This window comes from Camellia sinensis, chromosome 7 (assembly GCF_055761805.1).
Source record: "Camellia sinensis isolate YWXY chromosome 7, ASM5576180v1, whole genome shotgun sequence".
NCBI lineage: Eukaryota > Viridiplantae > Streptophyta > Magnoliopsida > Ericales > Theaceae > Camellia > Camellia sinensis.
In genome coordinates, this window is record NC_138967.1 from 141,006,939 (window position 1) to 141,067,886 (window position 60,948).

Below are 60,948 nucleotides of genomic sequence, written 5' to 3' on the forward strand. Positions count from 1 at the left end.
GCTCGGTCCAACTTCGGTTGGGATATCGCAGGGCGGCGCGAAGTATATTCAAGTTGGGGTAGCTGTATTGGGACTTAAGAAAGTTCAAATCTGCAAAAAAGAGAGAACAACAAAAGTTAGTTCGGTTCCAGAAGTGAAAATCGGAGTAAAAGACAGCATACAATGGAGCTGAGACCCTTCCATCTTTGGCGGAGCCTTTAGAGTATTGGTGGAAAAGCTCGGCTAGACCAAGGTTAAGGCCAGCCCGGCGGTTTAACTCGGCAATGCCATTTATTATACGATAAGAGTTGGTGGAAAGTTGGGTTGGACAAAGGTTGGTCTGCCTAAGGAATTCGCAGAGAAGAGGTTGTACAGGAAACTTTAGTCCGGTTTCTACTATGGACAGAAGGGTAAATGGAACAAAGCCTGGGTTTCCCCAAGGTGTGGTATTTAATGTGGCTAAGGAGAAGTGTACATCATCAGGTATATTGTAATCCTTTCGGAATTCGGCTATGGCCCCTAGTGAGCTCACTAAGAACCTATACTTTCCCATTTATGATTTAAAGTTATGAATAAATTAAACTGGAGTGTTAGCTCGGTCGAAGAGTGATGCTGAGTAGCTCGGTAGAGCGCTCAAAGGAGTGCCTGGACAGCCTAAGTCTGCAAAGTGAAAAACAAATGTGTTAAGCACAGATCGATTGGACCGTGCTAAAAAAAACAAAGGCAAGATAATTGAAGACCTAGCACGGCTAGGTGAAATGCTACGGATCTTAGCTTGGTTTGAGCAGGCAGTTTTTAGCCCGGTCAAGCCTCTAGGGGCAACGTTCTTAGTTCGGTCCGAACTAAGAGGGCTGGTCTAGCCCCAAGCTGTAGCTCGGTTGTGGTTAAGGCATTCAAGCACACTATTGCGCATACCTAGTACGATTCGATAGCTCGGCTAAATTGAATCAAAAGGTGGTTTGACTTGTTGAAGCTACTAGTATAGCACGAAGTGTTAGTTCGGTTGGTTAGTCTGGCCAGATTGACATCAACTACAAACAACTTCTTAGTTCGGTTACATGGTGGTTTTGGATCAAATGCAATGTTCTGCAGATTATTTCGTGAATACAAATGGTTCTTGCAAGGTTTTTTCCCAGCAAACACATGGCAGAACAAAAAATGGAAAACATGTGTTTTGCAAAAACACAAACAATATGCTGTGGATTAAACAAGTGCGAAAACAAGAAAAATAGAACAGATCTGTGTAGCTTACCAGATGAAGATGAAGGAACTGAAAGCTGGAAACGACACTGGAGGGATTCACGAGCTTTGTAGTTGCAAGTTTGAAGAGCAATGGAAGATCAGAAGCAAGGGAGAGAGAGAAGGTGAATAGTGCAAGTGAAGTGAAAGATCCAAAAACAAAAGGGTTTGTTTTGTGTAAAGGGAAGGACCAAAAGAGCGGGACTGTTCAAATTTTGCGAGATACGAAGACGGCGTGACAGCTACATTGGGCCAATTAGAGTGTGCCACGTGTCCTTGGAATGAGAAACGATCCAGTGGCTGCGATTGAAGAGACGTTTTGATCGGACAGATAGAGCCCGGTATGAATTTAGCTCGGCTGTAAAACTAAAGAATTTAGCTCGGTTGGTAGGCTAAAGTTTTTCTTAGCTTGGCTGGTAACAGGTAATCCCTATCATGCTATACAGATGGGATTAAAGGGCAATTGAGAGGGTAATTTATATATAAATTGGGCCGAGCTGGTTAATAGGCCGCTGTGAGCCATAATAAGAAAAGCGGAGTAAAAGGGTCTTGGCGTTAGCCCGGTCCAAGAGAGTCTTGGAGTTAGCCCGGGCCTAGAAAGCCTTATTGTTATCCCAGTCCAGGAGAGATTTGCGGATAGCTCGGTCACCACACTCAGAGTTAGCCCGGTCGTGGCATAATGCAGTTAGCTCTGTCAGACCTAGCCATTCGTTAGCACGGCCTAAGCACACTATGGATTAGTGTGGTTTGTACAGAAGAAACCAAGGTACACGCAGTGAAAGGAAGAACCGAGTTAGGTGGAGCTCGGTCTATTCTGCGGCTTTACTACGACCATGTTATCCCGGTCGTATTGACATCCGACCTAGGTAAAATCATCTCACTTGGTTTAAGCAGTGAGGGGGGTGTTGAAGGATAAGCATTATCTTTCAGGAACGTGATTCCTAGAAGGACTCTACATGGAGGAGTAAGAGTCCTACTAGGATTGTGCCATGCGGAACCTATAAGAGCTCATAACATCGCCAATGGAGAGGTAACGCGACTTTGATTCTCGAATACACAGAATTTTTGTCTATTTGTCTATTTTGCTGACTTAGGCATCGGAGAGGTATCCGGCACACACCGCCGGCTAGCTCACGTTTGTATTTTCAGGGAATAATGCGACGTTGTACGGAGGAGCGCAGACTTGATCAACAGGATTATACGAGAAGGTTTATTTATTTTCCGTACAATTAGTTATAAAAATGTTAATCCAACCTAATCCAGTTCACCTAAACAAATATGACCGTAGGGTATATATATATATATATATATGTACACTTCCATTAAAGAATGAAGAGAGTGTGGGATTAGTTTCCTTTGCTTGGGCTGTACAACTCCTTTGAATGGTCTTGCCATGCCTTTGCACAAAAGGCAAAGAAAGTTGGTGGTGAGAGAGAGCACACGAATTCGTGTATTTTTTTTGTGTGTGGAACGTGGACCTCTCTTCATTACCAAGGGACCCCTCATGTGACAATGCCTTTTGAGAAAAATCCTCCACCTAATGTTAGGAATTCAAAAAAATTATTAAAATTTTATATTATATTCTTATATAAGTATTGTATAAAAATTTTAATAATATTGTCAAAATCTGTAACATTTTTTTATTATGTAATAGTAAAACTAAGGTTCTGTTTGACCATCCTTCCAAACCTCTCCCATGCTACTTATTAAACACCCAAACAAGAATTAATGCATTCCTCCACTTCTCCTTACTTTCTCTCCATCCAAATATAGTGGAAGAGATTTGCACTTACTTTCTAAAATCCTAAATTACATTACTTATTCTTTAAATTTGAAAAAAATACAATGAGTTTCGTAAGTATATGTAATCACATCAGCTTTTCTTCTAGTAAGACTAAAGTGATCAGAAATAAATTATATGGTGTATAAATACATAAATTAAACAAGATAAAATATGAATTTCAATATAAAAGATATAATAAATATAATTTTTTTTATACAACTTACGAATTATTGAGAAAAGGGAGACAAGTGTTAAGTGAAATAAAAAAAATTTTAAGAGAGCTTAATATAATTATGTTAAATTTATAAAAATCAAATTTTTGTAATTTTAATTGAGGTTCATTAGTGTAAATTACCCTCTAAAAATGTAAAATTTATTGTTAATAGTGATTGCTAGAAACAAAATGAAAGTCAACTAACAACTGGACTAGGATCACACAAGAAATATTTGTTGTATGCCTCAAAAAACAAAAAAACAAAAGAAAAAAAACCAAAAAAAAAAAACATAATCCTTGTGATTTCCGTAAAAATAAATAATTAAATAAATAGAACTATGAGTGAACCCAGCCGGCTTTTATTGTGACTTCACCGGCCCCAGTTCGATGTTCCATGAAATTGGCCGTCCCATTAAATAAGAAGAATTCTTTTCTTACATAAAATTCATACAAAAAAAAATTGATAAAAGTGAGGTGATATTTTCATTATTATAAATGTATTCATTTTCAACAGTATTTTATTTTGAAATGAAAGTTTTATAATGAATCACATCATTATGTATGAATTTTTTGTTTGTATAATATTAGTCAATTAATAATGAACAAAGTGCAAAGAAATTGTTTTGATCATACTGCAATGGATTCGTTTGGCAAGTATTTTTTTTTAGTTTTTTTATTAAAATATAAGATGAAAAAAATAAAGACGTTTGGAAATAATTTTTTTGACATTTTATAAATAAAAAAATGCAAAAAATAAAAAAAAAAACATGATGAATCTTTGACTTTTTTTTAATGAATCTTTGACTTTTAAATTTTTTGTAATTTTTTTTATTTTTTAACTATATTAGCTTTTTCTTAGAAAGTTTAAAAAATAAGATGTAAGATTTTATTTTGTTAGTTCAAAAAAAAAAAAAAAAGTTTGTTAGAAATATCTCTCTATTAAAAGTAAAAGAACTTCAGCTTTTCACTTTTTATTTTTCTTTTTTATTATTTAGATGTACTAATAAGCCTCAGTTTTTTCCCCCCATCTCTACATTGTTATTAAGTCATATCAACTTTAAATTCAGATAAACAAGGCCTACTTTTTATTTTTTTTTTTAAAAATCAAATTAATTTAAGACACTATAATATCATAGTTTATTCAATTTTTACTCTTAATATGTGTACAAACTCTTATGTTAATTTTGAAGACACATGAAGGATAAATTTGAAATAAAGTATGCTATGATGGAATCTTGAACTAATTTAAGAAAAGTCCTAAAAAAAAGATTTAGTCGTCCAAATTTAAAATTAATCGAACATAATAGTAATTTAAGAAAAAAGGTATACTCAAACCAAACTAAACCAAGTCTTTAGTCCCCATCAAATGGGTCGGTTGTATAAATTATTCTTCTCTACTTGACTCTATCCAAAGTTATTTCATTAGTCAAATTAAAGAGATTCATACCTCGATTTACCACACTAGTTCACGTCAATCTAAGTCTACTCCTTCCCTTAACACTACCATCTACTATCATGTATTTACTACTGCCTATATTGGTCTTCATTGTATATATGACCAAATCATCTCAATCTATTATCTCTTAACTTATCTTCTATCGGTACTACTCTTATCTATTCTCGACTATAGTCGTTCCTAACTCTATATGTTCTAGTCTTGCCATACATTCACCTTAGCATCCTCATCTCAGCAACACTCATCTTATCTACATATTTTTTCTTAGTTGCCCAACATTCCGTCTCATACAACATCGCTGGTCTAGTAACTGTTCTATAGAACTTTTCTTTTAGTCTAATGGATACTCGTTTATCGCACAGTACTCCAGACGGACTCCTCCACTTAAGTTACCCTGCCTTAATTCTATGGACCACATCCGCTCCAATCTCCCGAGTCATTGTGATAATCAATCTTAAAATAACGAAATAGTTCACTCTTAAGTAGTTCTTGATTCTCAATATTCACTTCTCCTCTACTTCTATTGTGACTGTTATTAAAATTATACTCTATATACACTGCCTTAGTTCTGCTTTTCCTAAATCCTTTAGATTCAAGTGTTTTTCTCTAAATCTCTAACTTAGTGTTAACTCATTCTCTAGTCTCATCCACTAACACAATATAGCATACACCATGGTACATCATCTTGAATATTGCGCATCAGCTCATCCATAACTAAAGCGAAAAGATAAGGACTTAAGCTTTATCCTTGTGTAACCCTACAATAATTGAAAATTCACTCCTCTCTCCAACAAGCAATTTAATAGTGGTCACCATACCTTCATACATATACCTAATCATATCAATATAAACTTTTGTCACCACACCTTCATACCCACCAGATTATATTTGATAGCACCCACACAATCTTTTTGGACCCCTATTTTTTGGATTGCTACCAACTAACTTCAAATTTTGTATAGATTTTGAGTAATGTTACAGTTGATGAAAAAAATATCAGGAAAAATTTTTCATCCTTGAATTAGTTTATAGTGTTTTATTGTATGTTATGTAATCACATACACTAAGTTACAACATATCAATTATAGAACACTATAAGACAAAACTAAATGTATACTATTTGCAAACTAAAACTCCAAAATTAAAATATACTTACATTAAGGTAAGCCACTTTTCTTGTGTTGTTACCTACCATACTAGATTATTTCTTAAAACTTCGTGAAGTTTTTTCTGATATTTCTTTCATGAAACCTAACAGTTCTCATAGGTGTCTTGAAACAACCCACTTAACCCTTACCCTCTCAAACTTTAACCTTACCTCTACTCTTTCAAATCATAACCATATCGCAACCACTCACTAGCTCCTCAGTGCTACCCATCGGTCATTCCCCACCCTTAGTCCCTCTTTACTTTTACTTTCCCATGCTATTCTCACTACCACCAATCATTGTAACGCCCTCAAATAATTAACATACAAGGATCTTGATTTTATCTATTTTCCATTACACAATCAGGAAACTTCTAACATCATAATACTAAATAATTCTCCATACTTGTATTTCTTGATATGCGAGAGATGTACAAAAGGTGTCCACATACAATACATATTTAATCTTCTCTAAAGTATGAATCTATAACATGTAAGACAAATAATAAAAGAAACAATTACAAAATAAAGCCCCTTGTGCCACAAGTTCCAAGGCTTAAGCCCAGTTACAAGGAAATGGTTCACAAACCCATACACATAGCCCTTGGCTCGTTAAAAATACAACAACTAAACAAAAGAGCCTTGCGCTCTCAAAACGTCCACTCGCCTTCACTGAGGCAGGATCACCACATTTTTTTCTGCACAAATCCACTAGGGGTGAGCACTAAATCAAGTAAGAAGATCTTAACAAAATATATATGTTTAAACAGTCTTAAATATAGGTGCAATGACATGTCATACTCCAAAACCTTAAGCCTTATCCTTTTGAAATTATATGCAATACTCTTTTCGAAAACACGTTATCACAATGAATTTGAAATACAAATATGGGGTGATAAATACGACTTCGGTAATCCCTAGGCTGCTGTCTGCAAGTAGAAATATTAAGCACTACCAATCACCACTTTACCGGCTCCTAATCGAAAGGCACATGGTACTTACTCCGCTTGTGTTTTCGGTCTTTCACTATTGACACTCAGGCTAACTTAATGAATACCAAACTTCATCTCCCTATTCGGACTTGCCAAATATATTTACCCTAAAACATTTCAAGATCTCAATTTGTTTTCTCAAAACAATAACACAATTTCCAAAACATAACCTTAATAATCAATATTCAAAAGCTATGTAAATGAATGAAATACTACAAATGTAATTATGTAACCTCGTTGTACATTTTCCCACAATTCTCAACAAATTTTTCCTCAATGTGAAATACAACATTCAATATTCCTCAATTTCTCAAATAATAACCAACATTCATAAACTTGTGACATGTGACACAATTCCATATTCACAATTTATGTAGTTATCAAATGTCCCTGGTCAAAGTATTTTCAACGTACTATCCATGGCTATTTCTCAAAAAAAAAATCCATCCATTTTCATAAATGATTCAATAATATATCAAACATATGATTTTCCTCATCTTTCTCAACAAACATCTCATGATCTTATGAGTTTTTCTATAAATAAATAAATAAAAAATTTTCCCCAATTTCCAGAAAAAAATCTAGGGTTTTCCTTCCAAAATAAATTTTCTCATTTACAAAAGGTATAAACATCAATGGACTTCCAAGAGTCACACATTTCACAAATAGGGATGAGAAAAATGAGTCCGCATCCTCGGCCGCCATTCCCAGCGGCCCTTCCCAGCAGCGCCCCAAAACGATGTCGTTTTGGGGCCAATTTTCCAAAAAATAAATAAATAAATAAATAAATAACAAAAAAAAAGGACAGAAACCAGAGGGGGGAAGAAAATCAAAACCCATCTCTGTAACTCAGACCATCAATGGAAAAGCTATCAAAACCCTTTCTTCCTCTTTAACCCTTTTTGGAATAATTTGTTCATCTTAACCGAACCCAGCAGCAACCTTCGAAAAAAAAAAAAAAGGAACCCAGCAAGGAGATAGCCAAGGGCAAACCAGAGGGGGTCGATTTTTGATAAAATGATAAAATCAGCAACAACATCATCAGATTTTGATAAAAAAAGACAGATCATTAGCAATATTGATTTGGAGAACCCTTGGAATTTTGATGGGTTTCAATTTTTTTTTTTTGTTCCCTTCATCCCCAGATTCAAATCAGCAACAACATCATCATCTTCAACATCACCATCATCTTCATCAACAAAAAAAAAAAAAAAAATTACCTTTGATCATCAAGCAGAACCAGAACCAGAAGAAATCCAAAATTTCTCCAAAGAAGAAGATCCAGATCCACACCTTCATCAAAATTCCAACACATTTTCCTTCATCATCATCATCATCATTTTGGAGTATAGAAAGATCCAGATCCACAGAAGAGGGGGGAAAAAAAATCGACAACAACAACATCTAAAACAGAGACGATCGAGTGGGTTTGATTCATAAATTTTTTTTTTTTTTTTGGAACACACATAGTTCTGCAAATATTGGGTTTGATTTTTTCTTGGTTCTGCAAATATTGGGTTTGATTTTTTCTTGTTTGTGGGTTTTGTAATGTTATCTTTGGGTGTTGACTATTTGGATTTGGATCTAAATCTAAGAGGTTGCTGACAATGAGAGAGTGAAATATATATATATATATATATGTATTATACATATATGTATCTGCCATTGTTGAATATTTGGATTTGTGTGTGCGTGTGTGTGTGTGTGAGAGAGAGAGAGAGAGAGAGAGAGAGAGAGAGAGAGAGATGGATAATAGAGGAAGACAAACTTTATTTGAGGGAGACGTGGAGTTGTTTGTTTCTAGGTTTGATTTTGATTTTGCCTCCTCTTGAGTTCAAGTGTTCGTTTTTTTTTTTTTTTTTGGGAAAATTGGCCCCAAAACGACTTCGTTTTGGGGCGCTGCTGGGAATAGCGGCCGAGGATCCGGACTTGAGAAAAATATCCCTATTGAAGCACCATCAAAACCCATAACTCAAATCCCAACACATAACATTATAATTTCATCAAAGAAATAGGTTAGGACATGCCAAAATCATATATATAACTCAAAAAAAAATCTTAGCTCAGGCTTGGAGAGAAAAGATGAGAAAATGCCTTAAAATCAATGGTGTCAAAATCCGATCTCTGCCGCACACATTGTAGCTCTTGATGAGCTCTCCAAAATTAGTGAAGGAACTAGAGTCAAATTTCTAATGGATTTTAAGAGATCAAGAATTTAAGAGGGTTAGTGGGTGTATTCTAGAGAGAGATGAGAGAAAAGAGAATAAAGTAAAGTATAGAGAGAGTGAAGTGAAAAGTAAAGAGCAAAAAGTGAAAATTAAAAATGGAGGGTTATTTACTTCAGATTTAAAGTGATTTGACACACTTTTCGAACCTGACTCCAGACATACTGCTAGAGTGATGGATCCTACGCTCAAGCAGTGAATCCAAACTCTCAGAATCTCTCTCATCTGCAAGCAAAACACTCGAGCTGTGAAATCACACTCCTAATATATCAGATTTCAGAATGAAGAACTAGTCAGACGAGTTTACCGCTCGAGGGACTCAACTTTCAAGTAAGGCTAAAATCAATGTTAGAGTATTCCCACCGTTCCCGAACTCGATCTAACACCCAAGGACCCAAGTTGACATCTCGAAATACACTTTTAGCCGAGAATGAATAATAATAATGAGGAGAGTAGGTGACAATACGTGACTTGTAGAGTTCAATAGTAGTAAGGACTTCAATAAAGAATAAAAATTTTGAATAAATATACTCAAGTTGTTTTAAAAAGGCTCGAAATATCACAATCATCACGAGTAAAGAGTGAATGAAAGAGAAGTTGTGACAAAGAGAGAGAATGAGAAATTGTATGATTAAGGGAAAAGAATAAAGGTCACAAGAGTAGCGGTCTACACAAGTGAAGTGGCTGTGAGAGTAAGGCCGTTGGGGTAAGGGGAGTGCAAAGGAATGAGAAATGATAGAAAGGGACTAAGAGTGACAAACAAAGTTAGAGAAGGGATAATGAGCGACGATTGGAACTAAGGAAAAGTAAGGTAGTGTGGTTGGAGCAGCTGGTGCTTGAGGTGAGATAGAATTAGGGTTAAGATTTGAAAAATTAGAGATGAAAGCAAAATTGAAATTGTAAGATAGGATAAAATTATAATATATATATATATATATATTGAATAAATTGGGTCAAAAGAAGAAATTAAGGGTGCTGGTCATAATTATTTAAAATTAAGGCCAAGTTTGGGTAGTTTAAAAAAAGTCAAAAAGTTACTTAAAAAGTTAAAAAGTCATCACTATTCACCAAAAGTCAACAATTATGGCTGCACAATTTCCAATTCTAATTTTCTCCTACAAACTAATTTTTACAATTTTTTATTACACATTTTTCCATAAAAAGTCAAAAAGTTAACCCAAACATTCATATTTTCAACCTCAACTTTTTAGTCTAAAAAGACAAAAAGTGCACTTATTTAGTCTTTCCAAACTTGGCCTAAATTCAAGTAGATGAGCTATAGGGCAAGTAGAAAGACACGTGTGAACACTCATTAGGTTTTGTTTGGACATGGTCAGGGGTTAGTGCAGCTATTTCGGAACGATTCGCACGTGCCTACAAACTCTTTCTTCACTCGCTTGCCGAATTAGCCCAGTAAGGCTTGGTTTGGAAGCTGGGTTGGTTTTTGGCCTTTTTAATTTTTTTAACTATTTTAATTTGGGTTAAAAAGTTTGGTTTGAGTATAATTTTTTAATTTTTTGATTTTTTTGACTTTTTTTTATAAGAGAAGAATGTAATGATTATGAATTAAATATGATATTTTATTTATTATAATTAAATAATTTATTTTATCTTTTGTAACTATTTTAGTCACAAACTATCTTCCCAAACGGAACCTAAGTGGTCCTAGAATGCCAGCTCGTCATCCCAATTTCCGTTTACGTGGGCCTAACAAAAACCACTTGAAATTAAAATAAATAAATAAAAACCACTCCTTCATTTCAAATTACAAAACTGTCCCTTTCTCTATTACCACTCAAACCGCGTCAAGATCACATAAATAATGAAATTATCTCCTTTTTTGTTTTTTTTTTATTTTTATAATTTTAATTTTATTTTGTAAAGTTACAAAATATAATGACTTTTGTTAAGGTGCAAGATAGAGGAATGGAGAGTTCTGTCTTATGTCATCGAACACAAGTTCACTTATACTTTTATTTTAAATTGTTTTCTTTTAAATGTAATTTTTTCAACTTTAAAACCTTCATTCTCATTCTTTTTATTTTTTTTCCCTCGTCACCGAGATTTGTTTAAATTTTTGTTTTTGTTATATTAAAATAAGTATTATTAATTAACATCATAAAATAATATCATTTCTCTTTTTTAAATCAAGAGACGAAAACATATTTGTCGATAATATATGTCATTTTGAAGAGGCTCAAACTCATGATTTTAACAATCAAATTATCTAGATCAGATACCTAAATATCATTGAACTTTACCGATCATCGACTAATGTTGTAAAAACTATGCAAGGGTAAGAAGGAATAGGAATTTTGGGGTGGAGGGGAGGAGATTATTGTGGAGGAGAAAATGTTTCTAGTAAGATAATTAGTTTATTTATCCTCAAAAACAATAAATCCAAGTTATTTATCAATTTTTTAAAAAAATAAATAAATGATATTATTATTGTAAAGGGCAATGGAAACTTATTCAAGTCATTTGATGACTCAGTGGAGTTATTTATGAAGTTAGCTTCCATTACGATTGTGATTAGTCATAACGTTTTAACTAACATGACACAAATGTATGTTCATTTCTGCACACACACATTATTCGATTCTTAATTTCGCTTTCAATCAATTGTGTGAGCCTAAGAAAATAAATACATAAAAGTAAGTATTTAGAATTTGTACCATGGATTTTGCCCAAACAGTGTATATGTAGTCCAGATTTAATTTATATACCTCGAGTCCTATATCTATAGTGAATTTGGGCCACACATCAATTTTTTTTGAGTAAAATTCTAAATAAAAATTTTGAATATGTAGCACTGCTTCCCTTTTATTGTTTGTAAAATTGGCTACTTGATACTAATGTTGCTAAAAATAAAAATAAAAAATAAAAAACTATATGAAGTTTTTATTGGTTGCTTTCTTTTCTTTTCTCATTTATCTTATCTCCAATGTTTTGTTAAAAATAAATAAATAAATAGTTTCTCAAAAAAATCCTTGTAAACATTATTCTCCTCTATTTGTTTGTTTGTTTGTTTGTTTGTTTTTTTCTTCTTCTTTTCTATATGTTTGTTGACCTTATCTTGCCCTCTTTTTTGTGGTATTTTTTTCCTACTCTTTTCTCCACATCATTATAGAAAAAATATTTAAAAAATTTGCACATTTTTAATAAACTATAAGAACATCCCCATAACAAAGTATACAACTTCAATGACTTAAAAAATACTTAGGGAAATAAAGAAAAAGAACTTGAGAATTATGACCATGATATTCCTTAAGATTTAAGATAAAAACTAATTAGATAAGAATACCCTATGCAAAGAATGATGAAGATGTTTATCACCTATTCTTTCATTGCTCTTTGAATATTAGTATTTATAGTTTGCTAAATCTGAAAATCTCATCATTGTTGGCATGTTGAGATTAGTTGTATTATTGAAAAAAATTAGTAACAAATCCTTTAACAATCTAATCAAAAAAATTGCTTAGTCTGATATGATTTATTGCATATGCAATGAGAAGAATTGCATAATTTTTCAGGCTATTCATAAATCTCCTACCTTATTGCTTAAATTTAGTAACATGATTTTCATTAAAACTTTTCAGTTTTATTTTATATAAAATAATAAAATTCTCAATTAGCGAAAAAGAAAAACTTGAAAATAAAGTTAACAATAAATAGAAAGAGTAATTTGAAAATTAGGAAAATGATAAAACATAAATGGAAAAAAGTTAAAAGGCCATTTTTTGTTTGTTTGTTTGGTGCAAAAAAAAAAAAAAAAAGAGGCCAGTTTTGGAAAATTATAAACAAAGGCCCCCTAAGGATTAGAGGTTAATTCAGTAATTTCATATTATTCAACGTTAAACTCTCATTTTTGCAATGCTAACCTACTCACACAGCGGCCAATAGCATCACTCACATCTCACATCCCTCTATCTCTCTCTCTCTCTCTCTCTCTCTCTCATCAAACATCATCGCCAGCCTTCCACAAAATTATCAAAATTCCTCTAAATTTTTTTAAAAAATCTCTGTGTTACTCTCATCTCAGTAACGTCCAAAAAAAATTAATTTTTTTAAATTTAACTTTTAGAATTTTTTTTTTTTTTTAAAAAAATGAGCTTCCAATAAACCTGTCTTTGATTTTCAACCCCTTCCACTCCAGAATCCTTAATCCAATCCAAGCAAATTGATAACCCAAAAATCAGGGGTCTTTCATTTCAACTCTTGACCTTTTTTTTTTTCTTTCATCATCCATTTTTTCCTCAAACCAATCCTTTCTTTTCAGTATATATTTTTCCTCAAGAATCATCCTCTCTCTCTCTCTCTCTCTCTCATTTTTCATTTTAATTTACAGAAGTAGCAGTAGAAATATCCGTGTTCTGTTTTTGTTTTTTTGTTTTGGTTTTGTGTGTGTGTGGTTGTGTTTTTCTTTTTTGTTCTTTTGTTTCTTGTTTTTGTGCTTTCCTTTTCTCTGAGGTTGGGTTGTCTGTAAATTCAACCTTTTCAAGAATCCATTTGGGAAAAGATTCATAGTTTTTTCTTTTTTAAAATCAGATTTGGAGAAAGTTTCATGGCATTTAGATTCATGGGTTTTCTCTGATATTTTAGTCTTCTTAATTTTTTTCTTTCTTTTCTATCAAATCCTTAGGTACCCATTTCCAAAAGAATCAAAATTTCAGAATTTGATCATCAAATTTTCAAAAATTGACCATTTCATGGTTTGAACACACTGGGGATTTCGAATTTGACACCACCTCTCTCTCTCTCTCTCTCTCTCTCTTCTTGATCCATCACCATAACCTCATACAATGTATGGAACTGAGGGCGGAATAGACATGGCCTTAGAATTTCAGTCCCATATCCCCATTTTGAGGCCAAGCATTCATGCCAGGAGGGCAAACCTAACTGTAAAGTTTCAAGATCTTTATGGGTTCACAGTAGAAGGAAATGTTGATGATGTTAATGTATTGAATGAGGTTAGAGAGAAGGTGAGGCAACAGGGTAGGGTTTGGTGGGCTTTGGAGGCCAGCAAAGGGGCCAATTGGTATTTGCAGACTCAAATTTCATCAACCCTTAAATCTTCCCTTACATTTTCAGCTTTAGGTAATGCAGTTACCCTCAAGAAGCTCATCAGGAAGGGGATTCCGCCGGTTTTACGGCCTAAGGTCTGGTTTTCGCTCTCTGGGGCGGCTAAGAAGAAGTCCACGGTTCCAGAGACCTATTACAATGACTTGACCAAGGCTGTTGAGGGTAAGGTCACACCGGCAACTCTGCAGATCGATCATGTGAGTTATTGCCTTCGGTGTTACATTGATTGTTTGTGGCATTTCTTGGATTTGATTGTTATGGCATCGCTATTACTCCATTGTGAATGATCATGTTTACTCTGGATTGTTGGTTGGTTGTTTTTGATGAAATGGTTATGGCATTATTGTTCTTGTTGCATTGTTTGATGTTGTTTGGATACAAAAGATGAGAAAATTTGCAGTTGGAATCTATTATAACACACTTATCTTAATTATCCTCTCTGTTTGATGCTGAACATGAAATTTCCTGGTTCAGGTGAGTTTTTTTAGTTTGCATTGTATTACTTTTACAACATAAATTTTGTCATACTCTGCATTGTGTCAAGTGGCCCATTTCAAAGTGCTGGAAATTATTAGGGCGAATTGGGAAATGCTATTGATTCAAAGGAACATGAATTCTCAAACTCTCCAAGTCTTAGTTTATTAATATAGATGAATTTTATAAGATCAATTAAAGATTATAGCTTATGTAAGGTACAATTGTACATTTTGTTTTGCAGTATTTTTTATGTGATATGTAAGGAGGATTATGGAGGATTAGGTTTTTATTTTCTTGGATTGTGTACTTGTAATTCTTGATTTGTTTAGTAATGCCTTTATGTTCTCAAGTTGAACACTTGAAGCATGTTGTTTACATCAGAGTATACAATCTTTGTTTGTATATTTATATGCCTGACATTGTCGTCTTCTTTTTTATTTTAATATATGTGGAGCGTTCATTGTGTACTTTTTGATGTGTTGATGGCTTAGTAATGCTTTTATTTTCTCAAGTTCAAGCATTGTTGTTTGGGATCAATGTGATAAGCAGAGTTTAAACAATCTGTGCTTGTGTATTTATATGTTTGTTCATTGTCTTTGTTTTGGAATATATCCGGTGTGTATATTGGCCACAGTTAGTATGGGTATAAAGGGGCAAGGTTAGACTGTGTGTCCCGTGTCCCCCTCATCCCATGTTTGGTGGCCTCAAATGAGGCCAGCTGTGATTGACTGGTTGGAGCAAATAATCCCATGTAGAGGGTACTATTTAATCCCACTCTGGGCATTCTGTTAATGATGGGACTAAAGTGTGGAACGCTTGAGATATTATAAATGACTTGGTAATTTTCATCAATTTGGTCTTATGCTCCCTTATTATATCCTGCCTCATCCTCGTCTAAATCTTGGTACTAACTGCCCCTCCTGGCTTTAAAACAAACCTTATGTGGACTTTTCAATCTTATTTACCTTTCTTTTTTTCTTCTGTTAAAAGAAAAATCACAAATCTGCAACCATGGACTATGTACTCGTTGTGTCAACCGCATTTAAATCCTCTAGTCTACCAGAGATTAATGAGTATGATATCAAGAACTCCTCATGTTTTTTGTTTCCCTATTTTTGAGGAAGTTTTTTTTCATAGAATATCCCTACTAAATTACTAATGGTAATATCAAATATGATATATGTGTGTGTTTATGTATACATATATATGCACACATATTGCTAAATTACTTTTACATATTAATCCCCTTTTTGGCTACTTATATGATGTATAATACATAAATCATGGTATTGCATGCAGAACTTATTGAAATGGGAAAAGGTATCAAGGAATTTATTTAGTTATAATTATTTATTTTGACATGAAGTTTTTAAAGAGATACTAGACGAAAAAAGTTTATAATACTTGTTTATTAGCAAGAATTTCATTTTTTAGTATAAGAAGTGAGAAAATGGAGTGCAAAGGCCTGTTTGTTCATGGTTTTCATCCTTTCTTATTTTGTGTTGCCTCTATCAGATACTGGTTTCCCAAGACAAAATATTTAAGGCTTACTTTCCAAGAGATGTATATTGGCAATGCCAACTTTGCCATTCACCTCTGATTTATTTTTCTTTTTTAATTTTTTTCTTATGCATATATAATATTTACAGGATCTACCACGAACATTTCCTGGTCACCCATGGTTGGACACTCCAGAAGGTCATGCCGCTCTCAGACGCGTTCTTGTGGTGTATTCTTTCCGTGATTCTGATGTTGGTTATTGTCAGGTTATGATTCATTCTCTCCAGTCTTAAATTAATTACCAATAATAGTGTACACGATGCTACTGCTTGAGACATTATGAAGTGATTAACAAATTCTTATCCTAATCATAACCTAGAAAAGTTAGAGATGATCTTGTATGACCATTCTATCTTCCGCTATAGTTTTGGTTACACCATTCAAATCTTTCTTGTATTTTGTTGTGTATTGCAAGTACCACCATCAAAGAAGTTTGCTATCTGTTAACCATTTTGCATATGCAGAACAAAATATGTTCCAAAACATTTGATCACTTAGAAATAAACACACACATACATCCACACCAAAAGCCAAAGAACCCAAACCCACGCATCGGACTGCAAAAGTGCCTCAGGCCCTGTTTGGGAAGAACCAAGTAACTTTTTGCTAGAAAGGCAAAAATAAATAAGCCTGTTTGGAATGGCTTCTCCATAAAAAGAAGATTTTTTAGCAATTTTGTGAGAAGACAATCTTACCCTCAGTACTATCACAATATTATTAGGGTAATATAGTAATTTACCACATAAAGGCAAGTTTGAAAATACCCAAAAACACTACTTTTTTAGCAATTACCAAACGCATCAACTTTTTTAGATTCTTCCACACACACACACACACACAAAAAAAAAGCAATTACCAAACCCCACCTTCGTCTAATAAAATTCACTCTTTTTTCATAATCTGAGATTCTGAAAATTTCTTTCCAGCTCTGTCAATTCTCTTGCAGTGACATGATTCTTTTAGGGATTTTCATTGCCATTGGTTTTCATTATACACGTATACATCATTTTCAGCATCGATCTTAAGGCATGAATATTCTTTTATCATCTTAGACAATTATTAACTAGATCGATTCGAATGATAAATTGCATAACACCTCAGGTGCATCTGTTCTCTAACCACTCCCTTTAGTTTATGATGTTAATTTTGAATTTAACCCCCAAAAAAATGTGTTCTTGACCTGAATTGTTCTTGGTGCAGGGTTTAAATTATGTTGCAGCATTGTTGCTGCTTGTGATGAAAACAGAAGAAGATGCTTTTTGGATGCTAGCCGTCCTCCTAGAAAATGTCTTAGTGAATGATTGCTACACAAATAATTTATCTGGGTGTCATGTTGAGCAAAGGGTTTTTAAAGATCTTCTAGTTAAAAAATGTCCAAGGTATTCTATTCTCCCTTTCAATCCTCAATAACAAAGCTGAAGTGTTGTTATCTTTTCCCTGTCGGCTTTTCTTTCTTTCTTTCTTTCTTGCTTTCTTTCTTTCTTTCTTTTGTTAAATTGGAAAAAGAAAAATGCAGGATAGCCGCTCATTTGGAAGCTTTGGAGTTTGATGTCTCCCTTGTTGCCACTGAGTGGTTCCTGTGCCTCTTTTCCAAGAGCTTGCCTTCAGAGGTTATAACAATTTTGACTGCCTCTCTCTCTCTCTCTCTCTCTCTCTCTCATTTTGAGCCTTTTACCAACCTATAATTTTTACTGTAAAACTCATTTTCAGACAACTTTGAGGGTGTGGGATGTACTTTTCTACGAGGGAGCGACCGTTCTGTTTCATGTAGCTTTGGCTATTTTCAAGGTGACTCTAATTTTCTTAAGCGCTGATTTATTGTTATTTTATTTATTTATTTATAATTAGTAAATGTGAAACACTTTCAGAGTCATGAATTGTGGTTTGTGATTGCAGATGAAGGAAGAAGAGTTGCTCACAGCTCACCATGTTGGGGATGTAATTAATATATTACAGAAAACCACCCATCAGCTCTTTGATCCTGATGAATTATTGACGGTAACATAACTCTCTCATTTTACTCTAATTCTTTTTCAAGTTAACCCCCTCTCCAAAACCGAGTACCTAAATCAAGAAAATGATGATTTAAGGAGGAGAGTGCATGAAAATGAATCCATTCGTATCTTCCATAGCATTTGAAGTTACATCTTACTTTAGGAGTCATTATTAGGAGAAGAAGAATTAGACATAAAAAAATTAAAAATGCTTCATAGACCTCTTGTTGAATAGTTAGATATAACATTGTTGGGTCCATTCTTAACAACTTAAGCTTTTGGAATAATTAGTAACTTAACATGGGTATCTATTTGCATTTGGTTCCCGTTTGTATTTTTTCTTCTTTTGTCTGCATTCTTTCTTCTCTGTATGTATGGATGTTTGCATCTCCATGGGAGGAGGGTGTGCTTAAGCTTTTGGGACAATTAGCGAGTTAACACCTCTAATGAAAGATTAGAGTGACATCTCCTAATGATTTTTTCAAGTGTGTGCATTGAGGTAGACTCATTTCAAATGCTATGAACATAACATTTTTTAAATGTGTACAACAAACCATTTAGAAGAAGTTTCTTCTAATAAATGTCGACTTCTAAGCGGGCTGGCTGTCTTGGCGGTTGGGGCTCTTGAATGACTCGCTTGGTGGCTGGGTTCAATAACAAACCCTTCCCTCTTCCTTCCTCGCTAGGGTTAGAAATATAATATGATTTTATCAGTCTCCTTAGTATATATAATATATATGTTGACTTATATCTTCGCGATCATCTTGTTCTATGGTGATTAGGGTCTTCATAACCCAATTTTTTGTGTATGCTCACAAATTGAAGTAATCTCATCTACTAACAATTGTTGTAGGTTGCTTTTGATAAAATTGGGTCAATGACAACCACAACTATATCAAAACAAAGGAAAAAGCAGGAACCAGCAGTCATGGCCGAGCTTGATGAGAGATTAAGACGGCTAAATTCTTTGAGAGCGGACAACAAATAAGTGACTTTTTATGCCAAATTGTCACTGTGATATAATTGGACAAGTTAAAAAAGGTTGTGTTTTTCCCAAAAGAGAAGGATGTCAAAATTATGTTTCTCCCTTCCTGAGAGGGAAAAACCGGAGCGGGAAGAGTGATTGAGAGCACCTGTCGTTTCATGCAGTTGGTAAATGTAAATTTTTTGAATTGTTTCATTTTTACAGTACAATTTGGGGCATTGCTGAATCTCTGCCCTGTTCTGTAATTTTAATTTTTTTTTTTTTTTTTTTTTTTTTTTGGGGTGGTCCTGTCAAGATTTGGTTGGTAGGCTTGAAATGGATGATGATATTGCTGTACCATGAAGCATATTTCAACCAAGAAAAAGAAAAATCCTTTAATTGGTGGCATAAATTGCAGTCCAATGCAACTTTGACCACTCTATCTAGTCCACAGCATTCTTATCCTCCCTAGAAGGAATTTTTGTGTAAAAAATAAATACATAAATGAAAAGAAAAAATGTGATGGGTTTTTATATTTATATGTTTGTTCAACGTCATCAGTCAAAAGGAAAAACAAAAAAATATTGGACTCGAGACGAAGCTGTCATCAATCAGAAAGAAACAAAAATGTCCAACTAAGGCAAGGCTAAGACAACACATCGGCCTATAATTTTAATTTTTAGGCCACACTCCCAAAAGCTTGAGCAGTAGAATGAGTGATGTGTGCAATTTAAGTGCATCGTGTACACTATTCATAGGTTGTTAAACTTAAATGTCAATTTAACTTTGATCAGGAGAAGCTTTCTTTGATGGAAAATATTCACTTCTATATTTATTTCTTAATATTTTCTTACTATTTTAAAATATTTTATTTATTTAATAAATATAAAAATTCAAAATAGTTACAACTTTATAGGTCAATATCTTGAGCCTTCTTTCCATGCGGTGTTAGGGCAGGTCCAATTTGTTTTCGTTTCCTTTTTTCCAACTTTTGGGCCTCCGATTGCATAGTTTTCACATGTATTTGATGTTCATATGCATTTGATGGACATGAAGGAAATTAAATGATGAATAAAAATAACCAAACGATCAAGGAAAAACTGAATAAGTTAATAACCGACTGTATGAATCGAATGTGTATTGATAAAACATGTGTTGGGTCATGTTTGTACCTATATTTGGACTTGGACTCGTGTGATTGTCTGTTTTGTTCATTTAAGTCCTCACAGTCCTTTGAACATTATATTATTTTATTTATTGACTTCTGCCAACCCCCTTTTACTGTTGTACTGTCATTACTGTTAAGAGACCTTTGTTAATCACGGATTACTGGTCAATTACAATGTTAAACCTACAGGGGCGAGTTTGGTTCGTCACCGAGCGTTATCTTCTTCTAAGGGGTAAAATGAATGCGTAAGCATAACGCATAAAACTTTTTATTCCTGTTATATATGTATGAACCAGAAGACCATGCATTATGTACCAAACTCTTCTAAAGATTTCATTGCAACTATAGCAGACGATATAAATTAACTTGTCACAACCCTGAGGTTCATTTGCTGCATGTGAGCAACTCTCAATGCACCTCAGTTACAACACAACACAACTACAAGAAACAAGGTCAAAGGAGAAGACATTTTCCACTCAATGTTGGCTCTGACCGATATTTTCCACAGCATATTCGACATAATCTGAATGCTTATCCCCGACATTGAGCGATCTACCACCGACACCATAACTGGTGCTCGTTGACCAGTTGTAACTGCTTCCCACAGCATTTGGAACAGCTGTATGCAACATTGTGTATTCTGTTCCAAACTGCAAGCCATGTCCATGAAGGTACGGTTGGAGGAGGTATTCAAAATCTTGTTGACCAGCATTTGCTTCTGCCGGAGTCTCAAGGCCCGGCTCTGGTTGACATTCAGACAAGCTTTTGAGACGTGTATCATTACATGGGAAGTTTGGAGGAGTTGACAGTTCCATGTCCATGTACATCTCATCAATTTCGAGAGGTGGCCCACCACAGCCATCAACCAAGGGAGATGGGCTCTCCTGCTGCATGTTGGGGACATTTGCTCTAGCTCCTTCATTATCATCAGAATCTTCCGGAACATCATCTAATATGCGAGAGATATCACCACAGCCATCCATTATGTCAGAGAAATCACCATAACAATCTTGATTCTCCTCCATTAGGTAATTTGAGACGGCTTTTTGATCATTTTCGGCTTGCTCCTTAGATAAGTGGCCATGATTTCGTGCAATTGCTTTGTGCTGGGCAGTCCAATCTGACCGACTCCAAAGATATAGAGGTGGTGCCTTCCAATTCCACTGCTCCATTTGCTGCTCATGCACATCTACCGATCCAGGCAGGTAAAATGACTGCACAATACAGGAATAAATTCAATACAAAGATCAATACTGTCTAATTTTCCTTAGTAAGAAAATCAATTAGAATTAAAAATAAGGGTAAGTGCTTTCTTTTTGTACCTTGCCAGAGAGTAGCTCGCCATCCTCCCAAATTAAGTCATATGGAGGGATTTTCTCATCTAGTCTAGGGTAAACAGAAAAGAAAAAAAAAATGAGAGAGAGCAACTACAACCCGTCACAGTTTTCTTGATAAAGTAACTAAGAAGCGATTATATTTGCATACCGTTTGGTTTCTCGTGGAACAATAAGAATAAGGAGCTTTGGTTTAAATTTAAGAGCCTTTTCTATAAACTGATTAGCACGGGATGCATGGACCCCAAAAGGAGGATTAAGCCCCATGATCTATTTCACATGGCAGCAATAAGGAAAATGGTGAATCTTCTTTAAATAGTGTTAAAGTCCAAACATCATGCTAGATTACTAAAACCAAGTTTTCAGCCTCTTACCAGTTGAGATCCTGCAGGTAATTCTTCTACACAGACACTCATCCAATCTCTCTTCTCGAAATTGAAATCATTCTAAGAAGAAAAAAAGGGGGAGAAAAAAGGATTAAAGAAGAAAATCTTGAGCACCAAATATAGGAAAACCTGGCTAAAATAGGATCAACATGTAAAAAGGGGACTGAACAAAAAAGAGAACCAAAAACAAAATTTAAGAATGTAAACCTGAATAAAACAGGGCCTTTTCATTCACATGGCCACTACCTTGCTGATTATTCCAATAAATCAGAAGATAAAATGATTGGTTTTATTCTAATAACATAATGCTTGTAATTGTAAGAACAGCAATATAGGGCAGTTACAATGTACCAACACGGGTTCAAGTATGAGGGCAGCTACCAAGTACCAATTATGTTACATGGACTCTTCTATTTTCCCTAAAAGTGCCTGTGTCCACCAAATATGACAAGGGCCAGGGTGTTAAATACGTGTCCAACACTCTTACCCAATTTAAACGCTTGGATCTTCTATTTTTTTACAAAATTTGAAGAATTAGAAACTCACATTTGCTAGTAAATAAACATTTCTAACATCTCACATCGCTTTCCATATTTTTCAAGTATATTTTCAACGTAATTTACAATATCTTATCTAAGAATATTATATAATATACAATATATGGGTCCATGACAATTCCCGTACCCATATCCAACTTTTAAATACATATCTCAATATCTTAAGATTTAGGTTTATGAAGGTACGATGCTTGAACACTTTCCTGCAACCAATACTCATACCCGAATTTGTAACATAGCATACCAACAAAGCATCAGGTTAGGTCCATTCCTAGTCAGCCCCTCCCAGCACAATGAATTAATGTGACAACACTGGGTAATGGCTCACTTTCATTCTTGTCAATTGGGGGGAAAATGTGTGTATTCTCATTGTTCAAAATAAGTAGTTGTGGTTAGTTCGCCCGCAAAAGTTTTGGCGAGAGGAGATGGTACAGGAGAAGAAGGATCCCCAGTTTAGATGTAGTATATAAAGCAAATAATGTAAGAAGACCACCAAAAACCAATTCTTACTGTTTCCAAACAATGTAAGTAGACCACCAAAAACAAAACCAAAGTTAAGAATGAAATAATTGTGGTTTCATTCATTTTGTCATTTTTTTTCCCCTGTTGTGTAATTTTTCCAAAAGTTAACAGTATACTAATGAAGCAAACCACCGGTTTAAAGTGATTTCCTGGAGAAAAATCCCATCCATATGATGGTTACATTACAACCAAATTTTGTCCCCCTTGAGTTTGTAGCATTCATTTTGCATGGCCTACAAAAGAAGAATGAATTTCTACCTTAGATTGAATAAGATCGTAGTTTCTGAATGAGCAACTCTTCCCCATTTGTTCAAGCTTTTTACTCAGCAAGCAACTGAAATCATTGGAACCACAGCAGAAATCGACTATCTGGCAGAGAAAAATGTTGTTTATGTAAAATGATGACAATAACAAGCACAACAATTAGTAGTGATGAATATAACAACCACCTAAGAAGCACGGACACGGACACACGGCACAACATAGATACGATAACTACACGCTGACACGTCAATTTTAAAAAAATACAGGACACGATACATGGGTGACATGCACGAAATATATAATTTTATATATTTATTTTATGTCATATACAAAAATATATCATTCAAAGATAGTAAAAAAAATGCAATATTAGTTTTGCAAATTTACATTGTTTTTGTTTATTATTGTATTCTAACTTATTTAGTTCAAACTTATAATTAGTTTCATGTGTGTCTAATCGATGGACAAGTGTGTCCTCCAAGTGTCTGAAGAGTATCCAGATTTTAAAAACTTCTTAAAAAATAGGATACAATTTGACAAGTGTCAAACAGATGTTGGTAAGTGTCCAACGAGTGTTGGGGTACAACACGGATACGCCACATTCTTAGAAATGTCCGTGCTTCTTAGACAATAACAAATAAATTGTTATCCACAAAAAGTATTACTCTCCATTGTAAAATTTTACCAAAAGAAACGAGACAACAGCACGCACTACGCTCAAGTAGAAGAAATGATTGCAAAAAAAGAATAATCTAATTGAGATTGTAATTGTGATTGTATCAAAAAGTAACTTAATTGTCTACCATGATAGCAAAAAACATTGCTTGATCTAGACACTTTAAGTGAAGGCATCAATTGATATTTTAAACAAGTTATATATAAAGATATGTGGGTTTACAAGTTGCATGTAATGGAAGGTTGTGCCACACTATTTGTGAATGCTTTTAATGCTTTGATTGCTTTCATGCTGGCGCATGTGAAAAGATCAAAAACACCCAAATGGAAGACTTAAGGAAATATTGCATGAGTTTTTTTGGTGTCTTTACCCTTCAAGTTATCACATCCAAGGAAAACAACAAAAAAAGAGTAAGAACTACAAAAGATACATTCCAACAAGCAACAGACACAAACTGTGCATCCACATCAGAGAAGCATAAACAATGCAAACTTTTCTTACCATGTCCCCATCTTGCACATACCAGTGGAGCCGATCAACTATCTGCACATTAAAACTCATGCTATGAGTTCAGCCTAAACTTCATCAAGTGATTATCTACAACCAAGTCTAATATAAACCATACAAAGCTCATAGGTTTCCCGGGTCCATAATCAGGAAGTATTAATTTCAGTGGCTCCATGGAAGCTATTATTAGAACATAATTGCAGTTATCTATCATCTGTCCTCAATTCCAAGGAAAGATTGACCACATAAACTTAACTTGCAGGTTTATAAATACAAATTTGCCCAAGAATGCCTGTTATAAATATAATTAGGTACTTCCATTTCTCTTCACAAATCTTTTCTCAAATTCAAGATCTAAATACTTCCACAATGTAATCCTTGGTTTTTGCACAAAACAACAATTTTGCTAGGGATGTCTAATGGTTTACTCATAAATTATTTTCAACTCACATGGAGGGTGAGGCCCAGATCCTTACATGGTGTAAGTTCCACTCCCCATGTGAGTGTAGAATAATTTACAGAGTAGCCATTTAGTGTCAATATGATTATCGATTTGTTCACTTGCGTTATTGGATCATCATGCTTCTCGTTTATGTAGATTAAACGAATAGCCTTCAAGCACGGCAAAGTCAATCTTGAGTTTTTTTGACACTGTTAATCTTAGTGCGACACTCGAAAATGGTGTTTTTCTCACAGGACTTCATAGGTTACTAGATAATCATTGGGACCTAACCAAATACAAGTCTTATACATTGGATGTCTTGTTAAAATAATAATAACAAAAATAAAAAATAAAACAGAGAGAAAGCACTGTGTCCCTTTGGGGAGTAAGGTTCAAGTAAGAGATCACCCCACTGATAATGCAGTAAACAACACTGCTTGTAAGAAAACGTAAAAGACAGTTGTCTCACCTCCTTAAGCTTGTCCAGTTTTGTAAAATGGCGGCCAAAAGATGTATAGCGCATCCCATGGAGAAAAGGTGCAAGATAGACCTTCAGCTTTCCCTAAACGATGTGAGCAAAGTAATCAGTTCATTTCCACATGTATATTTTTTCAAGTTACTTAAAATGGAATAGTTATTAAGGATCCCTTACAATTAACTGCTTGAGACTGTTTGACATACTGGCAAATCAATCTCATATTGCCATTATTATGTTCTTGAATTCTTAACACCAACTCATCCAAACCTGACAGCCAACTGAAAGAGGCTGGTCTCCCCTTCCCTCTCCTCTCTTTTCCCCTCCCCTTCCCTTCTCTTCTCTTGCTTTTTTGCTTCTGCTTCTCAGCAACTCTCCCTCTGGTGCTGTAATTATGCAGGTAGGTATTCTCCTCTCCTGTAGAAGAGAAGAAAAGCGACAGAAGTGAGGAGAATACCTACCTGCAGAATTGCAGTACCAAAGAGGAAGAGTTGCTGAGAAGCAGAAGCACAAAAAGCAACAGCAGAGAAGGGGAGGGGGAAGGGGAGGAGAACCGGCCATTAGGTTTGGATGGAGGACAATATTTGAAAATTTTCAAAATTCAACCTAAAAGAAGGTATGAAAATTATATGGTAAGACTCATCCAACAAAGATAATTATGTCTTATCAATCTCTTACTACAGAAACTGCAGGACTAGTTTGGACTAGATCATAATAGAGGGCCTCACTTCAGAATAGCCAAAATCATTGAATAATAACAGGCTATAGACTCATAACAACCACAGAACATTAGGATGCAAGATATTTCAGTAAGAATTGCCATAAATTGTTGACAGTAGGGAAAGAAAAATTGTAAGATGAAGTGGAGAAAGAACATAAATCGGAATAAGTGAAGAAAGAAGGGCATGAGTGTATTTGTGCATGTGGTTGTGCGAGTCAGATGCCCTGTGCATGCACGTCATGTACATGTGTGTGCACATGCACCCACATACAGAGAGAGACCTATGATGCTCCTAGGGCTTCAAAGGTTGACGTGCTGAACTGAAGAAAGGAAATGAACATTTATCTTAGATCTAAGTTGAATATCTTCCATTACAATTCCAAAGGCTAAACAACTACGACATAAAGACATACAAATTATAATCCAGCAACACTTTTTTGAGGGAGGTGCGTAAACACACTTAGAAAGACCTAAAATTATCAGAATAACCTTATGAGAAGTTGTAAACTGAAATAGGACTCCAATTTTAGAACCATGCAGAAACTCCAAGAAATTAAAGAAAATGTAGTGCCAAAGCTGATGCAGTTTCGCTAACAATTGAGTTTATGCACACCGAACCAAAACCTGAGCAAACATGGATTTACTACATTTAAAGTTTTACAACTCAAACAGAACCCTGCAAGAAATAAGAAAGAACAAGCAAAAAAATTGTAACTCCATAGATAAGATGTTGTGCAAGTTCCATCATAGCTACAAGTTACACAATAAAGATTAACTACTTCCTTTTACATACTACAAACAAGGAAAGATTGATCACTACAACCTTAGCAAGCAATATGTGCATAATAAAACAGAGCAGCAATAAGAAAGTTGGGTCTACATATCATTACAGAAATGGTGAAACCTAAATTAACCAGTATTAAAAGTCAAGGTCAAACAGATATGAACCTTCCAACGGACAATCTGTTTGAGAATTTCTGGTCCACATACTTCTTTTGCATCCCCGGTAGTACACCCTTCTTCTAACTTCTTTAAGGCTGCTCGAATAGCCTGCAAATATATTGAAAATCATAAAGATTATGGTAAAAAAAACAAAGAAAAATGAAGACAAGTGCAAATTGAGATTCCAAATAAATCATCGTTTGCAGCTATATGTCATAAGTAATTGGTAAGATGTACCCTCACATAGGCCTCCACCCTGCCCTTTGTCATGGTTTTGTCCACCACAAATCTTGAGGAGCATGCATCAGCATTGTTAGATAACATTCCCTGGTTTTTTATGAATTCTTCCAAATTAAATGAAGCAGTTGAACGTTTCATTAATGCCACTATTCTGCATAGTGGAACATGACATTAAAACTTGATGAACAAGTTCAAAGAACTATAGTTAAGTTTCCAAACTTCAATTTAAGACTTTTCTATCTAGAAAAAAAGTATTAAGCTGCATGTCTGAACATAAGATAAAGGCAAATACAATACCGCTTTTCTTCTTCATCTCCTAAAGGTTGTGTAATGCAAACTTTCTTCATTACAGGCATAGCTGCTATTGTGCTCTTGGTCTTACCACTGAGAAAATTTTGCTGCTTAGGCATAACCGTATTTGACCTCATAATCGGCAGTGAATGATCAATTCCAAAGGATGACTTGTTTTTGTCTGTTGTGGAAAGCTTACACATTCTTGCCTGGACAGACACAGTATTCGTCCTCAAAGATTTCATGGTGACATCAGTGACTTTTGACATAGAACCTTGTCTGAAAAATCCTTTCTCAAGTTCTTTGGGAGATTCACCACCTGTAACAGTAGCATACTCAAGCTTTTTTGGCATCTTTGCTGCAGTTCTTTCTGTTACACTTACAGAAACTGTACTTCTCTTTTCTGCCATCACCTTCTCTTTTCCTGATAGTGACTCTATTCTGTGTCTCTTCTTTTTTCCATCAACACCAGGAAATAAAATATGATTTCTTTCTGGAGTCCCAAGCAGTGGAATGATCTTATGGTCCCTGTGGGAAACAAAATTGACAATAAATATGGCGTTCAGTAAATGAAGCAAAATTTTATTTAACAGAATAGGGTCACTCATGATGAACCTACATGCAATATATCAATATACGATTTGGCAAAAGACCATCCCACGCCCTCTGGTGGATATTTTTATCACCATCACCTTCAAAAGCAATCTTCCTGACAAAGGTAACTTAAATGTCAGAATAACAATGTCAATATTTTTACCATTTCAATATTTAACACTCAAATATTTCTTGACATTATTGAAAAACAAGATAAGAAATGTGGAAAAACTAAAGACTACCTGGGTAAGCATTTTCGGTGGTATGCCTTTGGACAGCGCCTACACAATGCAAATTGCAAGTCAAAAACCTTTTTATCTTCTCCTTGCTTACATATAAAACATTTGTGGGCAGGACATATGAATGATTCTCCTGCAGCAATTTTTTTCTGAACTGCTTCTGCCTGAGTTTCATCACATGGGTGAAACAGTTTTGCCACACACTTTGGATGATAAAAATGGCCACAAGTTGCAGAAACACAGGGGAAGACCTGGAAAGACAAATGAAGTTTAAGTTGCAGATCCACATAAATTTTACATATTTTGTGGAAACTGCTTGAAATCTACATTCAAAGATTGTGGCAAACGAGGAGTTAACTTGTGTATGTGCTTAAGGAACCTTTTGGGCATGAAGATCTTTTGGTGTCTTTTTGAGTGTTGTGCATATGTCATACACGTGCAGTGAATCTTGTTATCTTATGTAAATAAGGATTTATAAGTGTATGGTCTTTGTATGATGGCCAAGACGGGATGTGTACTACATGTAAATATGTGTATGCATGTCTAATTATGTTGGATGGTTTGATTACCTAGGCACAAGCTCTGAAGTTTTCACCTTTGATTATTAGCTTCCACAATACTATTTATCGTGTTTCTCGCAGGTAGACCCATTATTGATTTGTGCAAGGCCTTTGGTAGCATGAGCTACTGGCCGGTCATGACTGTAATTCTGAATGGGGCGGGGTTGGTATTGTGACAAATAATAATGACTGACAACTAAAAAATCAATAAGGGAAAATCTAAACATTCTATATATGATGATTTGTCATTGTTACTAGAAGATTTAAACCTCTGCACCAGGAGATTTATTAGAAGAGCCCAAGATGCCACAAACAAAGCACTGATGCCGCTGGTATTGACAATTCTTGCAGAGGAAATTTTGAAATGCCTGCATGAAACCAAACAATACTTAAGGTGCAAACCCCTAAAAAATGAAACTCAAACAAACAATGCTTGGAAAAAAATAAAAAATTAATACAACAAAAGCAGGTTCATACTTCAACTTGAGCATCAGTGTAGCCAAGAGATTCACAAAGAGAATCAGCTCCAGCATCTACAGTTGCATGAAAGGATCTTGTACACCTCCCCTCACAACTGTATTATATGGAAAATGAAGTAAATTAACAAGAACAATAAACACAAAGAATGTTAAATTATTCACAAGAAACTGCAATGCCAAGTACAGAACTAAACATCAACCTTCTTATGATCATAAACAATATGTGAATAGAGAAATTAGTTTTTCCAACCAACCAACCAAACGAAGTCTTAAGTCCCATCATATGGGGTCGGCTACATGAATCCTTCTTCTCCACGCGGCCCTATCAAAGGCCATTTCATTGGTCAAATTAAGTAGATTCATATCTCTATTTATAACGCTAGTCAACGTTAATCTAGGCCTACCTCGTCCCCTAACACTTCCATCTACCGTTACAGCATCGCATCTCTTCACTACTGCCTCTGTTGGTCTCCGTTGAATATGACCAAACCATCTCAAACGATTCTCTCTCAACTTATCTTCTATTGGTGCTACTCCTACCCATTCCCGAATACACTCATTCCTAATCCTGTCCTGTCTAGTCTTACCACACATCCACCTTAGCATCCTCATCTCAGCCACACTCATCTTATCTACATGTTGTTTCTTAGTTGCCCAACACTCCGTCCCATACAACATAGCTGGTCTAATAGCCGTTCTATAAAACTTACATTTGAGTCTAGTAGGTATTCGTTTATCGCACAATACCCCAGACGCACTTCTCCATTTACACCATCCCGCCTTAATCCTATGGGCCACATCTGCATCAATCTCTCCCGCTGTTGTGATAATTGACCCTAAATAACGAAAATGTTCACTCTTAGGCAGTTCTTGGTTCTCAATCTTCACTTCTCCTCTGCTTTCATTGTTACTGTTACTAAATTTACACTCCATGTACTCTGTCTTAGTTCTGCTTAGAAATTAGTTTTTCATTGGAAAAAAAAAAAAAAAAGAAACTATTATTTACTGAAGGAAGAAATATACAAGAAACAAAACGAACTCCTCATAAATTACAGCTACAAACTCAAAAACAAACAAAGCAAAGACCTAAGTACTCGACTCGACAATGCAAAAAGAACTGCAAATCAACACCAAGTGCAAAAATATAAGGGCCATGGAGCAATTCATGTCAAATCCACAGAAGTTCAAGGGTTCTGAGCATACCACAAAAGTTCACCGCCATTGTCACAAAGTGCACATACAGAATCAAACAGTACCCTTTTATCAAATTCATGAGCATCATCATCTTCATCACCACCATCATCATCATCATCATCATCATCATCATCAGAATCAACTATAAACTTAGATTTCTTTGTTGTTTGAATGTCCTGCTACATAAAGCAAGTACACTTCCTTAAAACAAAGGATAAAAACAATAATATCAAACAAGAGAGAAAACAACACAACGCATGAAAAAATGCAGCTGTTAGTGCTGACCTCATGGAAAGCTTTCCTTTTCCCAGGCTCCACCAGAAGAGCAGCAAAATACTGTTCAAATTATCAGTTGTTCAAATAGCTGAGCATATAAAAGACAAACAAAAAGACACATGCACAATACATATGGCAGTGTTATTAAAGGCGACAAGCGCACCAAGGTGCCAAGGTCTCCTGCAGAAACTACATAAGAGAAAAAGGATTCTAGTGACATATAGCAGCCCTCGTTATAAAGATAAATTAAAGAAGTAAGGCAAACCTCAGATTTTGCTATCTCTTTGTCTCTTATTGCAGCTTCGTTAATTAATGGCAAATGATCTAAAAGATCATTCTCAGAAGGTTCGATCTCATACGAGCTACACAATAAACAGGATATTTAACTTGTGCAAAAAACAATCAACATGACACACAGAGAAACAATGATGAAATATTCATGCAGACCTGAAAGCTTTCAACAAGTGGTTCCATACAGCATTTCTAGATGCCTCTTGATTTGTTTTCATGAAGTGGAGGCAGTGAATTGTGATCAAGATGGTCTTAATTGTACTCTCAAAACTCTTCCTAGGCTTTAGAAGCTTTATCCAAGTTTTGTCTTTGGAAAGCAAGTAAATCTCAGGCAGCACATAAGAAAGTTCAAACTTCCATGCTATGACTTTCTTATAGATTTGTTGAAGCCCATCATCTGCTGTTCCACGTAAGAATAGCTGAATACTCAAATCATCTGAGATCTCATCCTCACTCCATTGGAGTGGCAATCTGGAAAATGAAATGGGTTCTTCCTTGTAATCCACAAGATGGTAATTTGTGATGCAATCTGGGATGATTTCACCCTCTTCATCGGAAGAAGCCATTGAGTGGACACACAAAGACTACATTGGAAGTAGTAGAAAAATTAATGGGATCTCCATGAGAATATCTAGTCAATAAAATAAAATAAACTCCTAACAAACTAAAAAACTGGGCCATTTGGGAAGCACTGTACTGTACATAAATGCTTGAAGCTATGTAATTAGATAATAAGAACTCAAACTTGCTCAATTATGCATTCACACTAAGAAAACATCTCTCTAAGTTGAGGAGCAACAAGCCATAGCATGATGGCATCCTTGTTTTTCTTTTAAAACTAACAAAATGCAAATATAAGGCCTTTGATATGCAAGGCAAGAGAGGAAGAAACCTAAATCAGTGTTTTAAAAAGCTCTAGGCCCATCAAGGTGCCAAGGTCTCCTAGAGCCTAAGCATGAGGCGAGGCGCAAATTGTAGAAGATAAGCATAATTTCAATATAGGCAAAGTTTTTAACATAAGCAAATATTTCTAGAACTCCAAAAATCATAAAACAAAACAACATTCAAATTCCAAAAATCATAAAAATAACACTTTAACATTTCAAAAAATACTTCAACATAACATCCAACCTTCTAAAACCCACAAACATAACATCCAACAAATTCTTAAAACATCATATTCACATCCAACAAAAATCAATATTTCTCTTATCCGTCCACTGATCGCACATTATAAAACATCCTACTTTTCCCAATACTCTCTATTTCCCTTCATCAATTCACTGACGCAATTCACTCCTTTTTTGAGATAAGGACCTCACACCATATGGTAACTTGGTGGTTTTAAACCGGAACCAAATTGCCCGATAGCTTCAATTATTGGCCCAAAATTGTCATAATTCGCTACATTGAAAGGTGTTAAAACCTATCACCTACTTCACCCACTTAAACCTACTCCACTAAACCTAACCCACTACACCACTACCATCTCACCTACTCCACTAAACCTAACCCACTACATCACTACCACCTCCACTTCACCTACTCCTTACCTACTACACACTCACCCTCTTCTATATATAGGAATCATGAATCATTGTAATAAATACATCAATATATCAATCAATAATACAATTCTCTTTATACATCAAAGTTAACATGGTATCAGAGCAGGTTTAGAACCTAATATTTTCGCTTCACCGGCGGGCGGCAACCTCACCCTAGCCGTCCGCCGGATCTCAACCTATTCCGTTTATTTTCTACACATACCTTCCATCCGCTGCCACAAATCCCATAACTGAATCATCGGAATAGTTGCCGTCGTCCACGGCTTCACCGGCGAGTCGAGCTGGCTTATTCAGCTCACCTCCGTCCTCTTCGCCAAGTCCGGCTTCGCCACTTGCGCCATCGATCACCAAGGCCCACGGCTCTCTCCCTCAACCAAATCTCTCGCTCTATCTCTCTTACTACTCTTCATCTTCGAACTTCAATCTCTGCTGTTCCATCCAGAACCGGACCGTAACAGAACTGGAGCAATGGCCACCCTCGTCCCTCCTACGGCCACCGCTCCACCGCCCTCGAAGCCAACCGTGGTTCCGCCGGAGAAAGTCGATTACTTGAACTTGCCTTGCCCTATTCCCTATGAAAAAATCCATCGCGAAGCTCTCATGTCTTTCAAGCCAGAACTATTTGAGGGGATGCGCTTTGATTTTACCAAAGGACTCAATCAGAAATTCTCACTCAGTCATAGTGTGTTCATGGGACCTACTGAGATTCCCTCCCAGTTTTCTGAAACCATAAAGATTCCTACTGCTCACTATGAATTTGGTGCTAACTTTATAGACCCAAAGTTGATACTTTTTAGGAGAATATTGACAGATGTTTCTTCAAGATTTCATTATTATAAAGCTCAGTGGTGTTTTGCTGGGTATATGGACAGTGTTGAGGTCCCAGGACAGTCCACGTCCCAACACACACGGCCGACACGCACATGCATAAAGAGACACCTTTTATTTTTTTTATTATTCAAACAACACAACGTTCCCACCACACCATCCCTGATTTTTCAAACCAATCTTTTATTTTTTATCTTTTCTTTTTGAACATTACACCAACGCCCATGACACCTTTCCTTTCCCTTTTGCATCCCATTTTACCTTTCTTTATTTTATTTTATCTTCCCTTTTCTTTTTTTTAAAAAATAAAAAAATAAAAAAAAAATAAAAAAAAATACAGCTTTGCACACCAAACCTTCCCTTATTTTATTCATGTCGGGGCTCACCCCGATCACCATTTTACATCAAAAAAAAAAAAAAACAAAACAAAAAAACAACAAAACAACAAAACAACAAAAAAAAACCCAACACACACAACCCAAACAACCACATCCACAGGCGGGATTTTTCTTCTCTACTCTGCCGCCGGTCTTTTCTTCTTGCCTCCATCCTGGACGGCCCTTGACGGTGCTGCCTCCGTGTTTTCCACTCCACTGGGCACGATCACTACTCCCTGCTCCTCCACTGCAGCATATGGCGGACCTCCAAATCGGAACATCACGGTGGCCTTCCGCTTCAGCTCCTTATTTTCCGCCTTTAGCACACTTATCTCTGCTCGCGCATCCTTATACATGCGCTGGAGCAGAGCCAGTTGGGCGTTTAACTGCTGCACCTCATTTGTCCTACTCTGCAGCCGGTTCGACAAATTTGTAACCGCAGTCATGGTTTCCACACATGACTTCAAGGTATACTGATTGGCCTCCACATCCGACTGCACTGCCATTCTTTGCTCCACCGACCGCATCGGAAAGTTCAACGGAGCAAAACCAGAGGTGTTTGGTTGAGGTTCACGGGCCACCGCACCTGTTATCTCTCCTGTTGACTCGTTGAGGTCGGGAAAGAGAGTGAGCAGACGTCGGGAAGATGAGGCCATGTTCTGGGTAGCTGAACGGGAAGAAGAGGCCATGTTTTTTGGGTTGCTGAGTGTTTCCGAGAAGGGTTGGATACAGAGTATTTACAGATTGTTTCAGAATGACCAGTTCAGAGGTTTCAGTCTGGTTTGGTTTCCTCCGCCTCCGCATTGGTTTATATTGACACTGACGACGCGGCCGACACGCCGCTCTGTCGCTCACGTGCCTCGCCGCGTCTCCGGCTCACCTTTTGATGGCTCGACGCTTTCTGTCGGGCACGACTTTTGATGAAGTGGGCGCGCCTTTTGAGGGCGCAACTTTTGATGGCACGCCTTTTTATGGATTGGGCACGCCTTTTGATGGCACGCCTTTTGATGAATTGGGCACGCCTTTTGATGGCACGCCTTTTGAAAGATTGGGCACACCTTTTGAGGGTGCAACTTTTACAACGGTCCGACATGACCCTATAAACTGTCCCGACATTTGATTCCGGTTAGCTTTTCCAAGGGTCCGACAAGACTCTATAAACTGTCCCGACATTTGATTCCGGTTAGCTTTTCCAAGGGTCCGACAAGACTCTGTAAACTGTCCCGACATTGATTCCGGTTAGCTCCTTCATGGGTCCGACAAGACTCTGTAAACTGTCCCGACATTGATTCCGGTTAGCTCCTTCAAGGGTCCGACAAGACTCTGTAAACTGTCCCGACATTGATTCCGGTTAGCTCCTTCATGGGTCCGACAAGACTCTGTAAACTGTCCCGACATTGATTCCGGTTAGTTTCTACAAGGGTCCAGCAAGACTCCGTAAACTGTCACAACAACTGTCACAAAAGTGTCTGCTACAACGGTCCGACATGACCCTGTAAACTGTCTGCTACAACGGTCCGACATGACCCCATAAACTGTCTTCTACATCGGTTTGACACCGCCATCCAGTGTCCTCTACACCGTTATGACACCACCATACAGTGTCCTCTACCACGTTATGACACCCCCATACAGTGTCCTCTCCAACGTTATGACACCACCATACAGTGTCCTCTACAACGTTATGACACCACCATCCAGTGTCTTCACCAATGGTTTGACACGACCATACAGTGTCTCCTATCCTCTTTTATTTTTATGTATTTTCTTGTTTTGTTACTCTCTCCAAACTCAAGTTGGCTAGTTCCTATCCCCCTTGAGTTTGCGGGGGCTGTTAAAACCTATCACCTACTTCACCCACTTAAACCTACTCCACTAAACCTAACCCACTACACCACTACCATCTCACCTACTCCACTAAGCCTAACCCACTACACCACTACCACCTCCACTTCACCTACTCCTTACCTACTACACACTCACCCTCTTCTATATATCGGAATCATGAATCATTGTAATAAATACATCAATATATCAATCAATAATACAATTCTCTTTATACATCAAAGTTAACAAAAGGAATCCTAGTGTCATATATTCATCTTGCAATCCAAGAGCTTTTGCTTAGGCCTCGTTTGGCAAGTGGTGATTTTAGCCAAAAAGCGAAAAAATCACTAAAAAAATCAAAAAGCCAACAATCTATACCAAAAAGTCAAAGATTCCATTTTCCCTCTACTTTTTGCACATATTTTCGTAAAAAAATCAAAAAGTCATCCCAAACACACTAGTTTTTTTTACATCATATTTTAGCCAAAAAGTTACTGAAAAAGTCTGTTTCCAAACGAGGCCTTAATATCTAGGGCATTTTTTTATCTGAAAATTAGGGCTCAAAGAACTTGTTTGCATTTTATATTGAAGGGATTGTGATTTTCCTAAATTGATTCATGATTGATTTGTGATTCATGCATAGATTGAGACGAATCTATGGGTGAATCTATTTTAGGATAGAGTGTATAGTGTATCACACGATACATAACCAATTCACTTTTTACAATTCATGCAATCTTAAAACTATAGTGTCTAACAAATTTTGACCATTTTTTACATCTTTTTTTAAATGAAAATGACATTATACAAATTCTAATAGCGTTAAATATGAAAATTCTAATAGTGTTTAGTAAGAAAATAACCAATACACATGCATGATTTGCTATTATTTTAGTGATCATAGGGTTTTCAATAAGAACTAATCAGATTCAGTCAAACCAAACAGGTTCTTAACCATTTTTCCTTGTTTTTTTCCTCAAACAAATGTCATAATGCAGATGCAAAGGATGTTTAAGATTAAAATAACTTGCACACATGAATTATCTATTACTATTTTAATGAAATAAATATAGTTCAATATTACATGGGTGATGTCAGTCAAACCCAATGGCTCCACCATAATTTTTATTTTTATATAACTTTTTTTGAACAATAAGTATACATAGCTTTTAAATTGTTTTAGATTCTAAAATAAAGAATTCCACTTAATTCTCTCTTCTTATTATTCTCTATATGGAGTTCCTAAGTCCATTTTTCGAATGTCAAGAATTTATTTTGGGTTTTGAAGAATTTTATAGTTAGCAGGATTTGGATCCACAACCCTTGCAATGAAGGTAATGGCTTCCCAATTAGATGGTGTGATAATCTCCTCATATAAGAACTATTTTATAGCATATGCCAAAATTATCTTTTTCCATATATACAATTGTTTAACACGACTTTTCATAGTTTGTATTGAATCTTAACAATTTGAGATTCAATTCATGATTTGCAAAATTAAGATTTTGATTCACTATACAATTCTCAATTTAACAACTATGGTAGCTACACACAAAAAATAAAGTTGGCGCAAAAATTTAAATGAAGTGCCTTGCACCTGTGCCTCAGGCTATGTTACACGGACTCGGGTGCGGGTATCTGTGCAGGTGCGTATCTGGGGGTCGGACACTTCAAAATTAAAAATTAAGGATACGTGGATATGGATCCAAATGTGGATACGGGTACGGGGATACGTTAAACAGTTATTTTTAAATATATTTATTATATGAAGATGAGTTAAAAAAAAGTTGACCCAATAATTTTTTTTTATGAATAAAATCAAACATATGGATAAGTCATATAACAACCCATATTATTGTTGAAAAGAGTTTGTTAACAGGCCCAAATATTTTATTTATTTATTTGGATCCAACCCATTAAGATTTATTATGATACAAACCAACCAATAGGTGTAAATTTTTTCTTTATTTTTTTGGGTCCAGCCCATTATAGTTTAAAATATTAATTTATGATACAAATCAGTACCCAAACCTTTTATTTATTTATTTGGGTCCAGCCCATTAAGATTTATAATATTTACTAGCCAATAGCCCAAGCCTTTTATTTATTTATTAGGTCCAGCCCACAAGCCTTTTATTTATTTATTAGGTCCAACCCATTAGGTCCAGCCATTAGGGTTTGATACAAACAGCAGCAGCAGCTGTGACATGTCTGTCTCACACGCACAGCATCCAGCCATTAGGGTTTGATACAAACAGCAGCAGCAGCTTTGACATGTCTGTCTCACACGCACAGCAACACCACGATGGGTCTGTCTCCTCTTCGCTTCTCTCTCACACACACACCAACACGATGGGTCTATCTCTTCTCTTCTCTTCTCTTCTCTCCCACACGCACAGCACGATCGAGAGAGATATCGAGGGAGAGAAGGAGATCGTGATAGAGAGAGAGAGAAGGAGATCGAGACAGAGAAGGAGATCGAAAGACATGATCAAGATCTTGAATCCATACATCAATGTAAGCATCTCAACCTTCTTCTTCCTTTTTGATTAGCCGTGTCCGAGAGAGGAGAGGCGAATCCGACACAGATCCCACACCCGCACCCGTGTCATGTCGTGTCGAGTCGACACGGGTACTTCGCCCCAAAGTGCCGAGTCCATGTAACATAGGCCTCAGGCACCTCAGATGCGCCTTTTCTACAATGGTTTGCCTCAAGATATCTAAGGCACTTTAGTGCACCTTGCACTTAAGTGCTCTTTTCAAAACACTGACCTAAACGACATACAATTCTACAAGAAACAAGTGGTTGTGACCAAATAAGCATAATCCAATTATACAGATCATGTTTATACTCTCTTTGTTGATTGTTTATCACTAAGTGCTTGTTTGGCATAATCTATAAAAAACAAAGAGCCAAAAAATTACTAAAAAAGCTAAAAAATTATCACTATTCACAAAAAATATATATATACATATAAAAACAACAAATTTACACAGGAAAAAGTACAAGCCAACTGTGGCCACTGTAGTGATGGTACACTGTGAAGTGATGGTACAAATTTACATAAGCGGTGCACAAAAAAGTTACACAGGACAGTACTGTTCGGCCCGCGGAGGCCATCACTGGTCCCGTTTTGATAATCTGAACCGTTCAATGTGTAGAACTCGTCAGGTACTATATGCTTGTAAAACATCATATTGATCGGATATCGATAGCTATATGAACAAATCAGTTTTGTATAAAAAAAAATGGATGGTGACCAAATTAACGGTTGACAAAAAACTGCTCCGATGAGATAGCTATCGATATCCGATCAACTTGATTTTTTACAAGCATATAGTACTCGACGAATTCTACACATTGAATGGTTCAGATTATCAAAACAGGACCCATGGTGGGGCCCCACGGGCCGAACAACACCGTCTAATCCACCACACAACTTCAAAACAACGCAGCTAATTGGCTTCCTAAACAATCACTGTCAGTACACGCCTAGGGGCATTAGGGGTAATCCGATAATTTTGTTATTTTATACAATATTTTAATACACATTTTTTTGTAAAAAATCAAAAAGTTATCCCAAACAACTATCTTTTTTTCCTCTACTTTTTTATCCAAAAAGTCAAAAAGTGCACTTATATAGTTCATCCCAAACAACCCTTAAGACAGACTATTTAAAAATTGTTGGTAGAATGCAACCCAAGTGTGCATGGAAGTACATAAAAGAAAACAACAGACCCACAACCTCTTTTTTTTTAAAAATTGCTTTAATGTTTTAGGGAAAATATCCCAAAATGTCCTTAAAAAACATAATATATTTATAAAAAAAAAAAATTGTTGGAAAGAGGTAGACTCAATTGTAAACAACATCATAACAGACATGGAAATATAGATAATCAAGCTCCCATTAACATCCTTCAGTTTGGTCAAACCTGGCTAGAAACTATGATTGGGGATGGAAGAAATTATTTATGATTAAACTCTTCCCAACTCAATCAAACTGTAGAGGTTCAAAGACTTTAGGCCATAAGTTGCAAATTTTATATCAGTATTCATAGAACAGTAAATCTAAGTTATTTTAAATGTGCTTTTATCATCATTTGGATTCAGTGAGACATTAATTATTGAATTATATTTGGGACATAAAATTTATCTTTTGGGCATTTTTTATTTGGATTGGGCTTCTCTTATATTCAAACCTCAACTAGAGAGGCCCATGGGGTCCACCATGGGTCTCATTTCGATGATCTAAACCGTTCATTTTGTAGGGCCCTACATGTATATCATTCATGAAAAAGTTAGATCAATCTAATAACCATAACTTTTGTTTATCTCTGAAAAAATGGACCTTACAAAATGAACGGTTCGAATCATCAAAATGGGACTGGTGATGGGTTTTACAAACCCATCAAGTTCTCTCAAGTTGAGATTTGAATATAAGAAAAGCCCAACCTATTGATATTACTGATTTTATATATCATAAATCCAAAACTCAAAGAAAATATATTATTTTATACCAATATAATTTTGTAACATCCTCAATCTTGCTTAGTGCTTAAGCTCACATGATCATCAATGTCGACAAATTCCTAATAAATGTACTAGAATCAAAGTAAACATAAAATGAGAGAGTTTTAGAGTTCCTCAAATTAAATTATAAAGAAATGTACAAGTTTCAGTTTCCTAAAGTCTAAAACCAGGCACATGGGGTTGACATTCTTCACATCCCAGAAAACAAATATAATAATAAAATATATACATATATATATATTCCATTCCCATACAAGAATTTGCTTATCCTTCTAAAAGACCACATGATAAAAAGAGGGCAGAGCATCCGAAGCAGCACTGGCACTAATCAACTCAAAGCAAGCCTAAATGATATAAATAATAATCATTAAGTATGCAGAGAAAAAATAAATAAAAGACAAAAAAAGGGAAGTCAGATTAGATGTAATAAGTAGAAATCCAGTATCTATCATCATACCAAGAAAACTCCACTCTGGGTAAAGCTCCCATTCCATGTTACTATCAAGTGAAGGCCAAAAGATTAAGATGTGTAAACAACTCCATTAGGCATGAAAAACACTAAACCATCCAGACCCACAAACATTGAAACCCACACTACCAAAATCCGAATAAAATTTCACTAAAATCAATATACATGAACCATACATTCATCATACATAAACCTATTGCTATGATGATGATGATGATGATGAAGGCTAGAGGAAAGGTAGAGAAAGTACATAAAACCACTTGAGTTCACAGTAAGCATATGTTTTCAGAGCAAAATATGAGTTTACAGTAAAACATACAGAGAGACCCAAAGTTTGAGACTAACATTTTTCAACTTACAAAACCCAAAATTCATGAGAAAAGAGGGTTTAAACGAGCAGAGACAATGAAAACATACCACTTCTCTTCAAAATACAAGCTTGAAGAGAGCGAGAATGCAGAGATGATAGAAAACAGAAACCCTAGAAAATTTGAGAACAAAGATAAAATGGAGTTTTTTTTTTCTCTCTAGAGACTCTAGTAGTCTAGTCTGTAGTCTCTGCCACCTTCTTCAGTGTGTGTGAGAGGAAACTTGTACGTTTTTAAGCGTTTCTTTCACATTTTCGGTAACTGAAATGGAATGATTCTTTTTCATATTATGGGAGGAAATCAATTTATTAATTACAAGTAACCTGTAATTTTTAAGGACAAAAAGTTTACTTAAAATATAAATTATTTTATGTAATTTTAAAATGTAAATTATTTTATGTAATTTTAAAAATTATAAATACTCTTTTGTCAGTTTTTTTTTTTTTTTTTCTAACTCTTTCCTATAAATAAAACCACTAATTCTAACTCTTTCCTATAAATCAAATCATTAAGGGTGTGTTTGTTTGGACGGACTGGATAAGAAAGATTATAATCTATCGGACTATTAGTCTCGAGATATATTGTCCTCGGACTATTTGGTTAGATTGAATTTGTATCCTATGTTTGTTTAGTCATGGGATTAAATGTCTGGATTGGACTATTTTTAGTGAATTCAATGTGAATCCAATGTTTGGTTAGACGAACTGGATAAAGATAAATGTTCAAAAGACTATTTTACCCTTATAATTTATAATTTTTATTTAATATATAATTTTAAATTTGTAATCTATAATTTATAATTTATAATTTAACACTAAAAAAATTTAATTTATAAAGCCATAATTTTTAATTTATTATTTTCAATTAAATTAAATTTATAATTTATATTTTTTATTTAATATATAAATTTAAATTAACGACAATAAAAAATAATTTTATTTAATGTATAAATTAAATTTTTAACAACACTAAAAAAAATTAATTTATAAGGTCATAATTTATAATTTATTATTTTTAAATAAATTTAATTTATAATTTATATTTTTTATTTAATATATAATTTTAAATTAACAACACTAAAAAAATAATTTTATTTAATAAATTTAATTTTTTAACAACACTACAAAAATTTAATTTATAAGGCCATAATTTTTAATTTATTATTTATTATTTTTAATTAAATTTGATTTATAATTTATAATTTAATTTTTTTTATTTAATATATAATTTTAAATTAACAACACTAAAAAAATAATTTATAAATGTTCAAAAGACTATTTTACCATTTTCTAATTGTTTACTAAGTAATAGCATGGAGGGTAAAATGGACATTTCACAAAATAATCCCATGGAATGCCAATTCCATAATTTCTATCCCACCCTCCCATGGGATAGAATAGTCCCATATTTGTGGGACTAATAGTCCGGGGGGACTATTAGTCCGGAGCAAAAAATTTCAAACAAACAATAGACTATTAGTCCGGTGGGACTAATAGTCCAATCCCACACCCTAATCCTTCAAAACAAACACACCCTAAATGGAGTCGACTATATGAATCATTATTCTCTCCACTCAACTCTATCAACGGCCATTTCGTTAGTCAAATAAATGAGATTCAAATCTCTATTTACTACACTCACACCCACGTCAATCTAAGTCTACCTCTTCCCTTGACACTTCCATCTATTGTCACTGTATCACATCTTTTTGCTAGTACCTATGTTGGTCTCCATTATATATACTCAAACCATCTCAAACTATTATCTCTCAACTTATCTTCTATCGAACTTTCTTTTTAGTGTAATGGATACTCGTTTATCATACAGTATCCTAGACACACTCCTCCATTTAAGCTACCATGCCTTAATTTTATAGATCACATCCGCTCCAATCTCACTAACCACTGTGATAATTGATCCTAAATAACGAAAATACTCACTCTTAGGTAGCTTTTTTTGTTCTCAATTTTCACTTCTCCTCTATTTTCATTGTTACTGAGAGGGAGTTTTTATGTGCATTAGGGCCGAGCTAGGCCAAGGCGTAGTAATGGGCCGTTCTGTGGGCCGCGGTAAAAAGGGCAGATTGAAAGGACCTTGCAGTTAACTCGGTCCAAAGGTAGTTGCAATTACCACGGTCGAAGTGGTAAGAATTAGCTCAGTCATGGTATTCAGAACCGAGGTATTTGGACTTCTTACGGTGGACCTTGCTCTTGTTAGCTCGGTCAAAGCTTGCTGCAGTTAGCTTGGTCTAAACAGACCAATCCAAGGTGCAAGTGATAGAAGAGTGTAGACACCCCATTTTTGACTGACCTTAAGACTCAGACGTCATCGATTGAGCACTCGGTGATAGTGCATGTTGTGCTCGTTTCGAGCTTCAGAGTTTTGGCTGAGAGCCTTGCCTCCAGGTCTCCGAACTCTTTGTGCTTTGGCTCGGTTTGTGGACCGAACCTTGTTTTCTCTTCCCGGAGGGAGGGAGAGGTCTTGTAGACCATCTCTTTGTAGTCGTAGACCACTTTTCGCGGTCGCAGACCACTTTTTCCCGTTTGGAGATCAGTTCCCGATTTTCGGAGCCTTCGGCCGTGCGCCTTGTCTCAAGACCGCTTAACGTTCTCCGTTTGGTGTGGTTTTTAAACCACACCTTGTTTCCTCTATCTAAAAGGACACTGTGGTCTGGGAGACCACTTTTGTGGTCGTATACCACTTTTGGTGCTCAACAGCTGGGTTTCGAGGCTCCCAGCTGCGCGCTTTGCCTCCCGAACTCTCGTTTTGCATCCGTGTTGGTTTGTTTTTGATACAAACCTTGTTTTCCTTGCTTGGAGGGTGGTACGAGGGTGGGAGACTAGTTTTTCCCCTTTGAGACCACTTTCCTTCCCGCCAGCCGATTTTCTGGTCAGGAAACTGATTTTCTTGGTCTTTGGGCCACCTTTTCTGGTCCCCCACCCCATCATTGGCTTGCTTTCAGTGTGGAGACCACCAATTCCCCCTACCGACCACTTTTTTTCCTGGGAGACCACTTGAAATGGTCGGCCAACCACTGCAAGTAGCAGGGCGACCACTTTAAGTGGTCGGTAGCTCTCCCCCTATTTTGGCAGACTGTGTGGATGCCAGCTGTGCCAACTGGAGGGCACAGACTGTATCCTCCATACACATTGCATCCAAGTTTTAGCTTCTCCAAGAAGCTTGAACCTTTGCTTTTCTATAAAAGAGGCTTTCCCTCTCCATGGCAGGGGTTCTAAAAATTTTCCTAAGGGATAAGCATATATCTCTCTCTATATCTCTATATTTGGTGCCTAAAGAGTGTGTTGTTCTTCACTTTTGCACCCCAACCCTTAACCATACAACCCCATCATTGAATTGAGGTTCTTGGAGGACTTTTTTGGAGGTTAAAAAAGCTGATTCTTGGCTGAGAAATCTGTTGGTTTTGCAGTGCTTCAAGGGTAACCTCTTTTCTCCTTTTTAAGCTTTATTTTGGTTGCTCTCTTGGTCTTATTTTCATGCTTATTTAGGCCTTGCTTTCAACTGGAAAAAGTTTTGTATTTAAGTGTTTTTAATGTTTGTTTAAGACCTCTTGACTGTTGAGGGTCTTCTACCCTCTTACATGCCTTGTTTGGCCTTGTTTTGTGCCATGGTTTAAGGCCTTTGAGCTAGTCTTTGCTTGGCCTTCTAGCCACTGAAATCCAGTGGATTTTCAGTAGTAGGCATGTGGTTTTGAGGTCTCAAATCAGAGGGGGGTGATCCCCTCTCTTCTTATTTTGTTTGCTTGCATTTTTGGCCTATTAAAGGAGCATGCATCTTCATACTTTCAAGGCTTGGTTCAGGCACTTTTTCATGACTTTTAGGGCCTGCCTTAGCTCTGTCTATGGCTGGTTTGGCCACCTTGTGTTTGCTTCTTATATGTGTAATTTATTCCCATTTGTGGCTCATCAAAGTAGCATATCTTTCTAGCATGTATTGGCTCCATTTCAGTAGATTTTTGGCCATCATTTGACATGTCATGACTTTGTTTTTGGCTGGTTTGGTAGCCTCTTGCATGCTCCATATGCTTGTGGTGTAAATCTTGTTTACTAGCTTTGTATGCATGATATTTTGGCTTATTATCCTAGCATATTTTGGCTATGCCCTAGCATGATTTTGGTTCTTATTTTGGGCTTTCTTAGCTCTATTTTAAGGCTTCTTGGTCGAATGAGGCTTGTCATGCATGCTTATAGTGTAATAGCCTTGATTAGCTTTAAGTTTTGAGGTCTCTTGCATGCTTAACTTGAGGTATTTGCATGTTTTGACATCATTGAGAATGATATTTCAGAGCATGTAGGGCTGTTACACTTCCATATTTTCTGCTCTTTAAGTGCTCTTGAGGGTTGTGTTTTTGTGCCCTATTTGTGAGTCATTGCATGAGCCTCATTTTCGTGCCTTTCAAGCCATCATCCCAACTCATTTTTGCTACTATTTTGGCTTACATAGGGTCTGTTTAGGGTTAGTTTGGCCATTTGAGCATTATCTTTGCATGCCTCTAGTGTAATACACTTCACTAGCTTTGACGCTTAAGCCTTTCAACATGCATTACATGGGTTGTTGGCATGATTCTAAGTCATTTTGCATGCCATTTCAGTGCTGGAACATATGCCATTGTACCCCATGGTTCATCCTTTCAATGTTTTTGGAGAGTTGTGTTTTAAGCCTTAAGCTTGGGCCGATATGCATGCATGTTTGTATAGCATTTTGAGTTTCTATCTTAGCATGTTTGGCCACTGATTTGGACATGGCTAAGGCCTATCCATTTTGGTTTAAGTCCATTGTGCATTGAATATGCCATGTGGTTCGTAGCATTGAGAATGCCATGTTGTTGCATGATTGATAATTGCATTTGTGCATGCCATGTCCATTGCCTAGCGTATGCTAGTTACCATGTGCATTGCGTATACTAGTTGTCATAAGCATTGTGTATGCAATGTAGTTCATAGCATTGTGTATGCTAATATGTTAGTTACATGTGTTCATGCTTGTCCCTTGCATCGTGTTCACATTCCTATTTCATTGCATTGAATGTTTGCATGCTTGAGCCGCATTGTGTATGCCATGCCATGTTATTTGTTGCATTGTGTTTGGAATAGGAGTTAGTCTAAACACGGGAAACGAGGGATGTTTCATACTCGAAGTGATGAAACGTGCCTCAATTCTCGGTCGTTGACACTCTTGACTATACATGATGGAGTTTTAGGCTTTATGTGTTGTGTGTGCATTCATTTCATATTGAGTTGTGCAATTTAGCTCCTCGGCCATCATGCATCGAGATGCATGATTGATGGCCCGAGGGTCGAGAACCACACTCCCTTGAGCTTATGTAATGAGAGGGAGGGTGGTTGTGCATACATGTGTTGCAAATACTTTGTCATGCCCCTTTCTTGCTCTCTGTTACAGTAAACTGAAGTCTGGCAGCAGAAACTGGTCGGCCGACCAGATAAAGTGGCTGGCCGACCACTTTTTTTGGTTTTCAACACAGAAAGTGGTCGGCAGGTGGTCTCCAATACCAACAACTGGTCGGCAGCCCTCCTACAGATTCCCATGATGGAGTTTCAGCCTTCTGGAGCTTTTTGCAATGTTCTGAGATCAGTTGTAAACAGAGGCAAATCGGGGCATCGCGATGAATTTTCACACGAGGTGACTGGGCACGTATCCTTCGTCATCCAAGGCAGAGTTGAGGCAGCCTATTTCATATAGTTTACATGCTTATTCAATTGCTAACTTAGTTAATTTGTTAATTAGTTAGAGTTGTGTAATAATTAGCTGTAGCTTGTTATTTATTCTGTTGTGTGATAACTAATTTAACTAGATTAGCTTAGATTAGCTAGTTGGTTCTGTATTATTCATTCGAACCCTCCGTCAAGAGGGCACAACTATTGTAAATAAGTGTGCGTGTGTGTGATGCATGTCTTCCAACCCCCATTTCTTTCTCTCTTTTATTTACCAGCTTACGATGGTTAGTTTTAGAGGTATGTTTCAATTAGCATCCTTATGCTCGCATGTTTGCATCCATTCATCTGTCTTGCATGCACCAGGCTCGGCGCATCATGCTAACTGCATTGTATTTCAATTTCTGTTTGAATACATGTATCAAATTGCATTTCACATGACATTTCAGAATAGCCGAGCCTATCTTAGTTGCATTTTGTATGTGTTGCATTAGGCATTCTTGACATAGCTAGGATCATGCATTGATTTCTAACATAGCTTTTGTTTTGGCTTGGAGTACTCGGTAAGTGGTTATGCTTTAGCATCCTTTCATATGTGTGAGTGACTGCCATGATAGCATTCTTGCCATGAGGCTAACTACTTATGTGATATAACTGTCTGAATGCCTGTGGGTGAAGGTTGGATTACTTGAATTAGAACAATTCATTGATTGCGAGTTTTAAGCCCACTTGAGAGTGGCAAATCACCATGTTTTCTAAGCCCACTTGAGGGTGGCAAAATCCACATTTTAGCCTACTTGCAAGTAGCAAACCGCTTTTAAAAACAAACATGAGATGTTTTGTTCTAACTTAGGCGATCCAGTCTATACTTGTATGTTGTGCGCATCACATAATAATTCTAGGTTAATAACCGGAATAAGAGCACATGTGTTTTCAAAAACAAGATATCGTGTTAGTAAAGACCGATTTTTGATCGGGCGAGCAGGGGTGCTCATTACATGACCTTCCCCTCTCGTACCCAAGTTCCTAAGCCGAGGCAACTTTGGTGATGACGTACAGGTGGCCTTAGGCACGAGTCAGGGTTTCCTAAATTTCTCAAAAATAAAATATTTAGGTAGCGACTCTGTATCTGGCAAAGCGGTCCATGTTTGGCATTTCTTTCTAAAAATCAGTTTTTTAAAACGATTTGCCGGATTTGGACTTTTTGGTGATTTACCAATCTCGCATTGCACTTTGCAAGATCAGATTAAGAACCGTGACATTGAATCCGAATTGTAGTGAGCCCAATAAACAAAACGGGATTTTCCCGGGATGTTCAGGCGCGTCTACAAAGAGCCGAGCTATGTCTTATAGTTGGGAAGGCGCTGGACTAAGTATGACAAAAGGCTAGTGTTATTTCGGTCATACTGTCATCCAACCGTGGTAAAACCATCTCACTTGGTTTAAGCAGTGAGGGGGGTGTTGAAGGATAAGCATTAACTTTCATGAGTGTGATTCCTAGGAGGATTCTACATGGAGGAATAAGAGTCCTACTAGGATTGTGCCATGCGGAACCTATAAAAGCTCACAACATAACCTATGTAGAGGCAATACAACTTTGATTCGCAAATTCACAGAGCTTTTGTCTAGTTGTCTATTTTTCTGACTTAGGCATCGGAGAGGTATCCGGCACACACCCGCCGGCTAGCTCACGCTTGTGTTTTCAGGGAGTAAAGCGACGACATTTGGAGGAGCGCAGACTTGATCAATAGGATTATACGAGAACATTATTTCGTGCTCGTATAATTGGCGCCGTCTGTGGGAACTCCAGAAAGAACAAAACCTCTTGATCGAGTTTTTCCTCTCTAATTGGGAGTAATGGCGCATAATGAAGATTTGCCGCAATCCGCTATCGACGGACAAACCCCAGAGGGGGGGTGGAAGGCGCGAAGGTTTGCCTTCTATCCCTCCCATGGCGGATTTAGAACCCCAGCAACAGAACCCCTGGAGGGATGCAAAGGGAAGGCAGGCTAACAGCCCCCGTTACTCTCAAAGTCCAGAAAGACAGAGCGGGGGATGGACCCTCAAGTTCTGGAGGATCACGTAAAGGAACAGGACGAGTTAATAAGGAAGATGATGGCAGACATAGAGTCAATGAAGCGCCAGATAAAAGGAAAATGAGTGGCGACAGGAGAGGGGCGCAAAGACAACACGCCTCCTCACCACTCAGAAGATCGTGGTAGGCATACCATACCATCGCAAGCAGAAAGTAGAAGCCTTAGAACAAGCGACACTCAATCAAGGACTTCCAGGACTCGTTACTCCAGATCTGAAAGAGTGAGAACTGAGAGGTCATATACTGAGGGAAGCACCTATCGATCCTCACATACGCACCAGACGTCATCTAGGCATACAGAGTTGCCTAGATCATCCGACTTGCGAACTGTGCTTGAAGAAATGGCACAATAGAAGGAGGATACCGGGCCCACGACCCGCGCAAAGTTTCGGCCCTTCAGCGGTTGGCCCCTCGGACGCATGGGAGCGTCGAGGTAGGAATGCCAATGCTAAGCCTTACTTACGAACCAATAGACAAAGCATTAGCAAGGCTACAGAGCTTGTCGTTCATTCCGGCGATTGAGAACGCACCGCTACCTTCAGGCTTCCACCAGGCCAAATTTACTACTTATGAGGGGAAGATGGACCCCTACATGCACTTGAGCCACTTTCGCCAGGTTATGGCGGTATACCGGCAGAATGAGGCCTTGATGTGTATCCTATTCCCATCTAGCCTTGGCGACCTAGGTCTAACCTGGTTCGAAAGGCTATCAGAAGGCAGCATCGTCTCTTGGGCACAATTGGCAGAGACGTTCGTGACTAGGTTCAGAACAAACACCAAGACACCAGTGGAGATCGACCAGCTGCTTTCCATTGACATGGGCAACAAGGAGACGTTGAGATCCTACAACAGTGGCTACTAGGAAACCTTCAACCAGATTGGGGATTGCCCTACAAACCTCGCCATAGCACAGTACAAACGGGGCCTGCCAGTCGGCAATAAATTGAGGGACTCAATTACAATGACGCCGCCCCTCACGATGGAGGCCCTAATGGAGAGAGTGCACCAACATATTTGCGTGGAGGAAGACAGTGCCCGTGCTAAAGCGAAATCTGGCACAACAGCAATACCAGATAAAAAGACTTCAGCAAAAGTCAACACGGTAGAACAACCAAGTAGGAATGGGAGAGGCAGGCGGGCTAACAGAGAAGACCCAGACAAAAGGAAGTTAAGAGTTCGCACTGCCATTACCACAGTGTTCAAAAAACCAATCTACCGAATTCTCAGTGAGATACGTAACGAACCTTTCGTCTGATGGCCAGCTAAGTTGGGAGAAGCACAAAAGGACTATGACGAGAGGTCCCGGTGCACCTTCCATGATGAAAAGGGGCACCGCACTGAAAATTACACGCCATTGAGGCAACATTTGGAGGAGTTAGTGGCAGCTGGGCACCTGGACCAGTACATAGAAGGAGGGACGCAGCCAGCCCCCCAGAACCACAACAACCCAAACAGGATGCCGGTCAACCCTCCACCTCAAGGCGTAATTAACGTAATACATGGGGTATTCGAACCTGAGCGGGTATGTGAGCTCAGGGGAATGATCAAAAAGGCTGAGCACTTGAGGGAGGTATTAATTGCACAACCTGTCATCAAAAAGGGGAGAACAAAGACAACAAATGTCATATCTTTTTCAGACAAAGATTTAGCAAGGATATACTGCCCTCACAAAAATGCATTGGTTGTCACTCTACGCATCAAGAATTTTGACATCAAGCGGATTCTGATTGACCAAGGAAGCTCATGTGAGATAATTTATTACGAAACCTTCAAACAACTGAAACTGGAGGACAAAGACATGGCACCTACAACATCTCCCCTAATCAGATTCAACTCAATGCCAGAGTGGCCAGTGGGCAAGATAATCCTCCCAGTTAAGGCAGGAACCATGACGAAACAGGTGGAATTCTGGGTATTGAAAGTCCCTTCCAGTTACAATATAATTTTGGGGAGGACATGGTTGCATGCCATGCGATCGATAGCGTCAACCTACCATCAAGTATTGCGGTTCCTCAATGAAGCTAGAGTAATTGAAGAGGCCTTTGGAGACCAAATTATGTCAAAACAGCGCTTCGTCACAGTAAATGGCAACCGCGCTGCGAAAGGGTATGTATAGATGGTGGAGGAGCCTGAGAGCAATGAATTATTTGTAGATGTTGGCAAGGCAACTGATCAGAAGGCAGTGGAAGACTTGGTACAGGTAAGAATAGATAAAAAAAGACCTAGAAAAGTTCTTTTTGCTTGGCTCGTCTTTGTCTAGCACTGAGAGACTAGAGGTCATGGAATTCTTAACCTCTAACCTCGAAGTGTTTGCTTGGACACCGTATGACATGCCTGGCATTGACCCAAACTTCATCTGTCACCAACTGAACATCCACCCAACTGCCAGACCAGTTATACAGCGCACTCGCAGATCAGCACTCCACCATACCGAGATAGTGGCGGAAGAAGTGGGAAACTTGCTGGAAGCAGGAGCTACCAGAGAAGTGCACTACCCTAGGTGGATCTCCAATACCGTAGTAGTGCCAAAGAAGAACGAAAAATGGCGTGTCTGTGTGGACTACAAAACAGTCAACAAGGCATGCCCAAAGGACAGCTTTCCCTTACCATGGATAGACCAACTGGTAGACTTGACGGCAGGACACAATCGACTTAGCTTCCTCAATACGTACAGAGGTTACCATCAGATCGCTATGTATGAACCAGACCAGGAGGTCACATCCTTTACAACGCCAAGAGGATTGTATTGTTACAAGGTCATGCCCTTTGGCCTAAAGAATGTAGGGGCAACATTCTAGCGGATGGTCACTAAGATGTTTGAACCATTGTTAGGCAGAACAATGGAGGCTTACATCGACGACATGGTGGTCAAAAGAAAGAATGAGAACGACTATCTTAGGGACCTAGATGAAATGTTTCAAATTCTGAAGAAGAACAAATTGCGCCTAAATGCATCCAAATGTGCATTCGGCGTAGGATCGGGCAAGTTCCTAGGCTTTCTGGTGACCAATCGAGGTATTGAAGCGGACCCTTCTCAGATCAAAGCAATCCAGAACCTGGAGAGGCCCAACACAGTCAAGGAGGTATAGCACCTCACTGGCCTAGCAGCCGCGCTCAACCAATTCATAAGTCGGTCGTCAGACAGATGTCGACCATTCTTCCAAGCACTAAAGGCCAAGTTTGAGTGGGATGAAGAATGCGACCGCACCCTCGAAAGCCTGAAATAGTACATGTCTTCTCCACCGTTGCTAGTAACTCCAATACCTAAAGAATAGCTCTTTTTGTACCTAGCAATTTCACAGCACACAGTCAACGCAGTGTTGGTTCGAGTGGAAGGAACCCAACACCTGCCCATCTTTTATGTTAGCAAGACCTTGCTAGGCGCAGAAACCAGGTATCTACCATTGGAAAAACTGGCCATAGCCTTGATAATGGCCTCAAGGAAGCTGTCGCATTACTTCTACACCCACACCATAATCGTCTTAACTGCTTTCCCCTTAAAAGCTTTGTTTGAAAGGGCGAACTTTTCTGGGTGAATCTTGAAATGGGCAGTGGAATTGGGATAGTTCAATATCAAGTTTCAACCCAGAACCGCAATAAAAGCCCAAGCTCTGGCAAACTTTGTGGCAGAGTTCACACTAGGAAGTCATCACATTTGCCTAGTAGACTTGACTGGCATAACAGAAAAGGGGATGGAGAGTGTCGCAAGAATTGCGCAACCCCAAAAACAAAACGCCCAGCCACATCCCAAGGCATGTTGAATTAAAGAAATGAAAGAAGAGGCAAACCAAGCCATTCCCAGTGAGGACTCATCGAAAAACTGAGACTCAAGGCAGTCTGACAGTGAAGATACAACACCCACAGCAGGCATGAACTTGGAAGAAAACATTAGCAACATGCATGACCCCAAGACATCATCCAACCCCTCCATTTGCTGGAAACTATTCGTTGGAGAGATGTGGAAGCTCTTCGTGGATGGAGCATCCAACAGGCATGGTACAGGACTTGGCATAGTCCTCATCTCACCAGATGGCCAAATAGTGGAATAAGTAGTCAACCTTGGCTTCCCAGCATCAAACAATGAGGTGGAGTATGAAACACTCTTAGTAGGCCTAAAATCAACACTTTTCATGCAGGCCACCGAGCTAATGGTTTACAATGACTTCCAGCTGGTAGTAAACCAGATTTCAAGCTACTACAAAGCAAAAGATGAGTGGATGGCAAAGTATCAAGAGTTAGTCAGAAGGGAAATCATGAAATTCGAAGTGATACGAATAAAGCAGATCGGCCGGGAAGAAAACAGCAGAACAGACGAATTAGTAGGCTTTGCTTCGGTGGCAGATACATCCATCCCACATCCATTACTGATCGACTTCCTACCAAGACCATGCATTGAAGAAGCCGAAGTAACTGAGGTATGTTGCGCCGAACTAGACCCTTCTTGGATGGATCCCATTATAGTATTCTTAAAAGACGGCGTCTTACCTGAAGAGAAGAAAGAAGCCAACAAGATCAGAGCCAAGTCATAGCGATTTTGGCTCTCCCCATCAATGGCCTTATACAAAAAATCCTTCACAGGACCTTACTTGAAATGTGTCCATCCCAGCAAGGTCGAGACGTTCTTGTTCGAGATACACGAAGGCGTATGCGGAAGCTACCAAGGGGGAAGATCATTGGCCTACAGAGCAATTTTGCAAGGATATTGGTGGCCTTACATGCAAGCAGATTCAGAGAACTACGTCAAGAAGTGCGAGAAGTGTCAGAAGTTCGCACACCAAATACATCAACCAGCTAGAGAGTTTCTACCATTAACTAGCCCATGACCCTTCGCAATGTGGGGCTTAGACATAGTAGGACCACTTCCAACGACACCCGGCAACAGAAAGTTCTTTCTTGCAGCAACAAACTACTTCACAAAGTGGGTAGAAGCAGAACCTCTCGCCTCGATAAAGGAAAAAGATGTGAAAAAGTTCATCTGGCACAATATCATCATTCGATTCGGCATACCCAAGGCCCTAATATCCGACAACGACACTCAGTTCGATGGCAAAATCTTTAGAGACTTTTGTGAGGAGTACAAGATAGAATTCTACAATTCTACACCGGCATACCCCCAAGCAAATGGCCAAGCAGAAGCATCAAACAAAATCGTCTTAGATGGACTGAAGAAAAGGTTAGAGAAAGTAAAAGGCAAGTGGGCTGAGGAGCTTCCCCATGTTTTATGGGCTTACCGTACCACTCCTTGGCGATCAACCGGAGAAACGCCATTCTCCTTAGCCTACGGCATGGAGGCAGTAATCCCACTGGAAGTCAGCCTCCCTACAATTAGAAGTGAAAATTTTGACCCAGACTTGAATGGAGAAGCCATAACCTTGGAACTTGACCTAGCTGAAAAAAGAAAAGAGAGCACTGGTCCACATCGCTTCATATCAGCAAGAGTTATCCAGAAAATATAACAAGACAGTACATCCGAGGCAATTCAAGATTGGAGATTGGGTACTGCGCAAAGTAATGGGCAACACTCTGGTACCCGGGGATGGTAAGTTAGGGCATAATTGGGAAGGACCTTACAAAGTGGTTGGATTAGCAGGAAAAGGGGCATGCCACTTGGAAGATGGAGACAACAAGGCCATTCTCAGGCCATGGAACAATGTCAATCTCAAACTATTTTATTTTTATCTTTTCTTTAAAATACTTGTAATTTTTCTTTTTTCAATAAAGCAAGTAGTTTCCTTTTCAGCATAATGGTTTTCTTCTGTAAAAGTCGTTTATAGTGAGCTAGGGGCAATAAAAGCAATGTTGGCCGGAATAACCAACACTTCGCTCTAGGTTGGCAGAAATAACCAACTTTGAGCTCTCTTTAGCCAAGATCTAGGCTAAAAAGGTTGGCTGGAAAAACCAACACTTACTTCTCCTAAGCCGAGATAAGGATCTGGGTTACAGGAAGTTTGGCAAGAATAAACCAAACACTTCGCTCTAGGTTGGCAGGAATAACCAGCTTTGAGCTCTCCTTAGCCGAGATCAGGATCTAGGCTGAAGAGGTTGGCTGGAAAAACCAAAACTTGTCTCTCTTTAGCCAAGATCAGGATCTAGGCTAAAAATGTTAGCTGGAAAAACCAACACTCTCTTCTCTTCAGCCGAGATATGGATCTAGGATGAAGAGTGGTTGGTTGGAAAAACCAACACTTTATTCTCTTCAGCCGAGATAAGGATCTTAGCTGAAGAGTGGTTGGCTGGAATAACCAACTTTAAGTATTCTTCAGCCGAGATAAGGATCTAGGCTAAAGAGTGGTTGGCTAGAATAACCAACTTTAAGTACTCTTCAGCCGAGATAAGGATCTAGGCTAAAGAATGGTTAGCTGGAATAACCAACTTTAAGTACTCTTCAGCCGAGATAAGGATCTAGGCTAAAGAGTGGTTGGCTGGAATAACCAACTCTGAGTACTCTTCAGCCGAGATATGGATCTAGGCTGAAAAGAATTGGCATAAATGACCGAACAAAATACAAGGCTCCAAGACCGAGATAAGTACATCGGCCAGAGAAGGCTAAACTTCATATAAATTATAATTGAAGATAAACAGAGCAAAAAGACGCAGAAAAAGGAGATTTCATTTAAAATGCAAGTCAAAGTTATAAGAAGTGGGACTTTAGCTCGGTTTAACATTCTTTCCAAAAGAAAAGGAAGAAAATACAGGATCAAGCAAAAAGGTCATCAAGATCCGCATCCAGATCAACTCGAAGCCCGGTTTCAGCTGGTAGCTCGGTCACATTTTCAACAAAGTCTTCCACCGGTGGCTCCACCCGAGCTGATTGAACAACGGGATCATTGGCGACGACCGGGGCGTTGTTGGGTTCAGGAGATGCTTTTTCCTCAACTTCAAGAAATTTTTGTTGAATGGCATTTGCATACTCCGCTATGAAGCTCGGTATCAAATGTGGAGGAGGGTTCTGGAAGACCTTGGTTTCCTGACCATAGCCGAGCTTCGCCACAGCTGCCTTCCACCCACACTTGAAAAAAATGTCATTAGCAGCCTCACACTGCAAGATGTATATGGCTTCGTTTTTCTTGTAGTCGCGGTCTTCCGCGTCTTCCATCTTCTTCTCCAGCTCTGTTATATCGGCGTTCTTCTTCTTCTCAACCTTAGCAAGCTCACGCAGATAACGGTCCTTCAGCTCGGTCAAGGCCTTTTGTTTGTCCGCCTCCGCCGAATCTACTAGCCTGGTGAGTCGGGCGACTTCTGATTGCAGCTTGGCCATTTTTTGCTTAGCTTCGTTTAGCTCGACCGTCTTGCTATCGGCCTCAGCCATGGCTAGCCTTGTCGTCTTGCACAGTTCCAGCACACGCTTATGAGCAATGTGATTTTTCTGCATGGCCTGCGAAAGGAGAGATAGCAAATATAAGTAAAAACCAAGCAAACAGATTGTATAAAATAAAATACGATTAGAAGGAGTACTTACCAGCACCATTGACTTCGTCGCCGACCGGATGGCCTTTAGTTCGGTCAAATGGTCATGATGTTCCATGTTAGGGGGCAAGCACACGCTCTTAGCCAGGTTGAAGGCGAGCTTGTGGTCTTTGTCTGCCACCACTGAATCGGTGTCTCGAATGGCTTGGTTCCGGTATGTTAATTTCGAGGCCCACTCAGAGGAGCTAGCCCGGTCAGAACGCTCAGGCTGTGGGCTCAGTGGCGTGGTTTGGGGTAGCGCGATTTCATCCTCATCAACAAGGTGTGGCTCAGTTGTGGATGTCCAAGCACGCTTGCTTGGCCGAGATGAAGAAGGCTGAGTGATTGGAAGGGCTACCACGGCCTCTTGTGTTTGGCCAACTTGTGATACCTCGGGTTGGTTTGTTTCGGTGATGAGGACCTTTACTGCTCTCTTCTTAGCCATTTTTTGTTCTGCAGTTAATGGGATCAGGTTGATTTGAGGTAGTGCTGGATCTGGTTCAGGTGAGGGTTCCCAGAGGAAGTCTGTCACCTTGGTCTTCCTCCTTCTGCTGTATCTGTATGTCAGTTCGAAGTTGAGTAGCTAGGCCCAACCTTGTTCGTGATATCGAAGCGCGGCGTGGAGTGCGTCTAGGTTGAGATAACTATACTGCGACTTTAGATGGTCCAAATTCGCATAAGGAAAAAAGCCAACGGTTAGCACAGTGCCAAACTGATAAACGGAGTAAAGAAGGCAGAAAACTAAGCCGAGGTAATTATACCGACTACTCCTTTATTCCAGTTGATGCGCTCTCCTGGTATTTGGGCTTCCTGGTCCTCAAAGTTACCAGAAACCCAGAAAAAATCGTCGTCATTTATATCTTTGTCTGGGGTGTTCTTTATTATCTTTTCTCGGCAGCGTCTTATTCTTAAGTAATATACCCAGCCATCTTCATTTTGGCCAAGGGAGTATTAGTGGAATAGTTCGGCTAAACCGAGGTTAAGGCCAAGCCGACGATTTAGCTCGGCGATGCCGTTTATTATTCTGTATGAATTGGTGATAAGTTGGGTTGGGCATATCCTAGTTTGCCTAAGGTTGAATAGGGAATCAGAGTCCGGCTTCAACGATGGAAAGGACAATGAAGGGAACGAAGCCCGGTTTTCCCCATAGAGTCGTGTCTAGCTCGGCTAGTGAGAGGTGGACGTCATCAGGGATGTTGTAGTCCCTTCGGAACTCGGCTATAGCCCCTGGAGAGTTTACTAAAAATCTATATTTACCCATGTGGATTTAAATTAGGTATAAATTAGCTCGGTGTTGAGAAGGAGTGGAGTATCTCGGTTGAAGCGTTCAAAGGAGTGCCTGAGCAACCTAAGTCAGTCTGCAAAGTGAAAAGGAAAAGTGTTAAGCACAGATCGTTGAACCGTGCTAAGTATAAAGGCAAAATAAGTATAAACCTAGCTCGACTATGAGGAATACTATCTGTTTTTAGTTCAGTTGGTGCAAAGGACTTTAGCTCGGCTAAATGAAACTAAAGGCTTGGCACGTAATTCTAGTTCGGTCATTTGAAGAAATTATCTAGTTTGGCATAAAGTTTCAGTTCGGTTATTGAAGAAGTTATCTAGTTTGGTTGGGTGCACACCTAAAGAGTTCCCTAGTTCGGTTGTACCTAAGCCTAGAGTGGCCCAAACAGATTTTTAGCCCGGTCACACCACGATTCTAGATTCAAACTTCAAATTTTTTGAATCCAGAGGATGTGTTCTTAAGCACGAACCTGTTGTTTGGGGGTCTGGTTTATTGGTACTATATGTTCTTGCTCATTTCATCAAAACTACAAAGTGCGTTTTGCAGAATATATGAATATATGCGTCTATACTACATATATTCGCGAAATAAACAGAAAAAATGGAGAATTTGAGTCACTTATAGTATTGGAAGAAGAGGATAAGGCTCCAAAACGATGAAGATGCCAGACGAGAGCACAAGCTTTGCAGGTGCAGCATTGAGGAAAATGGAGGCTCAGAGGGAAAAACAGAGGAAATATGAATAGTGATGTGTTCTGATTCGAAGAGTAGGGTTTGGTTTTGTGTAAGGCATGAGTTTGGGCGAGACTGTTCAAATTTTGCGAGGTACAAGGGCGGCTATGGCAGCTGTAATTAACCAATAAAGACTTGCCACGTGTTCATGAGAATCTAAGCGATTCAATTTTGCAGCGACTGAAAGGACGTTTTTGACCGAACCAATCGGTAGCTTGGTTGAAAGTCTCAAGTTTTAGCTGGTAGCAGGTAATCCCAATCATGCTACGCAGATGGAATTAAGGGGCAATTGAGAGGGAGTTTTTATGTACATTAGGGCCGATCTAGGTCAAGGCGTAGTAATGGGCCGTTCTGTGGGCCGCAATAAAAAGGGCAGATTGAAAGGACCTTGCAGTTAGCTCGGTCCAAAGGTAGTTGCAGTTACCACGGTCGAAGTGGTAAGAATTAGCTCGGTCATGGTATCCAGAACCGAGGTATTTGGACTTCTTACGGTGGACCTTGCTCTTGTTAGCTCGGTCAAAGCTTGCTGCAGTTAGCTCGGTCTAAACAGACCAATCGAAGGTGCAAGTGATAGAAGAGCCGAGCTATGTCTTATAGTTGGGAAGGCGCTAGACTAAGTATGACAAAAGGTTAGTGTTAGCTCGGTCATACTGTCATCCAACCATGGTAAAACCATCTCACTTGGTTTAAGCAGTGAGGGGGTGTTGAAGGATAAGCATTATCTTTCAGGAGTGTGATTCCTAGGAGGATTCTACATGGAGGAATAAGTGTCCTACTAGGATTGTGCCATGCGGAACCTATAAAAGCTCACAACATAACCTATGTAGAGGTAACACAACTTTGATTCTTGAATTCACAGAGCTTTTGTCTAGTTGTCTATTCCTCTGACTTAGGCATCGGAGAGGTATCCGACATATACCCGCTGGCTAGCTCATGTTTGTGTTTTCAGGGAGTAAAGCGACGACGTTTGGAGGAGCGCAGACTTGATCAACAGGATTATACAAGAACATTATTTCGTTCTCGTATAGACGATTTAATAGTGGTCACCACACCATCATATATGTCCCTAATTACATCAATGTACCATTTTGTTACCATTTTCTTCTCTAATACCCACCAGATTATATCTCGAGACACTCTATCATATGCTTTCTCAAAATCGATAAAACCATATGAATGCCTCTTTTATTTTCTCTATACTTTTCTATTACTCTCCCCAAAAGATAAATCACTTCATTGTTGACCTACCTGGCATAAATCCAAATTGATTCTCTAATACCTCTGTTATATCTCACAATCAATGTTCTATCACTCTCTCCCACACTTTCATTATATGACATTTTAGATTGATTCCTCTATAATTGTTATAATTCTGTACATCTCATTTATTCTTATAGATTGGCATTCAAATACTTTTCCTCCATACCTCTGGCATTTTTCTAGTCAACAAAATCTTATCAAATAATTTAGTTAACCAAGCAACCCCTTTTTACCCAAACATTTCCAAGCTTCAATAGGCATATTATTTGGTTCTAAGACTTTATTTGATTTCATCTTCTTAAGTGCAATTTTCACTTCAAAGTTCTTAATCTTACGATAGAACCTATAGTCTTGGTTTTCCTTATTACTACTGCTTCTTCCCCTTTTGACCTCCTCCATGTTCTTCATTTAACAACTTCTCAAAATAGTTTTTACACCTCTCCTTAATCTGTTCATCCTATACAACAATAAAATTACCTAAATTATTAATTGAAATATATTTATTATATCATTAAAAACTGTTAATTGACTTAATAATTTATTAATAAAATGAGTTATTTGTTATGCGATTAGACACTTGAAATGACAGGATGTAATTTTTAGAATCATAAAAGGTAATTTATATTTGAAACAAATCGTTAGGCGATGTATTTGTAATTTATCATTATTTTTAATACATAGCACTTGTTTGGGTGTGTTTTTGTTTTTGATTCCTATTTTGTACTTACAAAATTATTTGGGGGACTTTCGATTTGGTCTCATTGATCAGACGTATTTACCTATAAGTCCTATTCTTTTTTTTCACTTATTAATATTTTCAGAAAGTATTGAGACAAAATAAATATTTTAAGACTTATTGGTGCATTAAAAAAGTATACAAGAATTATAGATAATTAAGTCTATCACATAGGATTAACGAATAATTTACCCAAATTATTTGACAAATTGATTCGAGAAAACAAATTAATTTTAAAGTAACAACAAACAAATTCTTTCAATTGTGTTTGTACAAAAATGAAAATAATGAATGCTTTCAAATTTTTCATGATTATTATTATTATTATTATTATTATTATTATTATTATTATTATTATTATTATTATGTCGTGAAACTACAAAAAAAAAAACAAAAAAAACAAAATTAAAGAAAATGACCAACCAAACAAACTCGTGAAGTATCAATTTTAAGAGACAAATTTTTGGAAA

The 60,948-nt window shown here is 37.6% G+C and overlaps 2 protein-coding genes and 1 long non-coding RNA gene across 6 annotated transcripts; 2 read left to right on the forward strand and 1 right to left on the reverse strand.

The window, feature by feature from the left end:
* Positions 1-12,862: 12,862 nt before the first annotated feature.
* Positions 12,863-19,524, forward strand: LOC114308419 (uncharacterized). Its single transcript, XM_082879465.1, has 7 exons — positions 12,863-14,314; positions 16,244-16,360; positions 17,355-17,533; positions 17,671-17,764; positions 17,865-17,942; positions 18,051-18,152; positions 19,002-19,524. Exons 1-7 carry the CDS (start codon positions 13,838-13,840, stop codon positions 19,134-19,136), a joined length of 1,182 nt encoding a protein of 393 aa, XP_082735591.1. The 5' UTR covers positions 12,863-13,837; the 3' UTR covers positions 19,137-19,524.
* A 1,068-nt stretch (positions 19,525-20,592) lies between these two features.
* On the reverse strand, positions 20,593-41,540 carry LOC114308404 (protein ENHANCED DOWNY MILDEW 2). Of its 4 annotated transcripts, none has more exons than XM_082879461.1 (19): positions 41,288-41,540; positions 31,427-31,854; positions 31,245-31,341; positions 30,989-31,039; positions 30,713-30,879; positions 29,508-29,604; positions 29,300-29,398; positions 28,474-28,721; positions 28,257-28,346; positions 27,644-28,165; positions 27,344-27,497; positions 27,113-27,214; positions 25,438-25,530; positions 24,521-24,562; positions 23,338-23,448; positions 21,989-22,060; positions 21,766-21,884; positions 21,603-21,666; positions 20,593-21,494 (listed from the first exon to the last, which is right to left on the reverse strand). In XM_082879461.1, the coding sequence occupies exons 2-19, from the start codon at positions 31,834-31,836 to the stop codon at positions 20,757-20,759; spliced, it is 3,276 nt and encodes a 1,091-aa protein (XP_082735587.1). In that variant the 5' UTR covers positions 31,837-31,854; positions 41,288-41,540; the 3' UTR covers positions 20,593-20,756. The 4 variants fall into 4 exon arrangements, with proteins under 4 accessions (XP_082735587.1, XP_028109789.2, XP_082735588.1 ...); XM_028253988.2 differs by having other exon boundaries at positions 30,713-30,882; positions 41,288-41,494; XM_082879462.1 differs by having other exon boundaries at positions 27,350-27,497; positions 30,713-30,882; positions 41,288-41,476.
* LOC145795345 (uncharacterized) lies at positions 28,159-29,069 on the forward strand. The gene is made up of 2 exons (XR_014336134.1): positions 28,159-28,355; positions 28,586-29,069. It is a non-coding gene; the product is annotated as an uncharacterized LOC145795345 (long non-coding RNA).
* Positions 41,541-60,948: the final 19,408 nt, after the last annotated feature.

What these genes read in the sequence shown, in the direction of transcription:
- LOC114308404 (XM_028253988.2), bottom strand. Translation starts at nt 31,836, where the DNA reads ATGGCTTCTTCCGATGAAGAGGGTGAAATCATCCCAGATTGCATCACA. An exon ending in AATGGCGGTGAACTTTTGTG is followed by an intron (nt 29,605 to 30,712) that starts GTATGCTCAGAA and finishes CATATAATACAG; the next exon opens with TTGTGAGGGGAGGTGTACAA. An exon ending in GCGAGCTACTCTCTGGCAAG is followed by an intron (nt 21,495 to 21,602) that starts GTACAAAAAGAA and finishes TGTATTGTGCAG; the next exon opens with TCATTTTACCTGCCTGGATC.
- LOC114308419 (XM_082879465.1), top strand. Translation starts at nt 13,838, where the DNA reads ATGTATGGAACTGAGGGCGGAATAGACATGGCCTTAGAATTTCAGTCC. An exon ending in CCAAGAGCTTGCCTTCAGAG is followed by an intron (nt 17,765 to 17,864) that starts GTTATAACAATT and finishes ACTCATTTTCAG; the next exon opens with ACAACTTTGAGGGTGTGGGA. An exon ending in TAGCTTTGGCTATTTTCAAG is followed by an intron (nt 17,943 to 18,050) that starts GTGACTCTAATT and finishes TTGTGATTGCAG; the next exon opens with ATGAAGGAAGAAGAGTTGCT.